The following is a 67,691-nucleotide window of genomic DNA, read 5'->3' as shown; positions in this document are numbered from 1 at the left end:
CACATGACCATGTTGACCACAACAGAGATGTTTAATTGCCCTTCTTTGCTTAGCCTCCGAGGAAGGAAGCCTTTGGTCTTTAGCCAGCTATATGAGTCTCAAACACACACGGTAGCACTTTAACTCTGTTCAGAAAGACCATCTTCAGCAAAGGGAATAGATTTGTAGGTGAAGGCAGACTAACGGATGATATCCTGCCTGTGGGACTGTAGATGACTTAAGCAGGGTTTCAGACAGCCTCTCACTCCATCCAAACTGTGTTCTCACAGTTTAAATGGGCAACTCACCAAAGAACTGGCTGGGTCATTGGGATAGAGGGCAGTTAATAATGGATTGTTCCCTACATGGAGACTAATTACAAGTGTAGTACCACAGGGGTCTGTCAGTCCTAGCAACTGTCCTGTTGTACCAATTTGCTTATCAGTGACTTTAAGGAGAAAATGAGTATTATCCTCACCAGGCTTGTGAGCGACACCAAATTAGGGTTGCACTCTTGACGAGTGCAAAGCAGCCCTCCGTAGGCACCTTGATGGGCTTGAGGAATGGGCCAGCAGAAATCTCATGAAATTTGAACATGAGCTTATGACAAGTCCTGCCCCTGGAATGAAGCAAGCCCCTGTCAGGCTGGGGACGACCTGGCTGGGGAGCAGCCCTGTGTGAAAGGTCCAGGGGGTGCAGTGGGCAGCAAACAGGACAGGAGGCCACAACTTGTCCTGGCAGCAGTGAGGACCAACCTGCATCCTGAATAGTGCGACTGAGACAGTCAGCAGCCTGAGGGAAGTGACTGTTCCCCTCTGCCTCGGTACTTGCTAGGCTGCATCTAGGTACTGCTTACTGTTTTGGCTTCCAGTGTGGAAAAGTTATCAATAAATTGGAGTTGTTTGGGTTGGGGATGGTCCAAGATAGCCAGGGGCCAGAGCAATGGCTGTGTGAGGAGTGGCTGGGGCCTGGCTCAGAGAAGGGAAGGAGCAACTGTAGGGGAACCTAACAGCCACCTCCTATACCTTCAGGGAGGTCAGCAAGAAAAGAATCCATCTTCACTGAGGTTGTCAAGTGAAAAGGGAAGTTCTAACTGAGTGCAGAGAAAACATTTTCCCAATGAGAACGGTTAGACACTGGGCTGGCTGTACAGGCTGTGTCCTTGGAGGATTTCAAGACACAATAGTACATAGCCCAAGCAACCTACTCTGATCTCTGGGCTGACACTGCTTTGAGCAGTAGGCTGGACTTCAGGCCCCTTCCAGCCAGAGCAATTCTGTGCTCCTCGTGTTAAACCTAAATCCTTATTGTCGCAACTTTGACCTACTCCACTTCCTCCTGAAGGAACCTGAAAAATTGTATATCCCCTTTCCTTATTGCCTTGTAGCTAATTTGAGCCAGTTCTTCCCATCTTCTGTTTTCTGTTCTTTGGTGTTCCTCTCAGGTCACATTTCTCTCTACACATTCTTGCTGCACACCTTGTTTCCATGTTGGCCATACCTCTTTTGGTCGTACCTCTTTTGCAATGCAGCTCATCAGATTGGATATGGTCCCTCAACTAAGCGCACCAGTGCCGAGTGTCATGTCTCCTACAGTCTACATTCCTATTTGCGTAACCCTGTATGATGTTTGTTTTTTTCACAACAGTGAGGCATTGCTGACTTGCTACAAGCTTGTGTGGCACTATAATCATGCATTCTGTTCTACAAAATTACTGTCCAGATAGTGGTTACATGAGTGTTACACGAGTGGTCATATTGCTCCTGCCTGGCCATAAAAATTTGCAATTTGTCCTTACTAGCCTTATCCTACCCTGCCATCTCATTTCTCCAGCTGTTAAAGATCATTTCAAACTATGATTCTGTCCTCGAAATTGTTTGCAGCCTCTCCCACTTGGTTAAAATAAAATCTGCTGTGGCTCCTCTTGGGCTGTTTTTACCTCCCTTCATGTAATAGCTCTTCATGTTTTCATAGTTTCTGCAATAGCCATGAGCTCTCCCTTCCCAAACAGGCTCTGGGTACCACCAGTGCACCATTAGTTCTTTGGATGACTTCACTGGCTCTCACAAAAAACTTCCTGTACCTGATGTTCTGAGTTCCTACACAATAGTGTTTGCCCTTTGGTCACTGACTGCAGATGTTCAAGGGGTCTCTCCTTTACCTTTCAGTCTTTGGTGAATCTGTTCAACTCTGACACAAGAAACAGCAATTTTTGCTTGCCATTCCTAAACAAGATGTTTATTTCTATATTAACATAGAAATACCTGTCATAAAGATCAAGCCATAACTCTGGTTGTAGACTAGCCCTTCCTGCAATTCCTCTTGTTCCTTAGGAGAAAAGTAATGTGAAGTAATGGCAGATGTTCCTCAATCTCAGGAAATGGCTTACGTGCTCCATGGCACTGGCAGTGAATTGCTGATTTATAGAAGTTACTTACAAGGCCAGGTTAAGGATTAATCTAAGTGTCCCACTGATTGGGCTCAGTTATGGTGGTCTAATTAGGGTGCAGTCACAAAAAACTTTGTATACTCATTTCCTGTCACCATGACTATTGCTATTAATGTCAATGGGAGAGTGTGTCTGTGTCACTACAGATAAGCTAAAAATCTTTTTTTTTTAACACAAAACTCTCACTCCTTGTAAGTGTATACAGTTTACCTGAGAGATGAAATGCTGAGCGCAGAACTGTGGCGCAATTACAAATACCTCTAATTAGCCTTGCACATTATGTTCAGATAGTTTCCAGCACGCCTAGTGCTGTCACTTGGTCTTACAAGTTGCCTTTGAGGTGTCTGTTCCACAGTTTGAAAGATGAATCAAGTCCATCTGTGCCGCCAGCTTCATATCTCAGCACCCATCTGCCTGAGTTTGCAGTGGCTGCTGCAAGGTTGACGCTTCTGAAGCAGAACAGCCGACTCTGTGCCTCTTCCTCAGTCTGAAAAGCATCAAAGATAAAAAGGTCTGGCTTAACCACCCCCCTCCTTGGGCTCTGTAGATATGCTGTCAGTTTTCAAACATTTGCACGAGTTTTTTTGAAGTTATGACAGTGTTCCAGGCACAAATATTCATGGATTCTTGTTTTGCTGTGCTTTGCTCAGCTGTGCCATTCTGTAATCCAACAGTACCAAAAGTAAGCCAGGGTCTGCTTCCACAAGCTCTTCCAGTGGTGCCAATGGTTACCTGTGCAAACCATGCATATTTCTGACATAACTAGTTAGGCAAGCTGTGATTTAAAATAAGTAACAGCTGTATTTTCTAGCAATTTGTTTGTTAGGAAAATGAGAATAACAATGTAGAATTAGAAGTAGGTTTGCATCTATTTTGGTCCAGTAAGAGACAGGGAAAAAGAAACATTTTTTTCTAAAGCATGGATTTTTCTTGCAACCCGAGTGTGGATTTTCAGCATATACAAGGGAACAGCTGCCTTAGTTTTGCTGTTTATTGAAGGCTGATATAAAATACCTGCCACTTCTCTTGTTTGTTCATTGGATCATGTAATGGCTTTGGTTGGAAATGATCTTAAATATCATGTAGTTCCAACCCCTGCTGTGGGCAGGACTGCTCCCCACCAGCTCAGGCTGCCCAGGGCCCCATCCAACCTGGCCTTGAGCGCCTCCAGGGATGGGGCACCACAGCTTCTCTGGGCAGCACAATTTTAGTTGTTCAGTAGCTTTCCAGCTTTGCTCTTGTTTACATTTCAAAGATCTCAGCCCACATTTAATATTCATTTCCTTCCTCGAGAGCCTGCTCTGTGCCCCCAGGACCTGATGTTCAGCCTCAGACTGGCCACATCCAGTCATCAACTCCCTTCTGCCACTTTTACCACCCTGCTCCTTATTCCTTATTTTTATACAGCGTGCAATTATGATGTTATATGGCTATCTGTGGAATAGCTGTGTATACAGACAGAGGCGTATAATGCTGTCCCCACTCCTTCCATTACCTAAAACATGTGAACACTGAAGGGTGAGCCACGTTCAAAACTACCTCAAATTGCCTTTCCAACGTGCATTCTCCACAGACGCAGCAGGCCCTACTGTTGGGCTCTCTGCAGCACTATTGGTATCTCTTACGTTTGGTTCTGCATGAGCTGGGGCACCCCGTAGCGGACAAGCGTGATCCCATCGATTTACATCAAGCGCCCCACAACCCCCGTGCCCCACCACAGCTTTCTCCCCTCCTCCCTCTATACCTTCCCCCCCCACCCCCCCCACGGCGGGGAGCGGCGCAGCGCCATCCATCCCCACGCTCCGCAGGGGGCGGACATTTTCCTCCTCCGCTCCGCACCCCGCGCCATCTTACGATTGGCTGCCACCATCTCGCCGACGCCCCCGTGCCGACCAATCGCCGAGCTCCTCACCGCCTCCTCCCCAATCGAGGGGGCGGTGCTAAGAGGAGGGGTGGAGCCGAGACGCGCCGGGCTCTTCTTAACGCGGTGGACGGGGCTACGCTCCTCGCCTGCAGCGGCGTCGTCGGAACGCCCGCCCCGCCGGTGAGGTGGCGGCTCTCGGGGGGGAGGGGTCGGCGCCCGCCGTTGCATCAGCCCCTGGAGGGCCCGCGTGGGTGGAGGGAGGCGGGGAGCGCGGGTGGGCTTTTTGTTCGGTTGTTAATCCGAATGGATGGGCTGGCGGGAAGTCGGGGGAGGCGGAGGACGGGGGATGCTCTCGGCAGCCTGGGCTCGGGGCGGGGGAGGAGGAAGGCTGCTCTTAGGATGGCTCCCAGTATGGCATGCTTCTCTCTGCTACCGTCGGGGTCTCTTACGGGTCGGTGCTCTGTTGGGGTGAGCCAGGCTGAAAAGCTTGTTTTGTTGCCTCTTATTTCGTGTGTTCCCACTCCCATGCTGGGCAAGATCTAATGCTCACAGCAACGTTAATTATACCAATAGTGGTATGGCTGAGCCCGTGCTGCTTGGCAGGTTGGTGACCCTTGCCTGTCCTCGGGTGGCTGCTTTCTCGTTCACCTTCCTCACCCCAAAGCCTTTGACCATGGAAGTTTGGAAGCATGCTGGCCCTGTTCCGGCTGAGCAGCTCGGCATGTACGTATTTACTTTTTAAACAAGGCTGTTTGCTGAGTCCGGATACAAGCCCTGCCTTCCAATAAACTTCTTCCGATCAGAGGAGGGAACGCCTCGGCTGTGGAGATGAGCAAACCTGGGCCAGAGGAGGAAGGGCCTCCTGTGAGACCCCAGAGCATGCTGTTTTGTGGCTGGGGTACATCTGCAGCGAGATGGCTGCTGACAGAGAAAGGCAGAGATGCTAGGTGAGGCCTAGCATTTCGGCATGCCCTCCTTTTTGGCAACTTTTTGGTACCCCGTGGCATCCTCTGAGCTCAGTCAAACCTGCTTTCCACAAGCCAGAGCAGACTGAAAAACTGTAGTGGTAGCAAAGTCGCTGAGGCCCTGCTGCAGGCCTGCCAACTCAGGTACATGATTAATCTGCTGGCAGCTGGCTGCAGGGAGGGCCTGGGCCAGCCATAGTTGTTGGCAGCTGCCTGCTGCCCACCTTGAGAGGTCGTGAAGTCTCCTTTTCTGGAGGTATTCAAAACCAACCTGGATGCTTTCCTGCGTAATCTACTGTAGAGAACCTGCTTTAGCAGGGATTTGGACCGGATGATCTCCAGAGGTCCCTTCCCTATGGTTCTGTGACTGAGGGAGCATCGTGCCTGCCAAAGGCCCTATTGATGTACCGAGTGTGAGTGGCTTCTGGGCATTGCCACGGGTGAGCCCCACAGGGACAAGCAGTGTCCCCTCAGGCTGGGTGTGGGCTGTGTGCTCTGGGCTGAGGGAACAAGAGATGGGAAGTAATGCTAAAACTTGTGGCTATAGCAGGTAAAAATCCAGATGAGACATTCTTCAGCCTTTTCTCTAGTGCTGTTTTGCTCCTCAGGTCTTTTAAATGAAGATTCATGTCTTATGGTGTGAATCCAGGCAGGTTGGAGTGAACTCAGGAAGTAGAGGCACACCTCTTCAGGGCTGCGCACAGTATTCCTCTGTGTGGAGAAGGAAGGCTGAATGCTTCATGTTTTCACTAGCTGATCTTATGCATGATAGTTGCTAGAGTGATGGGAGTTGCTTTGCTGTTGAAGTTCTGATATCCTAGAGAGGCAGGGGCATGGAAGGACCACAGCTTTCCTATCAGCAGGTTGAGTATGCCAGTCCAACCATGAAAAGAAGAGTCCTCATTGAGAGGATGTGCAGAGATGAGGCTTTTGATTCTTGCAGCATCTCTTCCTCATGGTAGCTTCCGTTCATATCCAGTTATTCCAAGTCCCTTAACAATTCCAGGCACAGGAGAGATGGCTGGCTGCTACTGGACAAGTAGCAAAGTGTCATAAGAAAAACTCAGCTGTCTGGTAGTCTCCTGAATCACAGAATTGTTAAGGTTGGGAAGACTACTAAGATCACCTAGTACAACCACCAACTCATCCCCACCACATCCACTAACTACATCCCTCAGTGCCACGTCCTTGAACACCTCCCTGGGCAGGCTGTGCCACTGCCATACCAAAGTATAGCTGTGGTAAGGCAGCTTCCAAAGGCTATGTATGTACTGCTGCTTCTGGTAGCCTTTAGAGATCCTCCAGCTCTCTAAGGCCCTGTGGTACCACAGAGCAAGCAGAACAACTGGTTTTAGGTGGTTTACTCATTCGTATACCTGCTTAGCATCTAAGTTTCCCGTTCTCATGCTACAGTGTGGTGGAATCCTGTATCTCATCTTTGGTTGAGCAGTCAGCCCTTAGGGCATCTCCCTCTGATCCATCTTGTACACCTGCCTTTAGACAGCTTAATTTTGGCTTCAGACACGACTGAAGTTAATTAGGTTCTCGCACATATGATACTGTGTACATGTCTGTATTAGTGCTGACATGGTATACTGTAAACAGCCTCAGAAACTGTAGCTCCTAACATCTGTGGAGCGAGTTCAACCCAGGTTGTTCAGGGATTAATTTCGTCCACTGGCCTTCAGTGCTATTCCTTGTAATTTCCTCGTGTACAAATTGAGGAGTACTTCAGATCTTGGATTCCCTGTGCAGATTGATGCTGAGGTGTGGCCTTGTCCATGAGGCTTTCTGGATCTATTACATCTGTCTGTGCTCCAGTCCACTCCATGCTTTAAGCTTAAGTGACTGTAATTTGGCTTTCTAATTTTTCTGCCTTGCGTGCTCTGTAGATATAAGGGCAGAAGTCAGTCAGGCTTTTCTACCCAGGTTCTGCCCACACCGCCAGCTATTTCTGGGAGTGTTTACTTTTATGGCAAACCTCAGTTCAAGATAGCAGAAGTTCCCTCCTGAAGATGGGCAGCCCTTTCTGCAGCCCACCAAGCAATGTTCATTCACTGTTCTCCTCTCTCCCCTGTCTGTGTGTCCAGAAGACAGACTGAGAAGGGGGTCAGGATAGCAAAGAAGTTGCTGTCTTCTTTTGTTTTGGTAATTTTTGCTCAGCCCTTTTTCTTTGTCCCCCAAAGATGTCCCCACCAGAAAGGTTTATGAGCGTCCTATGCTCTGGTTTATGGGTCTTTGGGTAAATCTGGTTGTGGTCCTGTGTGGACATCTGCCCCATGTTTTGCTAGAGTTGCCTTAGATTGGGCTGCAAGTGCCAGAAGGATGTTTGGGGTGGTGTCTAAGGAAGCTCATTGGTGGGATTGAAGGAGCTTGGAGAGATGAGGTCTTCTTCTTGGTTCAGATCAGAGTCAGCCACTGGACTCTTGTCTTCTTCTGTATGAAGAGCAAAAAGCCATTGCTGCTGCTTGTAAGACTTCACTGAGCACTGTGGTAAGAATTCACTTTTGAATTCCTAAGTTTGTAATGGGATGTTGTCCTTCTTCAGCATCTATGACATTAGACTGACCGTAGCTGTGACTGATTCTCTACTACCATGATTAGAATTTGACTTTATAAATGTATATGCACATACCTATAGAGTTTGAATTGGATGAGTGTGAGGTTGTTTAAAATCATGCCTAGTAAAGCACTTTGAAAGGAATTGTTGAATAGGGGCCTGTGTTGATTCTGGTGGATGGTATTGCTTAAGATTGGTATCTGATGACAAGATTTTTGTTGGTTAGGTTTATGGTTAGGTTTTTTTCCTCTTTGGCCTCATTTTTGTTGAAGGTTCTAGCCCCATGACCAAGCTTTGATGAAGCATCAAAGTATTTCTCTTCCTCTAAACGCATGAGAGAATCTCACATCTTAGTTGAAGGCAGTAAATACAGCTTTTCCTCTATGCCTGCTATTTCTGTCTCAAGAGGTAATGGGTATTTACAGTAGTGGATTTTTTTTATGGACTTCTAACTTTTTTTTCCCTCATAATACAGGAAATACAATGTCCCCACTTTAGAGGGTCTCCTTCAAAAGGCAGCTTTTGAAAACAGCCGTATTCACTTCTTTCCTGCAGACAGTGCAAAGAACAAGTACTTCTACGGATCTTTGAAATTTGTACTGCCACAGATTTCTTTCTCTTTCTCCAAAATTTTTGGGCCGTATTGCGAGACACCAAGGTGTGGTGACTTGAAGTCTTTTTTTTTTTCCACTCCTCTATTTTATGAGAGCACAGAATCATTTGAGTTGGAAGGGGCTTTTAAAGTTCATCTAATCCAACTCCCCTGCAATTAACAGGGAAGAACAAAATCCACTTCCTCTCTATAAGCTGTTGCTGCTACCTTCCCATGTGTTGAGGAGGTGTGATCCTTTCACAGCAAGGTATCTTTATTAGATGGGCTTTGTAACCATTGCCAGCATCTATGCCCACTGTTGTATCCACTGTCTTGAGCTCATATATGTGGCTTGGGGAGATTGTGACACTACTGCTTTACATAAAAAAAAAAAGTGTTGTTCTGAACTGTGAGCCAGGCATCTCCTAGAAATAGAACTGAGGCTTGCTGTGGAGCTAGAAATAAGCACCTCTAGTAACAAAGACTGATAGTGTTAAATTATGCATGTTTATGGTATATGAGCTCTTTTGGACTGGTGTCTCACAATCTAGTCCTCATTTGTAGTCTAATAGTGGCTGCAGCCTGTTTTGGAACTTGAGCATATATTAACCCAAATAAAACAGAGTAGCATGGAAGTTCTTATATCCAGATGTTGAATTATGTCAAGCCTTTGTCTTGAAAGCTTGCACTTCCAGAGACTTCTTCCATAAAGGGAGGCTGTTTAAATGCCATGAGCATTTTCTTCAAACCAGCATGTGAGAAAGGAATAGGTATGTATAAAGCAGTAGTGGTTAGTGGTGTGTGTTAACTTGCAGGATCAGATGCTAAAGTTCACTGATCCTGTGATTAGATGTTTTCCAGTCTGCCAGCAGACCATCAACACTGCCTGTCTAAGCTGTGCCTCTTTTGCAAGCATTTGGCAGAAGAGTGGGGATAAGAACCTTTCCAGGTCTGGCATAATTCAGTAACATAAAGAGCCATGAATCCTGCTGCAAGAAAGTGATGAATAAAACCACATTTTGTAATACTTGAGCCACACTTTTACCTTCAATGATAGTAAGCTGGCTGGGGTGGGAGAAATGAATTGATTTCTTTCCCTAGTTATTCACAAGTTTCTCAATCACCCAACTGCTTACTGAGCTGCCTCGTGGTTGAAGTGTTTGTGTGCTATATCCCTGTATTTGCGCGTTCAACATTAATTTGGTGGTAAGAGGAACTTTCAAGTTTGGTCTCCTTCTCAAGGGTGGAGAGAAATCTATGTATGTTCCTGTTTGGAGCCTTTTTCTAAATTGTATACAGGATCTTTTGGTGTTTGCCCTGTACAGCCCTTTCACCCCTGGTGTCTCTGCAAGAATATATCCTGTGGACTGAAGTATTTTCTGACTGCTAAGCTTACAGAAATGCAGACAATCACTAAGAGTGATTTTTCTGCTGCTTTCATGAAGGTGGGCTGTGAGGGCAGGGCAGAGGGTGGAAGAGGTAATACAGAAGAACAGGGTCAGATGGCCCTCAGTTGCTTTTGCTCAATACTTCTGCTGCATGGCTCTCTTTATCCTGCCTATACAATTTAGCTTCACTTTGTTTGACAGCTTTCTCCTCCTACCACCATAAAAGGGGGTGAGTATCGTTTTCCTAATAAGAGACCATTTCCTGATAGTGTTTTGTTTGGTTTGTTTATTTGCAGGATCTGCAGCTTTGAAGAAGATTCCAGTCACGTGACCCACTGTACTCTTTCTCCCAAAGAAAGTCCACTGTGTCTTTGCCTAAGAAAATGGAGAAGCTGATATCAGAGAAGCCTTTTCCAGTATCTAAGGTACACTCTGGTCTTTGGGGGTGACTATTTGCCTATCTTTCTCACCAGAATTTAGGGAAGCTCTGTCTGCTTTCAGAGGGATTTGTAGTTTTTGGGGGTTTGGAATTCTTTTGAGGCAGATGCTATTGAAACCAGTGGCCTTTGTGCAAGAGTTGTCTAGATCACAAGTAGCTGTGGAGTCTTTTGGCACCGCTTTCCGAATAGCCATGGAGTAGTCTTCCTCTGTTTCTCTCTGGGGGCTAGCTCTTTGTGTAGGAAATGTCTCCCACAAGATCACGCTGCTCTCTTGAAAATCAGCACAATGGTAATTTCTGTTTGGGTAGGCTGCCCTCAGAAAAACTGCATGCTGAAGCACTGGAGAAAAAAGATCAGTTGATAAAGAGGCAGAACCAAGAATAAGGACTCCCTATGAGTAACACAACTTTTAGCTATTGTTGGGGTTGGTGGTTGCAGGGCAATTACATGAATGAGGGGTTGCCTGTGCTGCAGAACTTGCTCAAGTTTGATAGTCTTAAGAGATACTCTAGCTTCGTTACATCACAACAAATGAATCACAGAAGACTCTAATCCTTTTCTCTTGGAGGATGAAATGTATTCCCTTCCTTCCCAGGCCAAGCCAGATACAAACTCGTGCCCTTATGCTTCTGGCAAATACTTCCTTCCTGTTGGGACAGACAATGAAGACTGCAAGACTAACGATAAGGAAAGGAAGTGGATCCGTCCTGATACACCCAGCAAATGCACGTGGAAGCTTGGGAAACCCATCTCTGCCTCCCCCCATCATCATATGTCTCTGTAAGTGTTACTTTTCTTTGGTTGCTAGTTTTCAACACAAGACTTATCCTGGTGACCACAGTGCTATATGAGCTTAACAAAAGGTGACTGGTTTAAACTGATGCTGCTGCATGTAGATATATGCTGGTGCTTCTTAAGTTCAATGCATAAACAAAACTGAGAATGCAGATTAGGCATGCAAGGAGCCTTGCACCAAAGAAGTTGTGTGATCTGAAACTGCGTGCACTGGAATTAGATTACATGAAGTAACCTGGCAAGCAGTTCTCTGACGATGTACAATTGCGCTGTAATTGCTTGTAAAACAGCTGACTGTGAGCAGTGCTGCACTACTTGTGCCAGGAAGAAGTTCAGAGCACATAGTTCTTGCTTCAGTACTTGGCTTGATGTATGATTAATCCTAGACTTCTGGATTGGGCACATGTCTTACAAATTGATATCTAATAGTTACTTTGGTTTAAGAGAATGTTCAAGTCTGCTAGAAAAGGGAGAAAGCTGGGTGTAATGAAACATCAGAAACACTTTGTGTTGCTACTCTGTGAACTGCTTTCTGACTTTGTGTCTGTGTGCCAGGCCAGACCCTCCAAACATTCTGCCCAACATCTTGAATAAAGTTGGCAACACACCGTTGGTGCGGATCAACAAGATTGGGAAGCACTTTGGGCTGAAGTGTGAACTCTGTGAGTACGACTGCAGACAGGAGAAAGGAATGAGAAACACTGTTATGGAAACGCAGGCAGTTCTGCTTTGTAGTGTTGTGTAACTCAGACATAAGAGGAATGCAGGGACTCTTTAGAAAACTGACTTAAAATGTCTTTAATTCAGCAGATTTTCAGGTTTTTAAGTTTTGATAATCTAAAATGCCATCCAATTTGCATTTTATTACAAGGATTCTCCCTGCGATTTTTCTGCTTTGGTTGAGAATGATTTGTATGTACTGTATGAAGCTTTTAACTGTTTCTAATACCTATAGTTCTCACTAGTGCACAAAGTGCAGGATCTGCAAGCTGTCACTAAAGATCAAAGAAAATGATAAAAGGATTGAAAGTGCCTCTTGAAACATTTATTTAAACTGGAGGTATCTTGAGCCAGAACACACTGGTGATGTGAATAGAACTCTTCATGTGAAGGGAATCCCCATCTCTGCTTCTGTATATGGAGTGGTGAACTGTGCCAGATACGTTAACAGTTGCGCTCCCAGATGTGTTAGGGTCAGCAGCAAGGTGCTGTTTAAGAACACTGCTTGGTTTCTTTGTTTCCAGTGGCAAAATGCGAGTACTTCAATGCTGGGGGCAGTGTGAAAGACCGCATCAGCCTGAGGATGGTAGAGGATGCTGAGAGAGCTGGGATTTTGAAGCCTGGGGACACGATCATAGAGCCAACCTCTGGAAACACAGGTAGGGGATGTAGAGGTCCTAGCAAAGAGTGGGGAAGATGTTTTTGTGGCTTTCCTGGAGAAGGCAGACGTGACACCAGAGATGGAGGCTGCCTTTGCAGAGGAGTTTTTATGTAAAACAAACAAAATAAAAACCAGAAAAAAAACCAACAATTCTGCAGTGTGCTATGCTGACCAGAACAGCCAGCAAGGAGGTCTACGTTTGCAGGGGCTCTTAGCTTTATTTTATTTTTTTATTTTTAAAGAAAAGTTAGGCCAGATTCACTAGGGTCTCTAAGTTCTATTCTGGAGTTCAATTGAAACTGTTGGAACTCAAGCCCCAAAAGACTGGTCTGATCTTCTGTTTGGAAGGTCACATAGTCCTTGGCCATGCAGTCTGTTAGATGAGGTTGGCCTGGCCTGAGAATTGGCCTTTCCCTTAGTGGTGCAGTTGAGCTGGGAGACAAGCAGCTTCCCTACTGCTCTGTTTGTTGACACAGCCCTTGCGCTCCTAGATCTTCAACAGGTTTCCTTTGGACCAGCATCTCCTTGGAGGGCTGGTGGAAGGAGAAGTCCCACCAGTCAGGGGCTAGGAAAGAGCATCTGATGACCTGAGTAGGCTGGAGTTCAGTGGGCTGCTGCATCAAACCTGCTGTTCCTTTGTCAAGCTGTTCTCCTAATGGAGAGTAAACGTAGGAATGCTCTGCCCTGAGCTAGTGAGTTATAAACACAGTGTCCTCCAAGGGAGTCTGTGAGATGTGCTACAAACTGCTCCCCTACCTGATATGCTCTGGACAGGTGTCACTGGATGTCTTGACCTGTTTTTAAGCTCTTTTCTGCGCTTCACTACTTCTTGCTGATACACACAAGTTAGCTAGGTCAGACAGACTTTTCTTCTGTTATTTTCTTCCAGTCCTTGTTAATGGAGTCACTGAGATGACTGAGCTGGTGCATGAAAATGTATGAATACATTCTACAAAAAACTGGGCAGTTGTATCTGTTGCCAGTTGCTCAGCAAGTGCTCGGTAGGGCTACAGTACAACTGAAGCCCTTAGGAATGAGTCCATACTTGCTGTCTGATATACTTGCTGTCATATACTGTGTTCTTCCAGTATAGGGTCATACTATGACATCTTACTTCAATGTTGCACCTGGTAAGTAGTCTCATTTGTGTGGATCCTGAGAAGTAAAAAGAAAGCAGATGCAAGGGAGATACAAGGCAATTACTTCAAAAGCTGTATTGATGCACTGAAAAGCAAAGGCCAGGGAGGAGAATGAAGTGAGGAAATTACCCTGGCCTCAAACCACTGTTCTGAGTGTCTAATGTGTCAGATATCTTTCTCCACTGCATCTTGCTTTTTCCTCAGCAAGAGCTTTATTTTGATGTTTGATGGACTTCCAGGTCAGTACCAGAAAGTGCAAAGTACTAGTTTAGGTCTTAGAATGCTTTCTTCATCATAGACTGTAGGGAAGGATGCTGCATGGTTTGTCTTCAAGCTTTGGCACTATTAGGTTCAGTGCTGTCTTGCTTTACTTAGTTCTAGTACCTGTATTTATCTAAAATGCACTGGAAGAGGATTTGTTTCCACCTCCTTTTAAAAATTAAGGAGAATTTAAAGGTATTTGAATTACCTGAGATTTTTTTTTAATATGGATTTTTCACCCCTATGCAATCCCGAACCAAGCAGAAACAGAGGCAGCTTTGGACTCTGTAGAGTATGTAATGGGCATATGTTGATACTGTGCCTGGTAACCAAAACAGCAGGGCAGGTGCCACACAGCCCTGCCTCAGATCGCTGCCTTGGTCCATTTCTTCATTTTGTAGTGAAGCATTATGATAACAAGTGTGAGCATCTCAATGGGGAAGGTATTTCCGAGCTTAACTGCTCAAGTAGGCAGAAATCAGATCTGATGAAAAGGCAGAGATCAGACTGGAAGTACAGACTTTCAAACTAGAAATGAGGTGTCTCTAACAGTCTAGGTGTTTCATTGTTGTAACAAGTTGATGTAATACTTTACAGCCACTATCACACAAAGAATCTAAATTTTCTTGTTTTAGAAAGGAGTTAGTTTAGGAACATTGCAAACTGGGGACTTAATGCTGAGTGAGTAATGCAGAATAGTAGGGAATTTAATATTCTTAATATCAAAAAGATTGCTCCACGTCCTCCTTAGCTTAAAATTCATTCTTTTCATGAGATTCTTCTGGAAAAACGTTGAGATGGCAAACAGGCAAGAGGAAGGTGAAATGCAGACCACTGGCTTTTTCATGTGCTCATATTGATAAATATGTACATAAAAATACACGTTTCCCCCACCCTCAGCTGAACTTTCTCTGGGCTGCGGTCTTCAAAGAAACAGTGTCTGTAACTCCTTCTCTTTTCAGAAGCCAGAAACTTTATTACTCTCCTCTAAAGACCTTGTACTCAAGTCTCTTTGAGAATCTGATTAAAACATGCCAAAGCTGGCCTTGTGGGTTTTGGTTTTTTGTTTCTTCTCACTTAGTGCTCTTCATGTCTCTGCTTGCTTCCAGGAATTGGGCTGGCCTTGGCTGCAGCAGTGAAGGGTTACCGCTGTATCATTGTGATGCCAGAGAAAATGAGTATGGAGAAGGTCAGATGCGCTTTTATTTTTTGAGTGTTTAAAAAGTAAGTTTGCTTGCACTTGTGGAGCTCTTCATGCAAATGAGTCCTGTGGTTTTAGCAGTGATGTAGGCTCTTGGGCTCTAAATTGCTGACAGGACAGACTTCTGCTGAAGTGCCAAGAGAGATCCTGGCTGGACAGCCATGGACAGAATTGTGTTTAGGACCTGTCCCTGCAGCGTTGTCAGTTGGAGATCTGTCATCACAGGTATCTAGGGAACTTGAGATCTACACTGCAGATTAAAGTGTCCCTGGGTTAGCTGTCCCCCAATGAGCAAAGGAGGACAAGGGAAGGCAATGGCTGAAGCTTTAAATGTTCTTTGGCTCTGCGCTAGGCTGAGCCTTGGGTGAGCCTGCTTGACTTTTTGAGTTAACACACTGAGAGATGCTGGCAAGGATCTGAATTGTGTCACCACAACTCAGGAAGGAGAATGCCCACTTCTGTTGGGAGTGAAAAAGCAGGAAACATCTAGCTCTAGAGCAAGACTTTTTCAGGCTTCCACCTAGAGTGATACTGTATCTGAAGACAAGAGAGTGGAGAAGAGGTCTGGTGCCTCACAATTGAAGAAGCAAATAAGTGTCAGGAAAACCACTTATGTCAAAGACACAAATGAGAGCAGCCATGAACAGCGTCCCCTGAAGGGATGCCCATTACCAGCCCTGGAAGGAAAGATAATGTGTGGCCACTGCCATGGTCCACAGAGCATCAAATGCTTCCCTTCTGAAGATAGTCCTTGCTCTGCCTGACTGTCTTGCCCTCATAGTATTTGAGCAGTATGGAGCAATAGGGTCATGGAGAGTCTCCTTTGATGCCTGTGTCTGAAGAAGGTAAATACATATTGCTTGCATTTAGATTTAAAAAAAAAAAAAAAAAAAAAAAGAAGGCTATAGCACTATTAGAGATCAGAGCATGTGTGACCAGCACAAAACAAGACAGAATTTTGCCTAAATGAGATTCCTCATTATGGAGTAATAGTACCTACAGACTCAAACACCCAGAATGGTAGCAGGAATTTGAAACTGAGCTCTTATGTAAAGCTTCTGGATTTTCTGACAGTCTCTTTTTGCTACAGGTGGATGTTCTGAGAGCTCTGGGTGCTGAGATTGTGAGGACCCCAACTACTGCCAGATTTGATTCTCCTGAATCTCATGTGGGTGTAGCATGGAGACTGAAGAATGAAATCCCCAATGCACATATCTTAGACCAGGTAAGAATAAAGTGTCAGAGATGTAGGTGTATCACAGCAAGAGGTATCACTATGTTGGTCCTTACATCTGTGTCTGGAAGTTCTTACAGTGTATGGGTGTCTGTGAGGGGGAAAAATGACCCACTGAGTGGTCACTGTGCTGTAGGGTAGTGAGCTTTTATATTCACTAGATGGCAGCAGTAAGCCTATGTTTGGAGAAGCTAGAAAAGAAAAATGTGGATTTCTCTACTGAGTTAATAGTGCCTTGTGGAAGAATTGGTACAAGGGTCAGCTTTTTAAAAGAAACTGTCCCACAGCCAAGTCTGATTTTGGTGTTGGAGATTTGCTGGTAACTCAGAAATACCCTTATGGCAGATCATCTAGGGAGGATGTACCTCTCTGCAGGCATTCTGCCTAGGTCCAGGTAATAGATAAAGAAACAGCCTGGAAAGTGTGTGTAGCAGTTGTGGGGCTTGAAGAATACTTGTCATGTTCTTGAAATGTCTGATGGTGTAGGTGTTTTTTTTCTGGTCTACTTAATGGCCATTTTGTCTATCAATGCAGTACCGTAATGCCAGCAATCCCCTGACACACTATGATACTACAGCTGAAGAGATCCTGCAACAGTGTGAAGGTAAGACTGCTCTGCTGCTGGCCTCTTCTTTAATGAGCCTTTCATATTCTTTGTTATGTTCTTGGAAGATAGGACCTGAGATGGTTAATTCTGTACATGTGCTGTGTGTCATTAGAGAACTGCTTTACTCCATTTCTCTTACTAATAAACTGTTTTCCATTAAAGATGGATGCTCTGTTTTTAAGGTTCTCCAGGTGGAGAAAATAGTGATATGTAAATCGTGTATACCTAGAGTAGCAAGAAAGGATTGTTTCTTTTTACCTTGCAATACAGAATTAGGTATTTTTACGTTCTCAAACTAAATGCTCCATCACACTGAAAACTCATTAAAACAGAAGACCCTGGGAGGACAAATTGTTCTACGTTGCAGCTGTCACCAGTAAGACCAGTTTTCTCTTTTGGGGTCATTTCCATTTAGCTCTAGGCAGCCTAGCTGGAGTACCAGAAATGACTGGGGTGTGGCAGCAGAGAGCTTCAGCTGGGCTAACATCCCGGTAAGGAGCCCAAGAACTATTGGAGGCATTCAGTGTGATTCTGCAAGAAAAGACCATATAGGAGGCTACTGACCTGCCCTGTAAAACAGTACAGTTAAGCTTCTTTGATGGGACCCTGACCACTGGAATAAGAAATTTGGTTATTATGTTTCTTCTGTTGAAAGTGAGGACTGTGTGAAGAGTTCTTTTTTGTCCCTCCCAAAAAACCCATCCTTCTAATTGTTCAGAGGACATGGTTTGTCTTTCTATGACAAATGTTAAGAAATTTCAAAGTGAGTGAATTTTAACCAACTGCTATTCCACAAACCTGGAGTTTGGATGAGTTCCTTACTCTCCTGTTTCTACTTATAACCTTATAGATCAAGAGCGGCTCAGTTGTTGTTACTGAGTTTAAACCAGTCTTGTTCTGAACTGAACCTGCTCAGTGCAGTGTTGCACTGTTGACTTGAAGGCATTTGGCTTTGTATACAAACTGACCTTTTAAAATGTGCTTTGCTCACAAAATTGTCAAGTGCATGCGCCAAGAAAACTGATGACTGACAGAAGAATGAACTGTCATACCTGATAGCTCTGCTGGGCACTTGTGACCAAAGCAATATATGAAATAAGAGAGTGGTAGTGTCAAGCTCTCTCAGTGAACATCTATCCTTTGCTCTTGCCACTCATTCTGTAAATTCACTTACAAAATGTGCTACTCATTCTAAGTTCAATAAAGAATTATTCTTTATCAACAAATACAGCAACAGGAAAAGTATAGGTATCATCAACTCAATGGACCTCCTCTTAGCTCTGCCTGAAGCCTGACAAATTGTTGCCTTGCTGGGCTACTGAAGGACATTTCAAAGCCATTTTTTAAGTAAATGGGGATGAAGCAAGATGATCTCATAACACAGTTCTTAGGAAGAAAAAGGCTTTATCTTGCCCCTTTGCTGCTTTCTGTGATTTTGTTACATCAAGTCTACACTTAACTGTGAGGTTTTTAATCCATCATCCTTGGGAAATGTCACAACTGCCTTTTCTTTCTCACCTACAATCAGGAAAAATAGACATGTTCGTGGCTACAGCTGGTACAGGAGGTACCATCACTGGTGTCTCCAGAAAGCTGAAGGAGAAGTGTCCAGGTTGCAAAGTAAGTGGCAAGCCTAAAGTATGTCTATAGCTTCAAACTGCTCTGCTTCTTGGTGTATCCCATTGCTTGTAAGCCTCTCCTGGGTCTCTAAGAGAAGCTCTTGGAGTTCTTCAGTTGAAAGTAGCTCTGAGCAGTGAAGAAATGTTTTTAGACACTGGCTGAAATCATTATGTTCTGGTCTTGCTATTGACTGGAGTTCAGGTTTGGCTCAGCAGGTGAAAACTGGCCCTCAGGTTCTTTCATGGGATGTTTGCTGGTGTTCACAGCAGCTTGTGGCTTCTTCCTGACCATGGCTTGGCTTCTGACACTTTCTGGAGTGCCTGAGGCTTTTGCCAAGTGAGTCTTTCTCTGCACGAACCAATGTGGGTATGTGTACTAGTGTGCAGTTCTGGATTTCCTCCCAGAAGCTGGTATCCAGTTTCAGTCATTAATATTTTCCCATATAGTCGGGGCAGGGGAATAAAAAAATAAAGCTTGTATTTCATGCCAAACATAGGCTCATATTGGCTGCAATGATGCCTGACACGTGAATGAAGACAGTTTTGTCTCTGAAACCCTTTCCTATGGCTAAACAAAGCAAAACCCTTGTAGAACAAGTAGTGCCTCTCACTTAATGTCCACAGCCTGAGGAGACGAGATGGGTTGCCCAGTGGTAAGAATCACAGTATCATTAAGGTCTCTAAGATCACCTATTCCAACCATTGACCCATCCCCACCATCCCACTGCCCATGTCCCTCAGTGCCATGTTTCCACATTTCTTGAACACCTCCAGGGATGGTGACTCCACCACCTTCCTGGGCAGCCTGTGCCAGTGCCATACCATTATTCCTGAGAATAAATTTTTCCTAATATCCAACCTAAAGCAGCAAAGCATTCTGCTTGGAGGGGAGATGGGAGTTGCCAGGCAGAGATGAGCAGCAGACTAGTCTGCTGTTAGCTGGCTGCATGTGGAGCCAGTGATACCAACAGCTGTAATAAAGCCGAGTGCTTGCTTGTAGGTAGCTGTGTTCTTGAACACATTGTGTCATGGTAGCAAAGTGAAAACTGCTTTTCCAGATCATAGGTGTTGATCCTGAAGGCTCCATCCTTGCTCAACCCGATGAACTGAACAAGACTGACAAGACAATGTATGAAGTGGAAGGAATTGGATACGATTTTGTTCCCACAGTGTTGGATAGATCTGTAAGTCATTCTTGATTTCCTGACCTCTGCCATCTGTTGGCTGTGAGAGAAGAAGAAACTTGGGAAAGCATTTCTTTGAGCTGAAGGGGGAGAGGGGGCAGGCAGAATGATTCCTATTCTTTGTCATCAGGAAAAGCTTTCTCAGATGGCTTTTGTACAGTGTGCATTTGTCTTAAAATGCTAGGAGAAATGCTATGAAACAGATAACAATTTTGTACAACATCGTAATTCCCTTTAAAAAAATAATAAAAATAGGATAAAATCCAACACTCTCTCTCAAAAGCAGTATGACTACGTAGTCCAGTCCTGAGCAGAAGCTGTGTCCCTGGGAAGGCCTCCAAGGGGGAGGAAATAAGTTGATACTCTCTGACTGTCTTGTAACAGATTTCAATAAAGAGATTGCAGTGCTAATGTAGTCATCTTCCCTTGGCAAAAAAAAAAAAAAAGTTCTACTTCCCATCTGTGGGATGGAATCCTAAGCATGTGGTGCTCAGTATGACAGCCTTTGGCTCAAAGAGTATGGGGTTGAATTTATAGTGTTGTTCTGTACTTCCCCTCCCCCCCCTTACGTATCCCTCCTCATTTAAAGAGACCCTTGTTTCTGTCTTCCAGCTGGTGGACCAGTGGTACAAGAGCAATGATGAGGAGTCATTTGCTTTAGCACGCATGCTGATCCGAGAGGAAGGAATCCTGTGTGGTAAGAGCAGACATGAATCCTTTGGGTATCTCTGAGTAATACGTGGGAGGCTAAAGCCTTGTGTGGTTTACAGAGACCTCCTAATGCTTCAGAAGCTGTCTTCCTCACCTTGGGCTCCTCTGCTGACTCTCCTCCTCTCTCTCTCGTTCTTCTTATTGTACATATATTCTGACAGTTTTGCCTCTGCTATGCATTTCGCCAGGTGGCAGCTCAGGCAGTGCAATGTCTGTAGCTGTGAAGGCAGCCAAAGAGCTGAAGGAGGGTCAGCGCTGTGTTGTTATCTTCCCTGACTCTATCAGGAACTACATGTAAGAACCTGCTCGTTGTCTCTGTGGGGAAAGGATGAGACAGTCCCTCAGACCTTCTTACAGCAGGGGCAAATTGAATGCATACCCCTTGTAGAGCCAAGTTGCTGAAGCAAGGAATGTGCTTGGGGCACAACTGTGTATCCAGACAGGGTCTGGCGTGGAGCCTTATGAAAGCAGAGCTCCTCCTGGTGTCTCATTTGAGTATATAGCCATAAACTGGTTAGTTAAGGTCTTCATGGAAAAGATTTGCTCTCAGTCAAATTTATTTGAGGCCATTTGGTGTTACTCTGTTCCCAGAAGGATCTCTTAAAAGCTGTTGACCACTCTTTCTGCCTGTGTCCACAGCGGTACACAGCACTACTGTGGCAGTAGCCAGTGCTGGGGAGAGTTGACAGGTGGCAACGTGAGGGCTTTGAGAAGAAATTTCATACCCACTACATTGAAATGTATTCCAAAGTGTGCTCTCTTTATTTCTGTTACCTGACTGCTATTGCATCCAACACAATAGCACTGTATTGTGCAGTCATCTACTGTGACAGCCAGACTACAGGCTACAGAAAGACCTGCACTGAGTACATGTTGAATTGGGACTAATGTAGTTGAAGCTTTGTTTCAATGGGATTCATTTTTCTTTCTATGAATATTTCATCAGTATGTGCCTGGCTGGTAAGCTTGGATGGCAAATAGTCTATTTTCAATTATGATTTTATTGTTAGTGATAGTGAGCTGTAAACAGTCACTGTGTGTTAGTATTGCTGTTAGATATTCAGCCTGCTAATGAGCTTTTTATTGCCTGATAATTTCCAGGTCCAAGTTCTTGAGTGACAAATGGATGATTCAGAAAGGGTTCATGACAGAAGAAGACCTTGTCAAAAAACCTTGGTAAGAACGTCGGATCCCTTTGGATTCTTATGAAACTGTTTAGCAACCCTCTTTATGGCAGTTGCTAATTTAAAGCTCACTGCAGTTTGTACTACTTCCTTTGTGTTTTAGTTAATCTTTCATGCTGTGGCATTGGTGTGTAACTCTGGCTATTGCATACTGTGACTATTTATTAAGTCTGCCTGAATTATTTAATGTCTTTGGCAACAGAAGAAAACTTGATATTTGATAACTTTTGAATGTAAGGGGCTATGTCTGAAGTGAATGAGTAGTATCCAGAGAACCCTACCAACAGCAGAGTTCTTGATGGCAAAGCATTACAAGTCTGTGTAACTGAGGGAGGATCTTCTATAGTTGCTACCTGTAGTACCTGTAAATGTAACCCCTTCAGCAGGAGCCTGGAATTTTCTTTGTAAGATACAACTACTAGGCTCCCACATTTGTTATTTTTCACTAATCATCTGTAATCTAGAGAAATAAAACAGAAGTGTTTCAGTCTTAAACTTTCTCACACCTGAATGAATTTCTGATGCTGATGAGAGAACTGTAAAGCCTTGAAGCCTTTACTGGCTCTGGCACAGTCTAGACTCTTCCTTGCAGGTTTTTGTCATTCCTGTAGTGGCAAATGCCACGGTAGGTGGGCAACTGGTTTTCTTCTCACCCTAAGGCTTGAATTGGTTTGGTTTTTATTTTGTCCCAGGTGGTGGAATGTCAGTGTTCAGGAGTTAAGCCTCTCAGCTCCCCTGACTGTGCTTCCAACTGTTACCTGTGCAAAGACTGTTGAAATTCTTCGGGAGAAGGGGTTCGACCAGGTACCAGTTGTTGATGAATCTGGGTATGTCCATATATATCACTACTCATCCATACATATCACTTCTCTCAACAGGTGCCAAGGCTTGTCTTCAGATGTTGAATAGAAGTACAATATGTTCTTCCATTATAATAATGTTGTTCTTACAAGTAGCCTTAAATGTTGCCACACCAGTGGTGGCATGTTGTCATGCTGTGACGGTCCTGCCTTTCATGTTATAAGCTTCTAGTGGTTTTTATGGTATGACACTCTGTGTATCTCTGCAGCTTGGCTTCCTTGTTTTTTATGACAGCTGTTGAACTTATCAAAACCAAATTTCACATGTAAAACAAACAATGCCCAACTTACCCATCTTCCCCACAGCTTCCACCAATTTTTTCAGGGCATTGTATTACAATGTAATGAGGAGCTGACTCCTCTATAAGCCAGAGTGTCCCAAGCAAGTTGGTATGCTATAGGTACCCTGTGCATCTGCTGTAAGGCAGGCTCAATAATGAACAGAGCTGCCCAGTTACATTCCAGGCACGGTGCTAACACAAGGGATTCCTTTTTACATTCCTTGTAGTATGCTTGTAGGGTGAAGGAGAGCGAGCAAAATTGAGGACAGCATGACCTTGGCCTTGTCATACCTTTCAAAAGGAGAACTGAGGTCATAAAACAGTTGTATCTGCTTTTCAAAAGCTCTCCAACTGAAAAAGCTGGAGCTCCTCTTTTGAGCTAGATTCTCAGAAGGGCCAGCCACCTACTGCATTCTGTGTGTTTCTAGCACTTCTGAGAACTGGACTTCAGGTTTTGCCTGCAGAAACACAGAATTGCCTCTGCAGGCTGTCTGAGAGTGGGTGTTTATATCTCTAGGAACACTAAAGGCACTTGTACTGTTAGCTATATCTTATTTCTCTTATTTTCCAGGGTGATTTTGGGCATGGTTACTCTAGGTAACATGCTTTCTTCACTGCTTGCTGGAAAAGTTCAGCCTTCAGATGAAGTCAGCAAAGTTATCTACAAGCAGTTCAAGCAGGTAAGCAACAATTCCACATTCACTGATATAAAGTACAACTGCAGGTGTTCTAACACTACAGATTGGGTAAGGTTTACCCAGGACCATACAGAACAGCTGGTTTTGAGTGCAGACATGGACCTGTGTTCAATTCTGACCTAGTTCACTTAGTAGCTCCTGGATTTGTGTTGTGGCCCTATGTTGGGCTTTTCTATTAATTCAGTAGGCTTTCTTCTCCTGTGCTTGTCCTTTGTTCCCTTCCCAAAACCCAGCATTTATCTGGGCAATGGACTCTCCAACAGAAAAGACAGCAAGATATTGAAACAGCTCTTACTAAATAATTTCTGTATCAGCTGAAAAGGGAACTCTGCCTTCTTTATCAGGTGTCTTCCTAGAACAGGGATGGATGGCTGGATAGTGAAAGCTGTTGGTGTCAAAATGTATGAATTTCACTGGTTTCACTTGCCCATGCAATATAGTGTGGCAGGAGATCACAATTTCCCAGATTTGATTGCTCTTCTAGAATGCATGAGTATTGTTGCTGTTGCTTTGCTTCACTTACAAGAGAAATATTTTCGTAACATAGAATGCTTAACTTAGCTTTCACCAGGTTTTCAGTTTCAGCAGTCTCACAGAATTCAGGAAGCATGTGTAATGCTGCCATTCAGTCTACAAACTACAGAATCCATGAAGTTGAGAGGAAATGCTAGCTTTATAGACCAAATGTAAATGTATTTTTTCCTTCCTAGGCAGATAATCAAGAATCAGGTGGAAGTGTGGTGCGTAACAAAACTATTTGGTCAATGTTCTTCCTCACTTGGACACCTTAAGAGTTTCTGGGGCTGCTGTTGTGCACTTGCTTGTGTACCTACAGTGGTGTTAGCTGTAGTGGCCAATTCTCTGCACTTCTGAGGTTGTGGCTTTTTTCCATGGACAGCTTGAACTCTCTCATGCTTCTTCAGTATAAACCAGTTTAACCTTTTCTTTTCAGCTTTGTTGTCTCTTGGTGGAGGATGGAAGGGAAGCAACACTAGAGCAGTGGTATTGCTAACATACTAACTAAAAGCATCATTCTTCATTTATTTTCCATTTGAATTGATGGTTTGATAGAGAAACGTGGTTAAATGCACATAACCTCAGAAGTACTGTGAATTTTACTTTTCTTACTGCTTTGATCAAGTTTATTTGGCTTCTTCACTGGTGAAATTGGGAGAACAGTTCATCTGTGTCACTGAAATGATATACTGCAGCCAGGATCTGTACCACAGAATGCATCAGTAAGAAGTCCCCTTAACCTGTGAATGCCAAGGCAAAACTGTCTTTTAGCAGCATGGGAAACTGACACTTTCCTCTATACCTAGTAGTTGTTAGCTTGTTTCTTGGTGTGACTTTGGTCAATATCCTAAACCATTTAATTGTTAGCATCCTAAGTGCATGAGAGCCTCCTTTTAATTTATTTGTAGGGTCATGAATGATGCCATGTTACTTGCTCAGACAAGCAGTCCTAGTCATGTGTAGCTTGGTGGCATGCATATAGGCTAATGCTGTAAGGACTTAAAAGATTTAAAAATAAAAACTAAAATGTTGGGAAACGCATGGGCAAAATATATTTAGGGAGATTGAGTGAGTAGCAGTGAGGCAGGTGAAAAAAGCATTGGAGTTCTGTCAGATTTCAATTAAGACTTCAAAACATGCTTAGGTCTTCATAGCTGTCCTTGTAGTGCCTATGGGCTGCTTGTCCTGGTCATTTAGCTTACCTGGTCTCTCAAAACATGTTTACTGATAGCACATGATGAGATGGCAAGAGGTTCTACTCTTCAGTGAGCTTTGAACCTAAATTCTAAAGCTAGGCTTTGAAGCCAAATTTGCACAGAACTGCTTGTCAGTGATGGTGACTGATAGCTGACTTGACTTGGTAGTAAATCCAGGTTTCTCACCATCCCTCGCCTTACACATAAGCTTAAGGATTGGTGCTTTTGTATGCACTATTGCCTGCTGGTCCATTAAAGACAGGCAGCAGGGAATCTCTCTCAGTATAGAAACCAGAGTTCTGTGCTCCAGTTGAGCCCAACTGCTCATGCTGGTGATGTGTATTCTCCAGTCACAAGCAGAACTCACTGCAGAATAAAAGCTTTTTTAGCCTGTGGTACAAGACTTACCTTTACTACAAATTAATTTAAACCCTGAAGTATGCCAGATAGTGGTTGTTGCTGGTAGTTGTGAAGTCGCCTGGGTGATAGACTTGTTGCTGCTGCTAAGTACTTTAAAGCAGCATTAAGGAAGAACAGTTTTATGAGTTCTTTCAAAAGTTTCCAGCTGAGTGTTTCAGAAGGAGTGGGTTTTTTTCTGCAGAGCCAGTGTGGAGTGCTTTCTTGTTTAGTCTTCTCAAAGTTGAACTGCTGCAAATGAATTCTTGATTCTCAGTTTCTTGATTTGCACCTGGGCACAGTGCAGCTGAGCAATGTTCACCCTTGGTTTTGGATCGTTTGGGCTGTTCCCTGATCCTGTTCTCAGATTGTATTCACTTCCACAATGATCATAATCTGATTCATTTGCTCATTCCCAGTCTCGCTAGAGTAAAATCACCAAGCATAATCTTGAGTTTTATGGAATACCTCGTTACACATGGAGCACTTCTTTATCCTCTCCCTTTTCAGCTGTTCAGTATATACATTATGTTTTCAGAATCAGAATGAAAATTTCACATACGGGTTTGTTGTTTGTTTCATTTTCTTGGAAATTAGAGGTTAAAAAAAAAAAGGAAACTTTCTGATCTTTTAACTCAGCCTTGATTCGTGTTTTACAGTACTTTAGATGTGAGCACTGCTGTACTGTTTTTAACACTAGATGGAGGTGATTATACGCTACTGAAAATATAAGGGACTCTTTAATTTAAATTGTGTAACCCTCTCTTCAGATTAACCTGAAAGACAACTTGGGGAAGCTCTCTCATATCCTGGAAACAGACCACTTTGCTCTAGTGGTTCACGAACAGATTCAGTGTGAGTATGATATACTGCACCTTGAAAGATGCCATCTTTATAAGAGTGGTAACAAGAAGCAAATACAAGCAGTTCTATCACAATGAATGTCACAGGTTGACTACAGGTTTTTTTTTTCCTTCTAAAGCAAAATCTTAAATTTAATGAAGCATAGTTAAGAGCTTGATGTCAATGCTGACACCGCTTCCTTAAGCCAATGTAATATGTGTAACTTATTCCCCTTCAACAGACACTTCTTTACTCCAAACTGTACTCTTTTCCGTCCTTCTCAAAACTCTTTACACTGCTTTCCTTATGAACTGGAAATGACTGGAAAATCATTGAAGGTAGGCTATAGCACTGTTATACATAGATGAGAAACTAGACTGAAAACAATAACATGACTCACCACATCTGTTTGGCTGACAGCTATGTCAGTTGTTACTGCAAATGAAGAACAGTCAACACACTTGGGCTTATTCCTATTGATCTCCCTGAAGATGTGCTCTCAGCTCCGTGCTGACTAACATAACCTTGAATCTCACTGGAAGCTTGCAGTGAAACAAAGACTGAATAAATAAGTCTAAGACAATCTAGCTGTCTTAACAAGCAGTAGAAGTATGCCAAGCAACTCAGCACAGCCAAAGAAACAAGGAACTCTAGACCACAAATAAAGGGATAGAGGATGTTTCAGATCATTGGGTTCCCAGGTCAAAGGTTTATGGTCGTAATGAAATATCTCCTGAACCTGTGCTCTCAGTTCAGCTCTGAGTGTTAATAAGGTTTTTGGTGTAAATGCAAGGGTACTGTACTGTAATTTTCTGCTAATCCTTTGATGGGGGTATTCGATGCGGGGTATTTGAGGCAGGTAGTGTTGCACATCCTAGTCCTGTGACCCTTAGGTCAAACAGGATGTTATCAGTTTGTAACCCGTTCAAGCAGAGTGGTAGAAACAAATGTATGAAGAAAGTGAGGCTGTATAACAAAGGATTTGGTTTGAATTTTCATGCTGAAATTAAGGATGATGAACCCCTATCCTTTCCATACTGCTTCAGTTTTTGTAAGGCCTGTGTTAAGGAGCCTTTCTGATATACAGGGGGACATCAGCAATGCCCTGGCTAGGATGGCTTGGGGTTTACCAATGGTGGGACAGCGTGTCTTTGTGTCTCCTACTGGCTGAAATCCCCTTTTTGTTTCTGTGTAGATCACACTGATGGTTCCTCCAGTAAGCGACAAATGGTGTTTGGCATTGTTACGGCCATTGACCTGCTCAACTTTGTGACTGCGCGAGAACGGGAAAGAAAGATCAACTAAAGTCAAGGAGCAGTCGGGAGCCTCTTCAGTAATATTTTGCAATCTCCAACAAAGAATCAGGTTTATTTCTTAGGTTGAATGGTCTGTTAAGGTGCTTGTTTTGAAATTCTGAAAATAAGCAGTTAGCGATCTTGGTGTCAGCTATACAGCTAAAGCTTTCTACTCATTGCACAGTTTCTGGGAGTTTGTTTCATAATCAAGTTACATGATATTTCTTGAGACAATTTATTTTTTTACCTATATATATATGTGCGTGTAAAAATACTGCCTGAATTAACTGGTGTGTTCCTTACCTGTTGTGTCCAAAGCCTGGCTTTTCAAATATATTGTCAGATGAATTAAATATGTTGAAAAGAGTTATAAGGCAGAAGTCTAAGAGCTCTGGAAGGCATTTTTTTTAATGTGCAGGGTTGTTAAGTTAGACAACATAGCGTAGAAACAAAAACATGGAATTGGGCTGTGAAGAAGGGAGTAGGTGTTTCCCTTTTGGTGACATCAGTGTAAAATGGGAGCAGAGATTGAGGGCTGGAGTTAAGGTTTGGTTCAACCAGCTCCTCTGAGACAGAGCTGACTTGGCTGACAAACGAAAAATAGTGATTTGTTCTACACGGTGCACTAGCTCTCACTGCAAAGATAGACCTTTCTCTTTTTTCCAACTATACCTCAATTAGTAAGCGTGGATGGAAAGAAAGAAAGCCTGAGCTTTTTGCCCGAAGGTTGTTTGCCATTCTTTGCCAAGAATGAAAGTTATGATCAGTAAGAGTGACATTTCTTAGCTTTATCTCTTCTTTCTATTCTGCTGGCTTCCCTGTGACAGTGGAATTGAACTTGTGCCACAAGGAGAGGTGTTCTCTGTCCTCCATCAGAAAGCATTGTCCCACATCAGTGCTGAGCAAAACCATAAAGCAGAATCTTTGCATGTGCCTATTGGCTGATGGTGACTTGGAGGAGGCAGGAAACACAAAGGTAGGCAAGAGCTCAAAGCCAAAGTGACACCAGAGATGCTGTCAATCCATCTGCAGTGTGACTGGCTGGTTTGTCTGCTTCTTTTTCTGTGGCTAATAAGAACTTTGTTGTAATAAAGCCTCAGGTAGATATGTTAGTTCTTCAATGATGTACCAATGGAAGCTAGGTTAATTCCACACTTATTCCGTTTACTTCCTTAGTCATCAACTCTCCTTTTTGGAATAGGGTTAGTAATGAAGTAATATAACACAGCCTCCCTTGAGAACTCACTTTCATCAAGAATGAGTGATGGAGACTGGTAGACTAAACAAAAAAAATTGGGAATTGGGAGTTGCTGGGTTGCAGTCAGGAGAGGAGAGAAAGGAAGCAGAAGTCACCAAAGAGATCTGCTCTCTTACTTAGATGGAAGCAGGTGGCCTTGCAATTTTAATTAACAGGTTGATGCTCTATCCCTAGTGAATTATTCTACAGGCAGAAAATAGTCTAGATCCACTCTTTGAGACTCTGTTAGTGCCTGGATTCATCTTTTAAAATTGTTTTCATAGAAGCTAGACAGCAAAAGTCTTCAGTTTGGTTCACTGGGGAGAGGAAGAACACTCCAGGAATGATTCATCTTTAATACCCATTGTGGAACAGGGCTGAATGACACCAGAAGATACTTACCTTAAAATATGGTTTAACCATTAAATTCATAGAATCGTAGAATGGTGTGGGTTGGAAGGAACCTTTAAGATCATCCAGTTCCACCCCCCCGCTATAGGTGGAGACACTTCCCTCTAGACCGGGTTGCTTGAAGCCCCATCTAGCTTAAGTGTGTGACAATCTCTCTGGTCAACCTGTGCCAGTGTCTCACCACCCTGACAGTAAAGAATTTCTTCCTAATATCTAGTCTACCTATACTCCTGTGAGATTTAAGACAACTTTTGCTAAGACTCTGGAATAAACTGCTATACAATCTAAAAATTTGCCATTTCAACAACAATTGGTTTTAGAGGATGGTAGGTTTCTTTTAATTTTTGTTGTTTTGTCTCACGCTTTGTAGCGATTCTGCCAGTGACAGATGTAAGAAGTCATCTTTCAAATGGAATTTTGGAGCTAATTCCCCAAGGGGTCATAAATATATTAGTACAGTTAAGGGCAAGTCTTAGCGATTCTAACAGCTTACTTCTTAGTGTAGGCAGAACCTGTGAATGGTCAGTTGTATGCACACATTAGTATTTCAGCCCAACTTTTAAATTTCTTTCCCAGTTATTTCAAATACTGTTATCAGATGTATTTCCTGGGAGTACCAAGAGGGACTTGTTGCTTTGGTTCTATTTTCTCTGCATCCTTGGATTTTGTGAAAGAGCCTGTGTACTTCACTGAGCACTGCTGACTGGAATATCTGCTACAGCCATAGCTGTTAATGTTGCTGAATTTTGGCATTACTGTTGCTCTTAAAAATTTACTTTACTAATTTACTTTACTAATCTGATTCTTCTCCCTGTTTTTCCATCTGATCCTGTCTATGGGGAAGAGGGCACTTAGTTTCTTTCTCCTTTTCCTTTTGTGACTGTAAAACTCCACATCCCAGCCTAACAGAATTTGGCAAGACATCTGAGGATGGCAGGCAGAGGGCAGTTGCCTCACTTCTCATAAGGGCAGTACAAGAGAGACATAGGATTGCTATGTTCAGGTCGAGGAAACAGATTAATAGGCAGCTTTACCTTTGACACAGTGGAAAATATGAAGATTTTAGCTTTTTATTTTAGTTTATTGTTCATAAATTAATCTCTGCCATGTCCTGAAAACCAGGTAGTGCTTGTACAACAGAAGGGTTGACCAGAGCTGGCAAGGAAGAAGGGCTGTGAGTCAAAAGCAATCCAAACAAATAACCCAAACTGCTCTGCACATGCAGTTTGTTAGGAACTGTTTCGTGCTCTGAACGGACCCAAGGAGATGCTCACTGACTGCTCTTATTCAGAGTAGCAACCCTGTATGGTCAGTGGAACTGGGGAAATAACTGGAGTTTCTGAATGACTGAAAAAGTTTCCAGAGCTCTCTCCTGTAGCAGGGATGAAGACAGCAAGGGGATGGGGATTCCTGCAGAATGGAAGTTCCTGTCATGCAAAAGTTCATCAGTGTGATGCTTTACTGCATACCTGAAAGTGCTCTTACTACCTTGATCCTAGTGACAAGCTGTAGGGCTATATATTACTGCTTTACTCACTATCTTTTTTTCAAATATTGTGAGGACCAGGGAAGACATTGCTGTTTGTTTGGTCTTTAATCCAGAGTTTGAGTCTAAAGCTTGAACAGAACTGTTTTTGTTTTTTTCTTCTGAAGTGGGTGTCTGTGTCTTCTGTTTACTTGTGCTGGTTAAGTACATGCTGACCATCAGCCAGGAAACTATTTTGCACATGGTTATTTATATAAACTGTGCTGTGTTTCTGTGTCACTGTAGGAGAATATCGGTCCTTTTGCTTTTCTTTACTCTGCAAGAATGCTTTTATTTTCTCATATGGAGACTCTTATCCGATAGAAGCTGTACATTTTGCAAGGAGCTATCAAGCAAGAATGTTAGGATCATTTTGAAATTGTAATGACCAATATTATTACTTCCCACTTTTTTCACAAGCTGTGGCTGACTTCAGAACTCCTTGTAGCCAAGTTTCTTTTAAGTGCCTGGACCGGTCCCCTGCCCACCAAGTTGCTAAATGGAAAGTTCTGGAAAGTTCTGTTGTGAGTTTAGCATATCGTGCTCACTGATAGCAGTTGCCTGGTACTGCCTCTGTTGTCCAACAGGCTTTCTAACTGTGTAGCATCAGCACACTACAATGACAAAGGGAAGACTTTTTATGTTTTAAGGAGCTGGGAAAAATTCGTTGCACAAACATTTGCAATACGATGTAAAGAATTCAATAAAAGCTATTTGATTGCAGAATGGCTCTGTCTGGTTTGTTTATCAGTGGCAGTTCAAGCTGGGAGTATGTTAGACTGTAGGGTGTCAGAAATTTCTCGGGGCTTTCCCTGTTACAGAATAGGGAAGGAAATAGGCAGAGGTAGGGCTGAAATGTGACTGAAGTTCCTACAGTAAAAGTTGCCAGTGTGGTCAATTGGATAGGTCTTTGTGAATGAATACAAAGGGTAGGGGCCAGCCTGCCATGCTGTGAGGAGGCAATGAGAAGGAGATTAAGGCTGATTTGCCAAGGTAAGAGATTTATGGATGTAAATGCCAAGCAGGGGAGCTGTACTGTGGAGAAGGAGCTGCTGGCAGGAACCAGTGTGACTGCATGTGTTTCAGAGCTATGTGTACATGCTGCTGCTCAGCTCTGTCCCCTCTTATACAGTTGCTCAAGGTAAGCAAGAGTAAAAGCATTTCATAGCTGTCAGGCAAGGATGTAAACCTTTCACCCCTTGGTTTGCAGTTCCCATTGCTTTGTGGGATCAGCCCTTGCTCAAATGTCTCCAAAACATATTTGGATCATGCCAGCATGCCTCACTGGCACCTTTTTCCACCACCTGCAGGATGGAGAGGTGCAGGGTGGGTCGCCTCAGCATGCATCAGGTTCCAGGGTCACGCAGCATGAAGTTGCAGCTACTTCATGGGTTTTTTCAATAGGAACTCCATTCAGTCTTCCTTCTCTGGTGCAGAACGTGCTTTATCTCCAGCTTACTATCTGGGGGGGGAGCAACCCAGCAGGTGAATGGTGCATGAAATGTTCCACATACATCCCTTTCATATTGATTAGTCAAAATGCTGTCCTTGTCCACAGCAATTGTGGTTCATTGCCTAACCTTCAACTTTTGGCAGTCCACTGAGAAGCAAAAGTGGTTGTGATAGGCAAAAGGCCAGCATTGCTCCCAGGCTCACCTTTGCAAAGCGTGGTGTGTGGTTCCAGCAGTAAGGCCAAAGGCTAACGAAACACGGAGAGCAGCTGGCAGCTTGTGGGATCAAGTTCCACTTTGGGAGTAGGCAAAAGGCGTTCTTGCTGTGCTGCTGCTCTGGCTGTGGTCCCAAGTGAGGAGCTGAGCTCTAACAAATGTGAGGTGTTCAGGTGTTTTAGCCAGTGCAGCTATGTAACTGCAGTGTGATGCTTCCCACATCCATGGTGTGCCCAGAGGTTGCCCTGTCAGTAGCAGCCCCTGGGTTTGCTTGTTGCAGGCAGTGACTGCGTGCACCCCAGGTCTGAACTTTTCTTGATGGCTGAGGCCTTGCCAGGCCTGTGCTATCCCTAGCCTTAGGGCAGCCCCTCCTCATGGATCACCGACATAGGGAAAATTACTGGGTACAATCTTCTGTTCAGGCTCTGGAGATAATCAGAGGACTTCAGTCTGGAAAGCTACCTTATGAAAGCAATAAATTCCCTTTGGGAAAGAAAAAAAAAAAAGTAAGAAAACACACGTGATTCTAATGGAGGTGCCACTACCTTTTGCCAGTGCAAAGTAAAACTAAATCCATTTGAGCTTTGCTCATGAAATGTTCCTTGAGGACGTTGTGTTTACCAGAAGTGTGCTGTTGGAAGGGGAGGTGTCTGTAAAAGGGCCTTGGGAGGATTTCCAGCCGTTAGCCTTCCCCAGAGAAACAGAGCGATAACGAACGTAGCCAGGCTGCCTACCTCTGGGCTAGTGTTTCTGTGGGAGTGGCAAGTGGGCTTCCCTTCAGCTGAATAGGAGCTGCCCTGGCCCTCTGGGGTCAGTTAGGGGCTGAAGCCACAGGCAAAAGAGAAGGCTTTGGGCTCTGGTCCTGTCCCCTACCACAGCCATCCCCATCTGCCTGCCCCAGGTCACGCCTTCAGAGGCTGGGGAGGGTGTATGAGGGGTGAGGAGAGGTGACGTGGAAGCGAAGATGGTGAGCACGGAGATGTGGCTCCAGGCTGGCCAAGAGGAAAGAGAAGGATGGGGTCAGGGTAAGAGTGAAGATGGATGGAGGATAGAGGTGGCTGTATCCCACTTTGGGAACAACCAGAATTCTTAGAGCTGGAAGGGACCCTTAAAGGCTATCCAGTCCAGGTCCCTGCAATGAATAGGAGACATCCACAGCTAGATCAGGTTGCCCCAGGCCTGAACCTGGGATTCAGCCATCTTTGTGCCAGGCCTGAATGCCTGCCCAGAGGCTGTGGGCTGGCTGCTGGGCCTGAGGCCAGCTCAAACAGGCTCGTGCTCTAAGGACTGGCCTGTGCTTCCCTCTGTGAAGAGCTGCAGGGAATGTGGGAGAATGCATGGCTAAGCCCAGCTGCTGCTTTACTCCATGCCAAGCAGGGTGGGTTGCTCAGTGCTATTGCTGGAGGACAGCGAGGGACCTGAACAGTGACGTGGCCATGAGAAAAAGAGCCCGTTCTTCCTTCTGTGGGGGAAATTCACTTGTAGCCTATGCACTCCTGTGTTATTCTTATGAAAATAATATGTAGAAATCCACGCACAAGTGCTGTATACACTGCAGGATGCGCTGTTTTTTCAATAGCTAACAATATATCACCGCTTCTTCTAACAGATGAATGTTCTTTCGCACACAGGCCCACTCTCAGGCTTTGGAAAGCAGCCTCCTGTTAGTGGCAACCAGCTGCATCTGTATAACCAATCGGCCTGTGTGCCTGTCTGTGCAGACCACCTCAGGAGTCCACACATGGTATAACGTGTGACAGATACTTCAGAGTCTATGATTCTATATGAGTTCCATGATAAGCGTGGCCAGCAGTGTGAGGGAGGTGATGCTGCCCGTCTGCTCTGCACTGGTGAGACCTCAGCTGGAGCGCTGCGTCCAGATGGGGAGTCCTCAGTACAGGAGAGACATGGAGCTGTTGGAACGTGTCCAGAGGAGGGCAACAAAAATGATCTAAGGGAAGGAACACCTCCCTGTGAGGACAAGCTGAAAGAACAGACTGTTCAGCCTGGAGCAGAGAATGCTCCGGAGAGACCTGAGTCTACCTTGCTCCCTTTGCCTAGCTCCCTTTCTATGGCTGGCTGGTTCTCACCGGTCACTGTTTCCGGGCCTGGGGACAACGCAGTTCATAAGCAGGATCCTGTGAGGCCAAAGCTGCAATGTAACTATTCTGACAAAATACAGGGTGGTGTGAGTCTGTTGTGGCAGTTTTGTATTTCACCCTTGTGGGTTTTTTCAGCTTAATACATTTTTATTTTGTTTATACTCTGTTGAGTTCCCAGCAGTAATATGACAGGGATAGCAGTGCAGACCCCAGCCAGTTTCCCATGAGCGACTTCTTCCTCTGTTCTCAGCTCAGGTACAGAAAAAGCACAAAACCCAAGTCAAAGAGCCTGTTGTGCTCAAGGTGGGTGACTTTTAAAAATCAGACTTGATCCAAAAAACACTTTTGCAAATATCTGCTTTGTTTTAGGCTGAGGAGATCTCCATTTCTTTCAGTTTGGTCACTGACAAATCTTTTTTTTTAACGTGGCTTCAAGCACATGCTGCTTCAGAGGGCAGCCAGGGAGAGGTGCCTGGGTTATTCTGTAACTGCAGTGCCCAGCAAACATGTCCCTTACCGGGGTTAGGGCTATTTGCAGCTTCTTTATGAGAGATCTACACGATCTACGTCACATCAGATAGCCCCCAAGATCCTTCTACAATGGATTACCTCTGGCAATGTTTTCCAGAGATTTCATTTATTGCAAAAAGACCAAAGGTAATGCCATTCCTGTGCTAATAACTAAAATAGTCTGGGTCTTGGAAAAGTTTCCAGGATAAGCGTTCCTATAGGCATTATTTTGGCTTGACTATAGCAGCGTAGCTTCTTCCACCACTGTGTTGTGGGGAGCAGGGCACAGTGGAGAGAAGCAGAAGGGAAAGGGGGGATCTAACCCCCCCCCCAAGGGAGGGATTCTCACTCTTCTAGGAGATTCGCACCTAGATGATCTCTCACAATGGCCCCAGACAGCATTTGGGAATCACTGTAGAGCAGAAGACATTTACTGCTCTCAGGCAACTTACTACTAAAGCCATTGATCCGAAACAGGTGTAGGGCTGGAGAATGCATGAAAACTAACCCGGGTTCCTGGGTTAGTGGCATCATGTCTTTTCTGTTGTTGCTAATGCCTGATTCAGCAAGGTACATGCTGGCGTAGACTAGACCTGAATTGAAGCAGCAGTCTAAGGCGCAAAAAGAGATCAGATCATGTTCTGAACTGACCACAGCATTGCTGGGGGTTGAGCTGCAATCACTTCTGAAGATAAGTATGAATTAAAATACAATAAATCGTTTATCTTTTTTATGTCCCAATCATTTATGATCAGAGAGTAATCAGATTCTGGGCATAATTAGGCATGGGGTGGGACCCAATCAGCATCATCTCTACGGAGCGCTCTGCTGTTGCTCATTGGTGTTCACTATCAGAGGGCACATATAAGCTTGGAGCTGGAGCACAGTGAGAGCACTTGGACAGTACGCTGCAGGTGGTGAGTATGGTTTATCTCTTACTGAGCGTGCTTCTTTTATAATGGTGAAGTGCATAGGAGCCATGCGTACTAGCCAGGTAGTTGTTACCATGAAAAGGCTTGAAAGGAGGATTCTGGTGGCCTCTGCTTCTGAGCCTGATCAAAGTTTAACTCTGACCCAGGGAGTGTCTGTGCTTTCAGCAAGCTCTGAGTAAGTCTTCAAAGCAGGGAGGCTCTGTCTTTATGCCACACAGCCAGCTCAGCTGGGTGATGGAGCAGGCTGTCTGCAAAGCCTGTCTGCATCCTTGGAGGTCTACAAGACCCAAGAGGATCCAGCACTGAACCTGTATGAGCAGGAGACTGAGCTGGGGACCTCCCGAGGTCCCTTCCAGCCTAAGTCCCTCTGCAATTCTTTTGAATTGATTCTTCTGCATTTGTCTTGCTCTCATTTTTATAGAAATGCTACTGAATTGCATTATTGAATAAAATAAAATTACTGAATAAAATAAAGCAAGAAATTAGCAGGTTCCTATGAGCAGAAAAAGTTCACATAGATTCTCTCTATGCTGCTGAGTTTCCATTCTTCTCCCCCAAACCACTTTGAAGTATCTCATCCTTCTTCTTGTTGAAGTTATCAATGCAGTCTGATAACTTAATAAACACAATCTTTTATCTGCAAAGTACTCTATTAGCCTACGATCTTTGTCATATTATTTCAGTAAGTGGCAGCAGCTGAATGTTACCATGCCCCGCCTCTTGGATTGTTTCCAACTCCAGTGGATATTTCCATTATCTCTTGCACTTTCTGTCCAGGCTTTTCTAATTGGATGTATTGCACTCTGAAGAGACTTGAGGGCTAATAGGAGACGCCTACAACAGGACACGTTTGACAGCTGGTCAAATAATAGCTGAAGCTTCAGATAAAAGTTAGGGATATAGGTTAGATTTCTGGTGAATAAGAGAAGACATTGCTCTGCTTTGTGATGGAAGGTGACTTGAAGCCACTTTGAAAGCAGTGTGGGGAGATGTTTGCATTGGACATTGCTCTTTTCAGCATTGCTCAGCTGCATACCTTCCACAGAGGTCCCAACCCCCTCCCTGTCCGTGCTTCTCAAGCAGGCAAGCACGTTAGCAGGATGAAACTGCTGAACTAATCAGCAGGAGAGTGGCACCTTGATGTTGCGTCAGGCCTTAGAGAGATAGAGGGAAGGTCAAGCTTCAGGTTGTCTGCAATCTTGCATAGACACTACTGAGGTTCCTATGCTTCAGGCTTCAATTTCAGTTTCAGAACTACAGTAGTTCTAGATGTATCTTAACTTCAGTATACTAATCCAGACTCTGGGCACAGCTGGGCAGAGATTTCAGAATGATTCCAGGTTGACAGGATATCTGTTTCCACAGCACTGCACGAGGAATTAACCAGCTCTTGAGAAGAAAAGTGACGAATCCTCCATCAGTAAGGAATGTAGATGTTGATATAGTCAAGGGGCAGGTTTGGGTACTTTGTTCTCTGGTCAGCTAGAAAATACATCCAACTCTACTCTGGGTGACTGAATAAATGGAAATCCCATTCCTTGTGTTTTCTTTCAGGATGTTAAGGGAGCTGAACATAATGAGCCAAATGACCTTAGTTTAAAAAGTGTAATGCTTTTCCCTCCACGTGATTCTGTACTTGGCATCTCAGCACACCAGGTAGTCTCTGAGGCTCAGTTTTAGGGCAGGCTTAGCTGGTCTTAGCAGCGACCCTGGGGCTTGTGGCACTTCTTGTGGTAAGGAGCTCAAAGGCTACAGGTCCCAGGTTGCTGTCCAGTGGGGTAGAAGGGCAGCTGAGGAGGTCACCTGCCTTGGCCTAGGGTACCTACATCCGAATCAGTGATATTATGGGTGATATTGGCTCCTCACATGGTCAGGTGAAACATAAAGTCTCTGGGACCAACCACTTAAACTGGATGTGCAAACCTGGATTGTATGCCTGCATGGAGGGAGGCAGTAGCAGCAGGTCATCTCTGGTGATCCCTACAGCTCAGTGTCAGCCCATGGCTGTGCTCAGCTGCCTCAAGGGCAAAGAGGCGCAAGTTGAAGCCAGGACAGACTGGCAGCTGGCCAAAGAGTTGCACTCTTTGGAGCCTGGTCAAGGAGACTCCAGCTCCAGGAAAGGTCTGCATTGGGATGCTTAGGCATGTAAGACCGTGTGGACCAGCCTCTGCATAGGTCAGCTGGAGCTGGAGCTGGAGCTTGGCTTTCTATGGTGCAAGGTTCGTCAGTGTAAGCACCCCTGTGTAATGAAGCTCAGTGGCCTGAGGGATGATTGGCTGGTGTTCCTCTAGGGAAGGATTTAAGGGTGACCTAGAGACAGTGCCTGAAGATGGCCATGAGCTCTTCTCACGAACACATCACCCAGGGCCAGAAGGCAGCATTTCTCTTCCAAGTGACCCCTCAAATCTCCTATCCTTGACTCACTGAGAGGAGGGCCCAGCACATGGGCCTGCTGGAAAGGAGATGGGCCTATAATACACCTGGTTAGCCACTGCCCAGCCTCCCATGGGCCAGCACCCACCAAGGTCAGGAGATCAGAGGAAAAGGACCCACAGAAGAAACCCTCACACTGCTTTGTAGCAGCTAAAAGTTTCAGCCTCTCTCTGCCCCACCACAAAATGGTGAAGATGGGCATAAAAGAAAAAAAATGCTAGTAAAATCTTACTTCCAATGTTTTAGTTGGTAAACAGTGATAAGCAGTTTATCTGTGCTTTACCCACAAATGACTTTTGCTCCTTCTCAGTTAATGCATTAGGTAAATAAGGATTTGCTTGGGGAGACATTCTCAAGGCTGACACAAATCCTAGCTTGCAAGAAAACGTATTTTTTCCCCTTTAATCTCTCCCAAGAAGCAACAGGTTTGGTGGTGGTTGGGTATAGCACAGAGAAGCAAAGTTTGCAAGGAGAGTTTTTAATCAGACCATCTGCATCGTCCAGGTCATTTTGGTCTGATTGCTCTGCACACTCATGGTCTCTTGCTGTCTTTTGGGCTGCAGTATGTGCCACCTGGCTGCCTTAGGAAGAGGGGTGGCTGCTCAGTGACTGGCTGCAGGGTTCTAGGTTCTTCCAGAGGCTTTCTTTTCTTCTGAGAACAAAAAACGTCAAACATGCTCAGGGGGAGCTCTGTGTACCCAAGTTTTCTTCATGTGTCTACTTCCAGTTGCATTGCAGCTAGCTGGTTACTTGGCATATAGTGGCACTGTGTCTTCTGCCTGAACCACTAGCAAGTGACAGAGCTGCCTGGGGTCTTGGCTCACATTTGACCATGCCATGCAGACTCTCAGGTATCCCAAAGAGCTGATTTTTGAAGGCACAGGAGCACAACTCAGGTACAGAACTGGGCCCTTGTTGCTGCCAGGCTCCACAGTTCATTTTTATCACCCAAGTCACCATGCCTGGTGCTCTTCTTGAAGCTGGGGTGGCAGGGCCAGGCAGCAACATGCATTTATTAACCTTCACCTTCAGAGAAGTTCTAGCCTCTGGCTGAAATTTGCTACATTTCTGTGTTTCAGGGACGCCCGCACAGAGTGAACCCCAGCCCCGTACACCTGGCTGGTGGAGAAGCCACTGGAAAAGCACAGTGCTGAATTCAAACAGTCAAAGAAGTGACCGCAAGTGGGTGAAACCAGTGAGCAGAAGGAGGATGGCAGAAATGGTAATTAAGGCTGCCCTTGGGCTTGTATGTTGGGCCACAAGTTATTTAGATAATCGTGACTCATCCATAATAGTATTCTGGCTGCTTGCTTGACTGTTGTGAGTCAGCAGGGCTTTGTAGGCACTACAAAGCTTGGGTGCAAGTCTCCAAACACAACCCTACTGAGCTTCAAAGTCCCTTTATTTCCCTTTATTCAGCAAGGGCTGAATAAGGACCAATTCATTGTGTGCATAAGCCAGAAGACAAATTTCCAATTACCAAAACATTTATTTTCTCAGTATGGATGTTTTTCTTAGTCCCCCCAAAATGGCTGATGAACTGCATAGATGATCACTCCATGGATGGTCACAACATAAAGAATCACATGAAAACTTCATGTAACTGTTTATCCTCTTTCTAGTACTGGTCAGAATACCAGAAATTATAGCAAACACTGAGAATAAAACTAAACTTGATCTTTTCTATGTATTTAGAGTATTCCTAGAGTACCATTAAGAACATTGTATTTAAGAACCACTAATGAATTTTATCTCTGGGAACTTATCTAACCCTTTTTTGGTTCCATGTTAACATGTCTGCTCCTATAGCTGTTTCTGGTTATTTCATTTGCCTTGTTCTTCAATGCTGTGAAATAGAACTGTGGAGCCATACAATCACTAAGGTCGGAAAAGATCACTAAGACCATACAGTCCAACCACCAGCCCAATCCCACCATGCCCACTGCCCACGTCCCTCAGTGCCACATCCACACAGCTCTTGAACACCTCCAGGGACGGGGACTGCACCACCTCCCTGGGCAGCCTGTGACACTGCCTTACCACTCTTTCTGAGAATAGATTTTTTTTTCTTAACATCCAACCCAAAAATTGTTTCTCAGACTCCTTCTCCAGATCCACCAGAATATGTACATGTGACAAAAGAGCAATTTCCACAGTTTAACTCATCTGCATAATTAAGTTTTTGGAAAGCCAGTAGGGATGCCCCAAATGGGCTCCCATCCTGCTTCCATACCCAAATGTGAAAGTAATTTCTCACCTTTGGCAATTATTACATGGGTGCCTGCCTGCCATGCTTTTCTTCCCAGATGACTGTGTACTCTGTTCCACTATACAGGAGGCAACCAAAGCATGCCTGCTCATGAAAGGCAGCTGCTTGGGAAGTCAGGAAAGCAAAGGTGACAGCACATGGATTCTTCCCAACTTGCCCAGTAAGTGCACATGGACAGCTGCAACGCCTGCCAACAAGTCTCCACACACCTGTATACCCTTGTAAGTAATTCTTTCACGCTTGTTATTTCAGAGTACAGGAAGGTCAATCTCTTCTGAAGAGGAAACCCTGTTGTTACACCAGAACGGTAGTGACCAGAAGTCTGTAGCTGGACAATATTTTACCCTGATCATGTGTTTTTTTTCCCCTGAAGGCAAAACCCACCGAGTACAAAATCATAGAATCATTAAGGTAGGAAAAGACCACTAAGAGCACCAGCCCACCCCCACCATGCCCACTGACCACATCCCTCAGTGCCACATCTAGAATTTCTCAGTCCATTTAGTCCTGCAGAAAGATTTGGTGGCTCAAAACTCATCTCAATGTTTTTCAGCACACACTTGGAAGAATGTGCTAGTTTGAGGCATCACTTTAGAAGAGCTAAGGTGAACATATTGCAGAGGTAGATTTCAATCAGGGATTTGCGCGCTTCTGCAAAATGGACTGTGTGAGGTCTGGTGTTGAGCAGCAGAAGTGAAGGCACTCCCAGCTGCTAAGCATGTGTAGATGGTGCTCCCAGTTGTAACATACTGCTGTCACACTCATCCCTTTTTACACTGCAGTCAGTGACTGCCATGCATTCATCAGTGGAGGGATACCATTCAGCTACCCTTGTTCATTCAGACAGTCTGAAGCAGTGTGTAAGACTGTTTGAATATTAGCAAAGTCTCTACCAATGACTAGAATGCTTCATAAAAATGGATTACTATGGCTTGGGCTTTTAAAAAAGAAGGAAATGACACATACAGAGGTTGCCCACTCTTTGTAAGTGACCGAAGAGCTCACTGCAAGGTGAGGTGACCACTCTGAGGCTGTTCTGTCCTCTGAGCAGCAGATTTCCTCCCAAGGTGAGGTAAGCCTGCCAAAGTGACTAGACGAGAAGTGCTTTAATGGCCCTGCAAACTAAACGCAGACAGGCTATTAAAGATAAGGCTGTCCTATAAATGTCAGGGAAACTGAAGACACATCTCTGCTGTGCCAGAGCGCTAATTCAAATCCAGCATGTGAGGAACCAGAGCCTGTGAGAGGTGTAGCACTGCTGGCCTGGAGCCCACCTGGGGCCCACATGGCATCACTGATTCAGGGAATGAAACACAGGCCCTGCATAGCACTGATGAAAATGCACACGAATCACACAGCACTGGGACAATCACAACATTTTACTTTGCAGAAGCATGTGGAATGAGCTGGTTGTTTTCCCTGCTCTGTGTGAACTATAGATGGCAGCGAATAGGAGAAATGCACTGAACTTTCTGAGATGAAACCTAGCTGAGTTTTGGGTCTGAAAGGGATAGTATCAGGGAAAGAAGGCAAAATGTTATTTTAGTTAAGGATATTAATTACATTTTCCCTGAAATACAGAGATAGACTAGTTCTGATAGTCTTTAATCCAGTTCTGATCTGCTATAACCTGGCCTGCTTTTCCTTTGGACCTCTTATTAAATAACATGTCATGAGTAAAAGTAGAAATGCTGGAGAAAAAAACATCCTTGTTCACTGCTATCCTGAGCCTATAACAACTGGTACAAGACAAGAACATCCCCACACCTATAACAACTGCTACAGGACAAGAACATCCCCACCACATCTTTTAGGAGCACCAAAGACATTTCTACAGATCTTGATATCCACAGACCTGCTTCCTTTGGGCACATGCACAGGGCTCACATGGCTGACAAAGGAAGCTGACTGTGCTAGCATTATTTTTGTAGTAAAATATGGTAGTGATTAGAAAAGTAACTTGATGAGAACTGCTGAAAATTTGGTGCCTTGCTCCACAATGAGAAAGAAGATCTCCTTTTGGGGGAGTGCTCACTGTGGTTGCCTTGCTGGAGTGCATGTAGCATGGAAACATCTCATTTACCACAATCACTGGGTATGGTAGATAAATAACCTTGCTTTCTACTCTCAAACTGACTTCCTACAGTCTAGATGTGTAGTGTAGCTCTCAGGTCACTCTCATGGAAGGCTAAAGGCCACCTGAGGGAGCTGGAGTCTCCCCACACTGTGTCTCAGCTTCTCTGAAAGAGGTGAGCATTTCAGAGGCCTTATGGCAGATGGAAAACGGCTCAGCTGTGGGGAAAACTCATTTGTTGAGTTACTGCCTTGCATTTACCAGCACACAGTAGATGTTGTGATGTGCACAGTAACACTTTCCATGGAGTGAGAGTTAACAGCACGTGTGTAATACACCATAATTCCTAAACTTGACATGTAAGAAGTGGGGCTGCTTTTGGCAGTAAATGCCTCCAATAAAACATTACCCTGTACTCTTCCAAGAAGTGTATTTATCATGCTTGCAAAACTTGCAGGGAGGTGTGTGACTTTAAGTAAACCAGTGTGTCATCTTGTACCATATGGACTTTCTGTCAGCAGACAGCCATCCTGCCTGCATGGCTGCAATAACACACAAGGATAACTTGGGTTCAAGGTTCAAAGGATGATAGGCGAGAACTGTGCTGAATGGTGAGGGGGTAGGGGTTTGTCACCCCATTTAGAGAGACATGTTGACTATCAACCAGGGGCAATACGTTTGTGGCCCCAATAAACACAGCCCTCATCAACCTTTTTCTTCCTTTTAAAAAGTTCAAGGACAGCATTTCCCTGTTTGCGTAGCAAGATGCATTCAGCTATGTGTTGGACAAACAACTTTTCTACATCTTAGTTGCTATTACTGTGACGTGTTTCTTGGCTTCTGCTAAGAGGCTGACAGAGCCTAGCAAAACCACAAGGCTGAATTGCCCTGACCCAAGAGCTCAGTTTAATTATTTGTTAAAAAACTCCAGAGTTCTCTCCTTCATGGCAGAATTCACTCAACACACAGGAGTGTGAGGAAGCTCTGAGTTGCATAATAAGGCTGCTCTGAAAAAAAAAGGTGCACTGCTAACTTGTCACAGGTGAAGCTGGGATGTATCAATTTTGTTGTACTTTCTACAAGAGCACAGCTGTGTGAGAGCCCACTGATGCAGGGTTCTGTAGATCTGAGAAGGAAAAGCATCCTGACTGACATTACATTTCTTTACTCAGGGCACATGCTGGCAAACAAAGATGGTAACTCTTAGCCTTCGGTTGAAAATGTTGCCAGGTTCATGCATAAAATTCAGACAACTCATCACAAGTATCACTTCAAGGGCATCAAACTCCAAAGCAGGTGGTGGTCATTCACACCCTGAAATCTGGCAATCAATTGACACTGCTGAGAGAGCCCTCTCTTGTCAGTCCGAGACTGAGGTGCCTTGGAGCATCTGGACCTTTCTGATGGCTTGGAGCTATCCTTGCAAGTACAGGAGCAAGGCAAGAAAAAGGTTGTTCAGGGATGGCTGAAAATGTAAAAAGAAGAGGTTGAATTGGATAGAATGGAGAAAGAGGAAACGGTCTGGATTGTGCATGGCTTTCTGTGGGCTCTGTATAATCTTGAGGCTTGTTTGCTCTCCTAACTTCACATAGTTATAAACTTCTCCTTATAGAACAAGTAATTTCAGAAAATTAGTACATTTAGACTACATTATTTTTTGTGAAAAGAAATAATTAACTCAAGGTAAGAGTGGTGAAAGACCACAACTAACTCTTCTTGCCATTACTTGATAGATTCATTTTCTCTTGGTGCTGGCTTGTCTCTTATAGGTCTTGCTGGAATCTTATTCAGGTTTTATCTTGCTTGGTTCATATTGTGTAATGGTTGCTCTGATTTGACTTTTCTTTTTTTCCCCCTCCATTAATACAGATCAGAAGAAACAAAGATTTTACCCAACATCTTGAAGAAAATTGGCAGCACCCCCATGGTCCGAGTCAACAAGATTGGGAAGTCCTATGGGCTCAAGTGTGAGCTCTGTGAGTTTCCCCTTTCCACCAGGTTTTTCTGGGCCATGAGGTGTGAGGTTGAGGGGCAGTGGCAGAGGGGGCTTCAGAAGAGACTGTATGGAGAAGAAGAAGAGATGGAATGGCCACATGTGGCACCTGTTGGGTACTCCTGGTTATTAGTTTATGGGGCAGTCATCGTCCTGCTGCACCACCCCTGCAGGCTGAGCTAGAGCTGCACATTTCTGGGTCTCTGCCTCCAGGAATTTCTGTTTCCCACTGGGGACCTTCTCAAAGTGCAGCTGGGAGCAGAACAGAGGGGCCTTCCTCCTTGTTTGGGAGGATTTAGTACAGACGGCACCAGGCAAGCTGCAGAGTGAGGCAGAATCCCATTTGCTGGGATGCTGTCTCCCTCCCATGGTACAGCAAGGGAATCATAGAATCATTAAGGTTGGAAAAGACTACTGAGGTCATCTAGTCCAGCCGTCATCCCATCACCACCACCATGCCCACTGACTGTGTCCTGTATGTTTCTTGGATACAAGAAGGGGAACAGGACACTCAGCAGCTGTATGTTCCTGAGCTGTGGGTTGACACAGGGCCTCTTACCCAGCAAAGAAACAAAGGCTTGCAGCCTGCAGCATTAAGGAAGCAGTTAAGGTCAGATGCAATTACCTTGTAATCTCTATGTTATTGAGGATATCTGTGATAGCGGCGAGGACTTTGGGAGCTGGGGGCTGTGGTGCGGTGCTATGAGCCCACCCTGTCCCTGAGGGAGCTTCACCTTTGATTTCCAGTGGCAAAATGCGAGTACTTCAACGCAGGAGGCAGCGTGAAGGACCGCATCAGCCTGAGGATGGTGGAAGATGCAGAGAGAGCGGGGATTATAAAACCGGGAGACACGCTGATTGAGCCCACTTCGGGGAACACAGGTAGCATGGTTAGCTTGTGGCACCCGCTCGGTCCTCACCTCTGTTCCCCTCCCTCCCTCTCTCCTGGCAGACTCACTGCTGAAATTCCTGAGTGCCTCTGGATCTCTGTGCAAGCATGGAGGTGATGCAGATAGCCTGAGGAGCTGGAGAACCTGGGGCTTGAATATTCAGAGATTCCCGAAGAGGCTTTTCCTGATGGGCTGGAGACAAATCTTTTTTTTTTTCTCCTTGTCACCATCATGCCACTCAGGCACTAGATTATGGTGGGAGACAGCAGGGGAGTCTCCCCACACTGTCCATCCTGTACAAACCTTCTGTGAATGTTTCAACATCCATGCGCAGCTCCCACTGCTGCTTGTGGGGCAGCACCATGTCCCTGCAGCTGCTGCTGTGCCCTCCCATTGGGGACACACTGCTCCTGCTGCCCCATCTGGCTGGGGAGCAGCTGGCTCCATCCATCACAACAGTGACACTGGCATGCAGATCCCCTTGGCCTGCTGGCCATAGGGTGAGATATGCAGCTTCACACCCCTTCCCCCGCCTCCCCCCCCCCAGAGCATGACTGAGAGCATTTGAGGGTGAGGTACTCCTGAAAAAAATCACCTCTCTCCTGTGCTATGGAACGAGAAAGGAAACTAGGCTAGGCTTTGTATCAGGAGGAAAGTATTCTCCAGCCTTACCAAGCACTTTATGCCACACCAGTGTTATCACAGATCATGTCCCATGTTACAACATCCTCATGGTGCACTGAGTGTGTCCTAGAGGGCTCACAAAAGAGATGAATGCTCTCACATGCAGCTTTGCAGTGAAAATGTCTGGGTAGTGTCCACAACCCAGTGGGAGAGAGGCATGTTGGAAGGAGAAGAGAATGTGTGCTGGTTGGCTTTGCCAAATGCTGTTGTTGAATGATCTGTTTTTCTCCCCACCACCTAGGAATCGGGCTGGCTCTGGTAGCTGCAGTGAAAGGCTACCGCTGCATCACTGTCTTGCCGGAGAAAATGAGCATGGAGAAGGTCAGAGCTCTGTATGGTATTACCCACAGCCTGGGAACATCTCTCTCTCTGTCTTTATCTGCCTTTTCCTGTCAAAAGATAGACCGTCCTCTCCTTTAGAGGGCAGTGAGCTTCTCTGCAGATATGGCATATATCTGTAGCGGTTCAGAAGATTTCCTCTTGACAAAAAAAGCATCCTGCAATGATCTAACTATGTAGTGTCAGTGACGCAGCTTGTGTCATGTGTTAGCTGAACATGGTGTTTGTAGAGATGTGGGGGCTGGAGGGAGCAGAGGAGAGGCATGTTGGGTGCTGGGGCTGCTGATATACCCTGCTGTATTTCTTTCCAGTGTCTGTCTAGTCACTTGCTTTCTCCATCTCGGTATGATTTCCTTTAGCCTGGAGGCACTGAATGTTCTTTGAACCAAGTTACTTACACAAGCGATGGTGCCCTGGGGATGGTGGAAATCTCCACCTTGGGCCCATGAACAGTTAGCTGAATCACAGAATCACAGAATGGCCAGGGTTAGAAGGGACCTCAAGGATCGTGAATCTCCAACCCCCCTGCCACAGGCAAGGCCACCAACCTCCCCATTTAATACTAGACCAGGCTGCCCAGGGCTCCATCCATCCTGGCCTTGAACACCACCAGAGACAGGGCATCCACAACCTCTCTGGGCAGCCTGTGCCAGCACCTCACCATTCTCATAGTAAACAACTTCTCCCCGACATCCAGCCTAAATCTTCCCTCCCTCAACTTAAAACCATTTCTCCTTGTCCTGCTCTTATCTACCCTTTCAAAGAGTTGACTCCCCTCCTGTAGGAGTCAAGGAGTCAAGGAGGCCCCCTTTAGGTACTGAAAGGCTGCAATGAGGTCACCCTGCAGCCTTCTTCTCTCCAGGCTGAGAACAAGCTCAGCTCCCTCAGCCTGTCTTCTTATGGGAGGTGCTCCAGTCCCCTGATCACCTTTGTGGCTCTCCTCTGGACCCTTTCCAACAGCTCTCTGTCTTTTTTGTACTGGGGGCTCCAGACCTGGACACAGTACTCCAGATGGGGCCTCGCAAGAGCAGAGTAAAGAGGGACAATCACCTCCCTGTCCCAGCTGGCCACCATTCTTCTGATGGAGCCCAGGATACCATTTGCTTTCTGAGCTGCAAGAGCACACTGCTGGCTCACGTGAAGTTTTTCATCCACCAGGGCTCCCAGGTCCTTCTCTGCAGGGCTTCTCTGAAGGACCACTCTTTCCAGTCTGTATGGATGTCTGGGATTCCTTTGGCCCAAGTGCAAAACCTTGCACTTTGCTGTGTTGAACCTCATTAGGTTCACCTGGGCCCACCTGCCCACCTATCAAGTCTGTTGAGGTCCCTCTGAATGGCATCCCTTCCTTCCACTGTGAATTCATGTTAATGAAGCCTGATCTGGACCCTGACTTTGCTCTAAACTCAGCTCTCTACTTCCCCAAAGTACCACTCTCATTTTAACATAAATCTCACTTAAGCTCAGTCTGGATCAGATGCCACATCCAGCTGCCATGAGCTCCACCTCCAGGAGCAGTGGCATGCGCCCACCCTTCTCCTTTGACCCCCTCTTCCTCTGACAGCTGCACCTCCCAGTGGATTAATATGCCAGGATTGATGGTAGTTGCTCTTTCCCACAAGGGATCTTGGGGCAAAGACAGCTTTGAGCTCTTCTTTGCATGCAGGGTCTCAACCCACAACACATACTAAAGCTGCTTTCCAGGCACTATTCTCTACCCTGCTTCCTCTCCCATGTGCCACAGAATGGCACAGTGTTACCTACCTCCTCTGTCTCCCCAGACTGTTCCCAAGTAGGACAAGGCACAAAGCCAAGCTCGAACCCATGTGTCAGCTGCAGGCAGGAGGCTCTTGGTGCCAGAAGGATGTCAAAGATAGCATAACCAAGAACTGGACATTGTATCTCCAAATGTTAAATGTCTCCTGCATGCAAAGCTTCTCTGATATCTGACGCTGCCATGAATGCTTGGGCTCAAATTACCAGCACTGCATGGGACTGGTTGCCTTACATCTCCTTTCCTCCCTCCAAAAGGTTGATATTTTGAAGGCACTGGGTGTTGAAATTGTGAGGACCCCATGCACCCGTTTTGATGCTCCAGAGTCTAACATTCGTGTCGCCTGGAAGCTGAAAAATGAAATCCCAAACTCTCACATTCTGGACCAGGTAAACACAGCTCTTTCATATTGGACTCGCTTCCCAAACACAGCTCATAGAGCATGCTCCAAGTCGGCCTGCATCTGGGGCCTTTGGTCAAACTGGCAAGGGAGGCAGATTTCACCACTGTGGAATTACCATTTTATGGCGCATGAAACATAACCTGCTTTACAGAGCAGCGGCAGAAACAAAATCGGGGACACCTCCAAATCTGTAACACTTCTGCCAGCACTGGGAGGTGGGGGAGACTGGGTTTTCTTGCCCACTTGAAAGGCTCCTCATGTTGCTTCAGGTTTACCTTTGACCTGAAAATCACTTTTTACACCAACCTAGCAGCCTCATTCCTGTCTCAGAAATAAACATCATGCTGCAAAGGGCAAAGCCTGATGATTCACAGCAGAAGTTCCTACAGCACTGACTCTTGTACAGGGGGGTACTTCTCCTTCTTTCCTGCAGACCGCACTGCAGGAAAGAATCCCGAAGAAAGAATTGAATAGGATATTGAATAGGAACTGCTGCCTCCAGCAGCAAAGACATCAACAAAACCACAAAACCTGGCAGTGCAGAGTGGGGCACAGTCACGCTGTCCTCACACCAGAGGGATCGCACACCAGATAGTGAGTGTTCATAGGCTGCCAGTATTTAGGCTTCCAGTGTGGACAAGTTCTAAGTGTTCTTAGAAACCTGTCCAGAGGTAACAAACAGGAGGAACACCTGTGACCTGGCAGCCGTTGAGAGGCTGCCAGAGAGGGGAGAGGGGCAGCTGGATGTTTTGAGCAAGGCTCATCAGGAGCTATTGCTAGTTCGGTATTTGACCTATGCTTTACCCCATAACTCATGCTGTTCTCTGTTGAAATAAACAGTACCGAAATCCAAGCAACCCTCTGGCTCATTACGACACCACCGCTGAGGAGATCCTGGAGCAGTGTGAAGGTACCGTTTGTACCATTATTTCTCCATGCTGAAGATGTGTGCAGGATTACAGCCCTCTGTGAGAGGGCTGTTTTACATAGTTTATTGAGTGAAAGGTATAGAAGTGGCCAAGAGGGCCTTTGTAAGGGAAGATATCCTTGATAACACTGACACGTAGAGTGTAGCAACTTCACATGACCCACTCCAGATCCACCTAAGCCTGCACGTCTTCCCTGTTATGGCCTCTGATTTCAAAAGCCTGAGGGAAAAGACATAACAGTGAACTAAACCTGGCTCTCCTGAAGCAGGAAGAGCCATCTCTTGGCTGATACAACACCTAGGTGACCTGAGAGCACAGGGTGGCTCAGGAGTCCTCACTGGAGGGGACACATCCATCAGGGCATGGAGGGTTGCATCAGATCCTGAAATCTCATTTGCAAATCAAATCAGACTGTAACTTAACAAACTAATGACGTTTGATGTGACAGCCAGGGGAGGATGAAGAAGTATCTCAGCCCATGCCTGAACAGATAGAAGTGAAATTTATTGCCAGTACTGGGAGCAGTGCAAAAGGTGAACAAGATTCAGGGGTTTTGTCTGGAGGGCAGATATCATAATAGCACAGTAGTTGGGTAGCAACAGAAACAAGAATCTCAGCCTTCCTTCCATTACATTTAGATTTGCTCCTGCTGGCAGCCAGTAGTGAACTGCAAGTCCTTTTGCCCCAGTGTAGTTGCATCATAGGGCTCTGAAGGCCTGGCACAGATTCTGCTCCTATAAGTCCTGAATCACTATAATTTCTCCAAAATCAGTGACACTACATCTGACTGACACTGGTACCACCAAACTCCCTGGGTACTAACGCTATCTGACAAGCTGTCTCTCCTGTTGATGTGTGTGACCATTATTCACATGCACGCTGTGATCCAATGTAGTGCAGCCTGAGAGGGCTGGAGGTGCTGAGATCTTCCCTCCCCGTTAAACCAGTAGATGCCAACTGTGAAGAAACTATGACAATCAGTGGGAAATCTGGAGGTCATCCTCAGCCTCCTATGCTGAGGAAGGACCGGTTGTGGTCAAATCCAACTAGTTCCTCCAAGCTCCTCACCACGCCTGTTAGCGTGAACCCTGCCTTACCACATGCAGAACTGTAGCAGCTGATGGACACGGGACTTGGACAAAAGAAAGACACTGCTGTGGCCAGGCTGAGTCCCTATGAGACTCTCTCTTCTCTGACTTGCAGGCAAGGTCCACATGGTGGTGATTGGGTCCGGCACAGGGGGCACCGTCACTGGCGTTGCGAGGAAGTTGAAGGAGAAGTGCCCAGAGTGCAAAGTAAGCTGGGAGACAGTGGATAGTAATATTAATGAATATACTGGGAAGAAAAATGTCACTGATAAAGGTGTGGGTATTTTTTTCTTTGAGATGATATTTTTGAACTTCCTTTATGGTTAAAAATATTTCCTTCCCTTGCAGATAATTGGTGTAGACCCTGAGGGCTCCATTGTCGCTCTGCCCAGTGAGTTGAACAGGACGAACAACACAACCGTAGAGGTGGAGGGCATTGGGCATGACTTTATCCCCACTGTCCTGGACAGATCAGTAAGTGCCTGTGTGATGAGAGGCCTCTAAGTGATCTTTGTCTTTGCATCCAACCTACTTCCACCATTTCCTGTCCCTCATCCTGACTCTGGACCTATCAGACAGTCTTCCATTCTCCAAGGAAAGGGTTCTGGCTGGAAAGGCTAGAGGGGTGCTCACAAACAAGGACTCGGGGTGCTCTGATAAATGCATTTGTTTTCATCAAGTGTGGAAAGTGGCTCAAAGCTATCAGGTGCTGTAGAAATCAGCACCATGGCAGATGTCAGACAGCTGGGGCAGCCTGAAAAATCTCCTCCAGGAACTGACCATCTTGCTTTCTCTTCAGGTGGTTGATCAATGGTATAAATGCAATGACAGGGATTCGTTCCTCATGTCTCGCAGGCTGATTAGAGAGGAAGGATTGTTGTGTGGTAAGCATCAATGACAGCAGCTGCTTCTCTTAACAAACTTTTTCAACCTCATCTTTTAATTGCTTTGGGATCAAAGCAATTCCAAAGGTAGGTGCTCTCTGCATTTTGTGTCTGCTAGGTTAATGAGGTTCAATGGCTATTATGTAGATCTCTGTAGATGTTAAAGGTATTGCAGAGAGTCATTGGTCTGGGATCTGGCTCATCTTCAACAATAATTATAGAAGCAGTAACTCTCCGCTTGCTGTAACGCTTTTGCACATGGATCTTTTGGCCTAGTTTTGCCTGGTGTAGTGTTACATGGGCTGAAGAGAAGGATTACTGGGATTCAGGATAGGACAGGTGGACTAAAACTGTCCCTCTGCTACCAAATGTGTGAGGCTATAATCTTTGTCTTTGAACTGCTGCCATACTAGAGGTTCCAGGTTTGGACCAGGAAAGTTTGAAAGTAAAGTGTAAGATGTTCTTATTGAGTATTTCTCCTCATGCCAACAAACTGGAAGTGATCCTTAGGGCTTCCCAAAGTGAATAGATGTCCTCAGGCAAACCCTGCCTGTACTCTATGGGCCCTTACATAGCATCAGCATTTTTCAGCCTTGCCTGTCCCTGAGTACATAGCTATAGCTTTGCACCCAGGACCAGACGATATAGAGGCTTGTAGTTACAGCTGGATGAGCGCTCGCATCCCAGGAGCCTTGAGAGAGATCAGGCTATTTGTTACGTTGATTTAACTTAGCAGAGACAAAGTCACTATGTTTCGATGGAAACCACTTGCTGAACTCGTCTATAAATTCTGAATAGCTTCATTGCTAGCTAGAATTGCATTACTTCAGAGACTTTCACCATTAGTTTGAAAAATGTGACCCAGTGCTAATTAACCTGCAGTAAACTACGTGCTGCCTTGAGCGTGGTGTGTAATGGGCACACAGATAGTGGAATGACTTTGACTTCCAGTACTCAAACTACCCATAGAGAAATTGCCTCTGTAAAGCAGTGACCTGCTTCCCCTACGTGCAGCAAACCACATGCACACACACACACACACTGTTCAGGTCTTTCCATCACGTCGGCCTGGTATTCCAAGCATGAGTGTAATGTTTATGTTTTGGTTTTTTTTCTTCCCAATCTTTACCATGCATTTAAAGCAAATCTTTGATTGACAAATGCTTTCACCAGGAGGCCTTGATTTGGCATAGTGTTCTCCTCACCCAAAGAAAGGGTGTGATATGGGCAGCAGTGATATGAATGTCCCCATATTGAACCTTTCAGCCTTTGGCCAGAAGGAATCACAGGAGGTGATTTATAAGGTTCGTAGGGGAATTCTTCTTGCTGCCTCATAAGCCTTTTGCCACAAGACATCCTAGGAACATGTCCTATCAGTCCCCGCTCGGTCTCTTCCTACCCTATGAGGCTATTTCCCTCCCAGTGCTTGTCTCTCTCTTCTTGGTACCCATCAGGTGGCAGCTCAGGCAGTGCCATGTCAGTTGCCGTGCAGGCTGCCAAGGACCTGAAGGATGGTCAGCGCTGCGTCGTCATCCTGCCCGACTCTGTCAGGAACTACATGTGAGTTTCCCACTTCCCCTTCACAGGAAATAAAATGACATGAAGAAACAACACAATGCAGCGATAAACAGCACGGGCTGGCTGTTGGGCCACTTGGGTTTTATTTCCTCTTGTCGTTGCCTTACTGCACGGAGCAGGAATCAGTCAAGCTAAAGTTTTTGAACTTGCATGCCTCGAGTTAGGAACGCAAATAGCTGGCGTGCTTTGAGGAGTCACTGAGCACCTGCAGCTCCCAGTGACCTTAAAAGGGGCTAAAAGCAGCCAGCTGCAAAAATCATGGGAACCCTGAGGCAGTGCTGTGGTCTAATGCATGGAGCAGAGCACGACTGCTTGTGGAAGGTTCACAGACCCATTCTTTTTTTGCTGATTTCTAGGTCCAAGTTCTTGAATGATAAATGGATGATAAAAAATGGATTCCTAAATGACGTCCAGGAGCACAAGCCTTGGTAAGACAACTCCCACCAGTATGAACTGTGCTAAGGGTAACAGCCTTCTGAGTCTGGGAATCATTATTTTCAAAGGAAAGCTTTATCATCTAGTGTTTTAAAAAAAATGCAATTAACTCCAGATCCCTCTCGGAAGGCTGTAAAGTCAGCTCCTCTGTTCTCAGTGATGAGATATCCCTTTTCTCCAATTAGTCTAGTAAGGAGCCATTTCTGTTCTGAAGATGCTGTTCTACTCCTATGTGACAGTCATTGTCCAGTACACTGAGGAGAGTGATGGAGAGGAACCTGGTCAGCTTCTCCTTACAGGCTTAAAGCATGAGCTTTGCAGGCAGGCAGACAGAATATCTCTGCACAGTTGGCCTTATCTCTACTGGCCTTGCCACCCTGAGCACATCCCGCAGCCATGCAGCATTGAGTAATGTCTTGGTGCTGCCATTTGTCTTTCAACAGGTGGTGGAACATCAAGGTGCAGAAACTGAATCTCTCAGCCCCTCTCATTCTTCTCCCAGAAGTCAGCTGTCAAAAGGCAATTGAAATCCTTCGGGAGAAGGGATACGACCAGGCTCCTGTTGTTGCTGAATCAGGGTAACTATTTTTACTTGGTACAGAGATGGCCATTCCAACAGGAAAAACAGCCACCATGAAGCTAAAAAGAAAGTCCTATCTACTTATCCAATGATAGAGCACTTGTGCTGAATTCTGAGATGCACATTTTTAAAATGCCATCCGCCTCCTTGTGAAGAATAAGCATATGGGTCAAAATCTGGAGACATTCTATCCCATAAATTCTTCAGGCATTTCATGAGCTCAGTGTTTCCTAGAACAGAATAACTGGAAAGTTTAGAGCCTTTATTTTTGCTAACAATAAAAACAGACACGATTCATCAAGGCAACTCTCTGTGATAGGTCATTCTAGGAGGTTGTCACCATAGGACCCCTGCCCACTAAAGATCCAAATCAAGTGAGGAGAAAGCGGGTGCTTCTTGCTCACAGCAGCAGGAAGTTAGACACTGACTTCACAAGATGTGTGCTTGACCTCAGGCCTGGCTTTCTGGAAAGCTCTGTTCCTTTGCAGACTTATTCTGGGGATGGTGACCCTCAGTAACACCTTGACCTCAGTGCTGGCTGGAAGCGCACAGTTCTCAGATCCCGTTACAAAAGTAATCTACGACCAGTTCTCTAAGGTACTGCTAAGGTTGTGGCTGCTGTCTTCTACTGTCTGGGGATGGGGAGGAGATGCTTCACTACCCTCAGGTGTGAGAGCAGCTGGGAGAGGAGGGCAGAGAGGGGAAGGTGGAGAGAAACGGGGAGGGTGACCATCATGGAGATGAGCACAGGGAAGGCACCTGCAAAAATGTTGCCAGCCCTGTGGAGCTCAGATGCGGGAGCTTCTACATCAGGAGCAAAGCACTTGAAGGTCCTCACTCATTCTTACATTTGGCCAGTGCCCACTGAGAGCAAAGCCCAGACATTCACAGGTCTGGGCAGTGGGTATGGGCTCTGAAGGGACACTGGGCAGGTCCTGTGTGCGACCTGGAGGGATGCCTGGTTGGGGTGACCATCAGCAGTCCAGAGATAGAGTGAGGTATATGGTTGGTGCTGGAGGTAGCTCATGCTGGCTCACAGAGGCTTTCAGAGAGGGAGACAGCAGTGTATTTTAGTTGTGCCAAAGCCAACAGACACTCCCAAAAAAGGGTACTGGTGAGTAAGGAAGGTCCACTCTGCTCACTTGGCTACAATCACAGGTGGGAGGCAGGCTCCTCATCTCTGTTCTGTAAATGTGAAGTGAATTGTAAAATGTCTCTTTCTGTCCTGTTTAGATCAGCCTGGAGGACAGCCTTGGGAAGCTTTCCTGCATCCTAGAGAATGACCACTTCGCTATTGTTGTGCACGAGCAAATGCAGTGTAGGTATCTGTAAAAAGGGGAAGCACTGTCAGGGCTTTGCACAAATGTCTGAGAGGGGAGAGGGAAATCCCCAAAACAAACTTGAGAGAGATCAATGCAGCTGCTCCACATGTGCAGTATCTGCAGCTTTGCAGGAAGGAGTTGCACCTCGCTCTGCAAAGTGCTGAAATAGCCCAATTATTCACCCATTTCCTTTCCCGATGCTGCAGGGATGAGGGGAACAAAGGGAAACCTTAGCCAGTGGAGCCTGGAACCAGGATGTGACTGTCTGTGTCCCACAAGTGCATATCACAGATCCTGCCCTTTGGATCTGTGTTGTTTCCACAGTGAAAAAATAACACTGAAGCTCCTCATCTCATAGTTTCCCATGGAAACCCATCTTTGGAAGTGGGAGCATGTTCACTTGGTCTCCTCTCATGACAAGCAAGGCAGTCTGTAGGTAGCATCTGGGGTGTGGTGTGTTTGCTGTGCAGCTGTAGCCTCAGGCTTTTAGTACTCATTTAGTCTCTTGGCCTTGGATTCAAATCACTGCTTTGCTGGTTGTGGGCAACAGAGGAAACAAGGGAACTGAGGGATAGCTGCAGAATTAGTAGCCTGAGGACAGGGGCAAAGGAGAGTCTGAATAGGTTCGAAAAGTCTTAGGTGGAATTCAGGCATGTAAGTGTAAGGGAAAAAACTATGCAGTCTACATCCCACTGCTTAAAGACCTTGTCTGTATGTACAGAGGCTGTGACATCTGCTCTGAACACCTCTGTTCCTACTTCCAGCCCAAGGGATGCAGCCAAGGGATGTTCTCCTGCCAATGTGCCCTGAGTGGCCTGAGCCAAAAAATCACTTTACAGGGCCCTCATGGTTGTGTGCTATCAGACACCTTTCCCGGAGGGCTGGGGAAAGTTAAGAAAGCTGAAAAGAGGTATGTTGGACTGTGAGCACCATACCTTCAGACATCCTGTTATAAGTCCTTCCTGGACTGAGGTTGGGTATAGGAATGCTCTGCCAGTGAAGAAAAACCATTTGATGAGTCCAATAAAGCATGCATAGCAGCAGCTATTCCCCTGACAGGAACAGGTATGGTGGTAGGTGCAGTTCTGCAAATCTGGCCTAACACATCTTTCTGGTACAATAAAACTTGCAGAGGTACGAATTTGACCTTGTCTTGAGGAGGTTCTTTGTTTAAAATATAGCAACACAAAATAAAAAAAAGACCCAAACAGTCAGAAGACCCATGTTTAGCATGACACTAGAGCTGAAGGCTGCAATTAAACTGACTTTATGGGATTACACACTGAGCACGCAAGGTGTTCCTGAGTGAGCAGCGTGCACTATTTGTGCTGTACTGACTGCCAGCAGCAGGCTGCTGTTGAAATGGGAGCCCCAAACCTGCTGTGTGCCAGCTGCCCAATCCATCTGCTTGCATCCCTGTGGCCTGGTGCAGACCCCCCTGCAGCTCCAAAGCCACCTGCAAGCCCAGCCAAGCAAAAGTCTCTTTTTCAAATTTGCCTTTGGTGCACAGTTTCAATTCTTTCACCAAAAAACACATTTGGGCTGACTTCCCTTTCTGAGCAGTGTTGCTGCTTTAATGCCCTCACAGTTAGCCCCTTGTATCTTATTGCCACATGTTCACAGTTTGTTCTTCTTCCTCGTGTTTGGACACTGGTGGCTAGTTTTATTTTCCTTTAGGAAAACATCAGATAGTTGAAGTAATTGCTGCGACGTTGTTTTATTAATGGTAGTGTAGGACATTATTAGAGCAGAATAGGAAGCATCTCTAAAGAATCTCATTGCTGCTCTAAGGAGTCTCATTAGTTCAGCCTGAAAAGTTTTGCAGCGATAGAAGCAGAACCAGAATGGAGGCTGGCTACAAACAACGGGGAAGTCAGGGGTCCTGCTCTGATAAGAGTGCACTATTTGCAGTTAAACCTCCCTGATGTGACTCTGTAACCTGAGTTGAGGCTGCCCTGGTCATTTCAGTTGAGGTATGGCAGAGACAGCTGCTGTCCCACTTACGGTTTTCTCTTAAAAAATGAACAGCAGCCTCAATCTGCACGGCTGTGGCTTTTAAAATTCTTCTTTCTCTTCTTCTTTTCTTCCTTTTTTCCTTAAATTCTCCTCCACTAACCTGGTGTTTTCCGTGCTTCCAGTCAGTGGAAATGGCAGTTCCTTCATGAAACAGATGGTGTTTGGAGTGGTCACCGCGATGGACCTCCTCACCTTTGTCAGCAGAAATGACAAGAAGTAAGGAAGGAGCCCAGCTGTGCTGAGCCCCGTGCCTCCAGCAGGGTCAGCTGCTCCTCCTGAGCATGAAACACGTGGCTGAGGATATTTTGTGGTCTAATCCAGCTGATGGTTTCTCAAAATGACTATGTGAAAATTGTAATGTAATAACTGCGTGTCTGCTAGATGCCAGCCAGAGCATCACTAAAAAGAAGTGAAACAAAGAAATTACATTTGATGGCCATATGTGGTTACATGAAGCTACCGAGGGCTGGACAGGTAACAAGGGGTTAGTTGGGATGAGGATTGCTGTTGTTATTGCCCAGATGTTTCCCAATGCAGGTTTTAGTGCCTTCAGGAGAAGGAGTGCCTTCAGGTCTCACTGAGATTGGAGCCCATCTCCAACAAGAGCAGCTCAACTCCTCTAAGCTCCTCTTGAAGGCTGGGGACAAGCCATGTCTCACTGCACCCTCCTGACCCTCATCCCCTCTCTCAGATGCTGCAGCTCCCTGGGGACCCTGCTTCTCACCCCTGGCTCCTTTTGGGAGCCACAGAGGGAGAATCTGACTCCCTCACTGGGGCGAGCAGGAGGGACAGAGCCAGGAGGAGCAGGGTGTGGGTGGGATACGGACACCCTGCTAAACACAAAGAGGGGAGCTGGGCAGGCACAAGGAGGGTGGGTGGGAAGTGACATCCAAGGGCTGTGATGGGCAGAGGGGTGGGAAGTGAGGGACAAGGTGCTGGGCAAATGGGGAATGCGAGCTCCTGTGGGGCTGCAGGCCTGAGAGGGATGGTGGCAGCAGTGCCAGCCGCACGTCCCCTGGGCTGGGACAGCCAGCCGCACCCATCTGAGAAGCAGAGACTCATTCTCACAACGTGATAACAGGGCCATGAGATGGGGCTATGTCCCAATTTCCTGTATAATTCAGCTCATGAATATTCAGCCTGAGAGCTCATTTTCAAGGGAGCAAAGGGGAAAGGGGTCCTATTTCTGTCATAATATTGTGTTCCAGGAACTGATAACGAAGGTCAAAAGAGGCATTTGTCATGGCTCTGAAAATGTAAATGAAATCAAATGTGAAACCAGTGCTGTGGGAACAAGCAGAGTTGCTGCTGCTGAAACCTGCTTTGGGAGAGCTGCTCTCAAAACAAGCAGAGAGCTTTGCAGTTTTCCCTGTATCTCAGGAACTCCTCTGAGGGGACAACAACTAATTTTGGCTTGCTGCTAAGTGGCTAGTCCGTATTTTCAATTTAATCTAGTTTGTATAAGATTTTTATTAAATTAAGGAATACTGAAGTATTTATATTTAGGAATAGTGTCTCTGCCTCCCTTTGCTCCCTTCATTTACACAAACATTATCACATCTCTGCGAGTTTTTGCCTGAGTAATGACCATATTTGTCCAGAAAAAAAGTAAAAACTAATCAGATCGACCTTATTGTACTGTATTTACTCTAGCAGCTCTGTTGCAAACTGAAAGACGTGTGGTGAAACGTGCCACAATCAGTGGCAAAGGGAGACATGCAGGAGCCCATCACAAAGCACTGCTGTGTTGTGTGGGTAATGGAGCCCTGGCACAGGCTGCCCGGGGCTTGTGTGCTCTCCTCTTTGGAGACCTCCAAACCCCAAGATGTGGGGCTGGGCACCCTGCTCTGTGTGTCCCTGCTGGAGCTGGGGTTGGGCAAGGTGATCTCCAGAGGCCCCTTCCCACCTCAACCGGTTCATGCATGTATTCTGTACTCACATAATTAAGTCTTTAAATGTTACATAACTCCACAAAGTGAGAACTGAAGATGATTCTTGATGCCTTTGAAGCCCAGGACGCACCAAGACCTTCCTGATAACTGTAATATTTCTTCCAGTGCAGCAGGAGTGAAGATCTGCCTCCACTCAACAGCCAGAGGCATTTGTCTCTCTTTGAGGAATTCTCCTTTTTGGGAGAACCCCAGGTTCCCCACTTCCTAAGCAAGGACCTTATGGGGATAGCTCATGTCCCAAAGACAGCTCACGAGGCTTAAGGTCAGTGTGAGACAATTCCTAGGGCACCTTTGAGGGGTGACCTGACCTGCCCGTAGCTGGAGACCACTGCCCCAGCCCCAGAATGCAACCCACGTGGAAACAGTCTCCTGTTTGCTGGGCAGCTCAGATGCCTTTGCTGGTGGTTAGGGAGGCTTTAAGGTGCCTGCGGAGCTTTGTGTCAGAAATGAGAGCCGCAGACTGTTGTTGCTCTCTGTGTCTACACAGTGATAGCCCAGATTTCTGCCACCCTGAAACTTCTTGCAATACACACAGTCCCTGCAGCTAAGCCCAAACAACAGCAGTGCCAACAGCAGCTGTACCACTGTGTGCAGGCTGACAGCTGAGCAGGGGCTACATGAGAGGCAGCTGCAATACAGCACAGGGTGATGCAAAGCTGAATGCTAACTGTGCTTTTACAATGGCTCCTGTATGCTGCCAGAACCAGTAAAGGCTAGCACAAGCTCCAATTGCTTTGGGATTGCTCCACCTGGACTGGAGCCAGAGCCACTGAGCCCCTAGGGCTCCCCTGCAGAAATCAAATGTACTAAGGGAGAGGGCAAGCTGGATAGAGATAGCAGAGCTAGAGCACTGCCTGCAGTCCATCTCCCTGCTTCCATAGGGCTGTCCTGCAGTGGTCAGGGAGGCAGATAACAGCCCCTGCGGCTAACTGCTCTTTCGAGTTCACTTCCCTTCCCCTGTCAAGGTATTTTATGTATCCTGCCTAGTGCCTTCACCAGACGTTGCATAGCTGCTTGAGACAGCAGCCTCAGCAGAGACCTGATTGTTCCCCACTGTCCTGGGCTGCCAGCCAATGTGAGCTTCTGCAGCTGGCCTGGGATGAAGAGGACCATGGCCCACATGTCCAGTTTTAGCAGAGCATGAGTCACTGCACACAGCTAGCAGGGAATGGGGATTGTCAGGTTTAAGGAGTCCAATCTGCTGTAAAACACAGAATCACTGAGTACTCTAAGCTGGAAAAGACCCACAAGGATCACAAAGTCCAGCTCCAGGCTCCATCCAGCACCACCCAAAATTCAAATCCTACATCTGAGAGCTCTGCCCAGATGCTCCTTCAACTCCAGCACCAGGGAGCATGCCCACAGCCCTGTGCAGCCCATTCCATGCCCACAGCCCTGTGGTGCAGAGCCTTTCCCTGACCCCCAGCTGCCCTCCCCTGACGCAGCTCCTTGCCGTTCCCTCAGGCCCTGTCACTGTCACACAGGGCAAAGCAGTGCTGGGCCAGGTTCCCTCTGGGGTACAGTTGGCCCTTTTGGCTCCAGTGCACACTGCTGGCTCAGGTAGAGCTTGCCATCAACCAGAATGCCCAGACCCCCTTATGCAGGGCTATCTATCTCTGCCCCCCAGTCTGTACGCAGATCTGGGGTTGCTCCAGATGCAGAATACTGCATTTGTTGCTATTAAATTCCATGCAGTAAACTTCATACAATCCTGCTCTTCACCCCATTACTCTGCAAGGTGGGAGCACCTCTCCAACAAGCTCATTAGCTCATTCTACTAAGAAGTCAGCAAGATAAACATCTCCTCAGCCCTGCCCAGCACCTTTTGTGCTGTAGAGGCTTCCCCGCCTCCCTCATCAAGTCTCACACTGCAGACACATAAATAGAGGGCCAGTGTGCTGCTGGCCACCAGGGCAATTCTTGGGATCCCGCAACACCTCACACTCCAGCAGCCATCTCATCCGGCTATACTGCAGGTACCAGGGGCTGGGCAGGGGGCAGGGGGCAGGGGGTCTCACCTTCCGGACCTGCAAGGGTCTGGGGAGAGTGGCAATGGGGTGAGTGGGAGGCTGTTACCTCTGCAGCTGGGAAATGGGAAACGTGGTGCTTTGGGTTGGCTGGTGTGGGTTCTGTTGAGCAAATTGAGTCTAGTAGAATGAAAAGTCATAGAATCACAAATATCTCGAGTTGGAAGGGGCCCACAAGGATCACTGAGTCCAACTCCTGGCTCCACACAGGGCCACTATAAAAGGACAAGTAGATGCATATTTGCAGGTGAAAGCTGTGTAAAACAGAGCACGGGGGCAAGGATGTAACCGCAGTCAGAGGAGATAGCTGGGGCAACCAGAGTCATAGGATGAGAATCATTGGGGGCTTGATGTGCCCATTTCCACACCAATCCCTCTTTTCTCCCCAGAGCATGGATTCTACCAGCACACTCCGCCTGTGGCTGTTCTGCTTGCTGCTCAGTGCTGCAGTCCCAAAACCCACCTGTGATCCCAGTGCCTGTCCAGCCTGCCCCGAGCCAGGACCTGGGGGCTGCTGCCCGTCGTGTGTGCCGGCCTGTGCCTGCCCACCCTACCTGCAGGATGACTGCGAAATGCAAGGCTTCAGTGATAGACATGTCCCCACGGGCAGGTCCTTCTACATCGACTTCGCCCGCAAGCTGTGCACTTGCCAGCCCAGTGGGGACATCACCTGCAGCTCGCGCTGTGACCCCGTGCCTGCTTCCTGCCAGGCTGTGGGCAGCCCAGTGGCCGATGGCTGTCCCCGCTGTGTCTGCTATGATGAGGAGGAGGTGGCTGTGCTTGCTGGCTCCGTAGTGCCCCAAGGTGGCCAGCTCTGCACCTGCCCTCCCCAGGGTGGCCAACTGCAGTGCAGTGATGGGGGTGAGGCATGAGCTGCTCCAAGGGCAGTGGGACTGGAGGCTTGCAGGGAGTGGGAGGCCTTCTGCTCTGTCAGGCCTCTTCACTGGAATGCATTCCAGGCCTCAAACTGTCCCATCATGCGGGGAGATGCTGTGCTGTTGCATCTAAGCATCTTCTTTTTAGTGGGCAGACAGATTGGGTTGGTTACTGATGGCACTGCAATGAACCAAACTGCAGTTATTTATTTATTTGTGAGATTATTGTGCTTTTGTGAGTGTCTATGTTTATATAGGATGTGGATGTGTGTGTCTTAAGTAAGTCAACAGATTAGAGACAAGCTCTCCCCTTCCTGCTGCTGGAGACAGTAGAGTATGCACTCTGAATGCTCTGAAGTGTGCTCTGTATATATTTATATCCTCATATATATATATATATATGCAGGGAGACTGTAATCAAGCACAGCTCCATCAGGCTGATGTGTTAACAAATGTCAGCTATGTTCATGGGGTTGAATAAAATCAGTGTTACCAATGAACGTGTGAATGCTTTACTGGTAAACACACATTAGTCACTTGTGCCCCAGATAGCCCTGAAGCGTGCAGTGTGCTTCTTGTCATCCTCTCTACTGCTGGGCACCCACTGATGCTGTTTGACTGCAAATGGCAATCAGAGGGGGAGACTCAAGAAGGACTGCAAGGTTCCCACTGCTCTTTTTGCTGAAGAACACAGCAAAGCTGAGGGCCGAGTGAGATGAGGAGATGAGACAGCTGTCAGCAATTTTTGTGCTGCTTGCTTTGCTGCTCAAAGTTGAGAAATGCGTCACAACAATGAACAAAGTTAGAAAATAACGGCTCTTGCTTTCCAGTGGTTTTCTGAAGTAGGTGTTATGAGAGAAGGTAGAAAGTAAGGCTCAGAAGTGCTGAAACTCACACTTAGCATGAATCACACAGTGATCTACACATGCCTCTTCCCCTACTGATTATACTGCAACTGGGCCATGGGAAGGGTGACAGAAATGATTCTGTTCAAGGCATAAGAGCAGACCCTGCCAGCAGCTAACACTGAAAGGTAAAAACAGAAAGCCAAGGCATGTGGGCTTCTACAAAAAGCTGGGAAGAGCTCTCTGGCTCCATCTGGCCCAACCCCAGCTCCAGCAGGGACACTCAGGCCCATATCCTACTGGGTTTTGGCAGTCTCTGAGGAGGAGATCCTACAGCTTCTGGGCAGCCTGTGCCAGGGCTCTGCCATATGCACAGCACAGCAGAGCTGCCTGGTGCTCTGAGAACCCCTGTGGTCCAGTTTGTGCCCATGGTCTCCTGTTGTGGCTCTGAGCATCCCTGAAAGAAGCCTGGCTCTGTTCTCTTTGCACCCTTTCTTCAAGTATTTATAGGCACTGATGAGACCCCCTGACTAAGCCGTATCATCACCAGGCAGAGCAGTCCCAGCTCTCTCAGCCTCTCTTCACAGGAGGGGTGTTCCTGTTCCTCCATCACCTTGCTGGCCTTTGCTGGACTTTCTCTGGTATGTCCGTGTCTCTCATGTTTGGGCTCCTGCAACAAGAGAGACACTGGCACAGTGAAGAGAGTCCCCTTGCTTCAGGCCCTCCTTCAGAGCAGCGTAGAGCAAATTGTTTAGAGCCATGAGCAGTCTGCACTCTCTGGAGAGGGTGCCGGCCTGCTGAGCTTATCCTTTGCCTGGCACCTTATCTGCCCCTTTGGTGTGACTGATAACCTTTCCAAAGGAGAGGCCAATGACAGGCTGAATCATTCTGTTTGTGTGTGAATGCTCCCTGTGCAAACACTGGGGTCAGCGGGGGAACAAAGAGCCACCATCTTCAGACAGCTGTGGCAAAATGAGTCTTTGAATGAAGATTGCAGCCCTTGAAAAGCATTGATTTTACATATAATGAAATCAAGTCTGTGGGGTTTGTTTCTGTTATCAGCGTCCTGTGACTTTGTAAAAGCTCATTATTTCCACTATTTGTGGAACCAGTGGGGCTTTCCTTCTCCACATGACAGTGATTCACACAGCAATGCTTTTTGGGCCTATGCCTTTTAAGTATGCCTGCACGGAGCCTGCCTCATGAAGCTATAAGACACCAGGGAAGTATTCATGCCTGAAAGCCCATGAGGAGATGTTCCCAGAGCCCTCTCTCTTTTCCAGGCTAAACAAGCCCTGCTCCCTCAGGCTGTTTTTGTAGGAGAGGTGCTCCATCCCTTCAAGCATCTTCGTGGCACAACCTGGTGCCAAGAAACTGAAGCACTTACTCAGGTCCTTCCTCCACCTTATCAGGTACCCTGGGCTGCATCAACAGAGGGGCGGACAGCAGGGAGAGGGAGGGGATTGTCTCCCTCTGCTCTGCCCTCATGAGGCCCCACCTGGAGTACTGTGTCCAGGCTTGGGGTCCCCAGCACAGGAGGGATGTGAAGCTCTTGGAGTGGGTCCAGAAGAGGGCACAAAGATGCTCAGAGGGCTGGAATTCCTCTCTTGTGGAAACAGGCTGAGGGAGCTGGGCTTTTGCAGCCTGGAGAAGAGATGGCTGCCGGGAGACCTCACTGTGGCCTTCCAGTACTTGCATAAAGTACAGCACATGCATAAAAAACTGCATATAGGTGATCAAAATTACATTCATTTTGGAAAACAATGTACAGATCATTTAAGTGCTAAAGTTTATTTTTAACACTCAAAGATTTAGCTTTAACGTTGTGCATCTAAGCTAGCAACTGCCTATTTTTATTTACTGGCTCACTACTGCATTCATAGTAACATCCACAGCTGATTTCTGTGAAGTTGTTGGGCTTTTTCCAGCAACTCTCGTTTTGTATCCCATAGGGATGTGGTGTGTTGATTCAATCCCATTACACATTGTTGCTGTGTGACACAGGGCAGCAGAGGGGCAGTCTGACACAGTGGCAGCTGACATGGAAGTGCAGAGGAAGCAAAGGTGTGTCATTGAATTCCTTCACGTGAAAATAAATGGCACCCCCTGACATTCATCAACTCTTGCTGAACATTGATGGAGATCAAACAGTGGGATGTGAGAGCAGTGAGGGGTGGGTGGTGCATTTCAGCAGTGGTGACAGAAATGTGGAAGACAAACCACATTTTGGATGGCCATGCACAGCTGTCACAACATGAAATGAAGAGCATCTCGGCCACTCCTCCATTTGAATCAGTGGATTACAACCAGGGAACTGCATACAGAGGTATCCGCTTCAGTGCATTAGAGAAGGTGGCAACATTGGAATACCGCAAAGTGTGCATGAAGTGTGTATCACAAATGTTCATATAGGAGTGGACAGAACACATATGTAAGTTTGTCAGGTCTTACTGGACCACTATGAAGCTGAAGGTGACAGTTTCCTGGATCACATCATTACCAGTGATGAGATGTGGTGTTACCACTATGAGCTAGAGTCAAAACAACAGTGCATGAGGTGGTGACATGTGAACACTCCATTGAAGAAAAAGTGATGTGAACTTGCACTGTCTTTTGGGATCGGAAAGGAGTGATCCTTCTGGATTTTCTGGAACCCAGACAGACAAGCCATCAGCTCTGACTGCTACATCGTGACGCTGACTGAATTGAAGACTTCAACTTCCAGAGTCAAGCCAGAGAGGAAGACAAGCTTTCTCTTGCAACACAATAACACCAGGCCCCACAGTAGTTTGCAGACTGTGGAGCACATTGCCTGTCTTGGGTGGACTGTGCTGACACACTCAACACTTAATCTGTGTCTGGCACCTTCTGACTTCCTGTTTGGACCAAGGAATGTTGGATAGTGTGGACAACATTTTCCTAGCAACAACACCATCACAGCGGCTGTGAAATGGTGGGTCATCTTTGCTGGTGCAGATTTTTATGAGTGCAGCATGCGGGCCCTTGGTCATTGCTGGTGAAAATGCATAGCTAGCAGTGGTGGCTATGTTGAAAAATAGTGTTGTGTAGCTAAGAATTTGCTCTATCAGTGTTGCTGCACTCTTTGCATGTTGTAGTTTCCATGGAATTAAACAGGGGGCATTGCTTTCAGAATGACCGACGTGCGTGTATATACATACAGATTTATATGTATATAAAATACCACAGACAAAAATACACTGAGACACTAATAACAGAAATACTCGCTTTTCTTTCTGGCATTAATTTGGATCTTACCTATGGGAGCACATGTACTCCTCTGTGTCTTTGAAAAATCAGCACCTGCACAGTACTGAAGGATGCTGCTTGTGGAATCACACCTATAATTAGGTCCCCACTGAAAGAGCAATCCAGATCTTAATGATGAAACAAGCTTATAAAGTCAGAATTGTATTAACAAAGGTAACTTAACAGACATTAAAATGTTGCAGTATCTCTGCATGTGGTAGCTCTCAGTGAGAGCTCGGAGGGGAGTGGGAGGCACAGGAAAAATAGCAAGTAAGCGAATCACTGATTCCTTCAATGTGATCCATACAATTTCCACTACTACTGAAAATCCAATCTTAAAAAAATGTTGGACCTTAATGAAAATTGTCTCTGAATTAAATTTTATTACGACATTTACATTGATTGTATGCACTGGGTTCCATGATAAATTAGCAAAAAACATGCTGGGAATGCTGGCCAGGAATAGGGCTATGGGCCAAAGCTTCTGCCCTGTAGTGCTGCTGCTAACGTAAGAGTTGAGAGACCAACAGAAAAGATAAACATCCTGATGAGTTTTTCCCCAGTTACTTCCATAAGCTTCAGATGACATCTTAGTTACTTCGGAAAGGCAAACCAAGCCTGATGTATGAAGATCACACTGACACTGTAGTAGGGCATGGGAACAGTGGTTTGTTAGTCCACCCTGGTTTTAAAATCTATGTGTATGTATGTATTTAAATACTCTACAGGCTTGATGCTGTGTATCGTGCACTCTCTGAAGTTGCATGAATTTAAATATGGACTTGGAATAAATAAGGTGTGGTGTCCCGGCCTTGTCCAGTACTTTTTGCAGAGCCCTCACTTTACAGTGAGTGCACGGAGCACTGAAGATACTGCTGCTTTTCTGCAGAAGAGTATTTAGAAACAACAGCTTCTAATCCCTGCAACACCTTCTTAAAAAAGGGGATTCATCTTCCAGGGAACTTTGAGACCAACAGACTAGGAACATGCTATTTGGGCCATAATTTAGGGCTTT

General features: G+C 45.9%; 2 protein-coding genes across 5 annotated transcripts; both read left to right on the top strand.

The window, feature by feature from the left end:
• Positions 1-4,361: 4,361 nt before the first annotated feature.
• LOC125699278 (cystathionine beta-synthase-like protein) lies at positions 4,362-31,531 on the top strand. Of its 2 annotated transcripts, XM_048958676.1 has the most exons (18): positions 4,362-4,472; positions 10,094-10,222; positions 10,833-11,017; positions 11,588-11,694; positions 12,277-12,411; positions 14,923-15,002; positions 16,105-16,239; positions 16,783-16,852; positions 18,384-18,475; positions 19,533-19,658; positions 20,271-20,355; positions 20,558-20,663; positions 21,471-21,545; positions 22,246-22,380; positions 23,266-23,374; positions 24,103-24,132; positions 26,271-26,355; positions 27,539-31,531. In XM_048958676.1, the coding sequence occupies exons 2-18, from the start codon at positions 10,181-10,183 to the stop codon at positions 27,646-27,648; spliced, it is 1,707 nt and encodes a 568-aa protein (XP_048814633.1). In that variant the 5' UTR covers positions 4,362-4,472; positions 10,094-10,180; the 3' UTR covers positions 27,649-31,531. The 2 variants fall into 2 exon arrangements, with proteins under 2 accessions (XP_048814633.1, XP_048814642.1); XM_048958685.1 differs by lacking the exon at positions 24,103-24,132.
• An 8,080-nt stretch (positions 31,532-39,611) lies between these two features.
• LOC125694687 (cystathionine beta-synthase-like) lies at positions 39,612-59,327 on the top strand. 3 transcript variants are annotated; one of them, XM_048948258.1, is made up of 16 exons: positions 39,612-39,677; positions 40,791-40,945; positions 44,668-44,774; positions 45,539-45,673; positions 46,607-46,686; positions 48,733-48,864; positions 49,719-49,788; positions 51,011-51,102; positions 51,244-51,369; positions 51,695-51,779; positions 53,234-53,339; positions 53,714-53,785; positions 54,236-54,370; positions 54,861-54,969; positions 55,606-55,690; positions 57,833-59,327. In XM_048948258.1, the coding sequence occupies exons 1-16, from the start codon at positions 39,666-39,668 to the stop codon at positions 57,928-57,930; spliced, it is 1,599 nt and encodes a 532-aa protein (XP_048804215.1). In that variant the 5' UTR covers positions 39,612-39,665; the 3' UTR covers positions 57,931-59,327. The 3 variants fall into 3 exon arrangements, with proteins under 3 accessions (XP_048804215.1, XP_048804223.1, XP_048804233.1); XM_048948266.1 differs by lacking the exons at positions 39,612-39,677; positions 40,791-40,945; positions 57,833-59,327 and adding exons at positions 44,091-44,248; positions 55,901-56,331; XM_048948276.1 differs by lacking the exons at positions 39,612-39,677; positions 40,791-40,945; positions 57,833-59,327 and adding exons at positions 44,414-44,481; positions 55,901-56,331.
• The last annotated feature ends 8,364 nt before the right edge of the window (positions 59,328-67,691 follow it).

This window comes from Lagopus muta, chromosome 1 (genome assembly GCF_023343835.1).
Source record: "Lagopus muta isolate bLagMut1 chromosome 1, bLagMut1 primary, whole genome shotgun sequence".
NCBI lineage: Eukaryota > Metazoa > Chordata > Aves > Galliformes > Phasianidae > Lagopus > Lagopus muta.
This window is presented reverse-complemented; position numbering and strand designations above follow the sequence as displayed.

Excerpts from the sequence above, each read along its gene's own strand:
- LOC125699278 (XM_048958676.1), top strand. The coding sequence starts at position 10,181 with ATGGAGAAGCTGATATCAGAGAAGCCTTTTCCAGTATCTAAG. Across the intron at positions 19,659-20,270 it reads CCACAGTGTTGGATAGATCT|CTGGTGGACCAGTGGTACAA; the intron begins GTAAGTCATTCT and ends TCTGTCTTCCAG. Across the intron at positions 23,375-24,102 it reads TCTACAAGCAGTTCAAGCAG|GCAGATAATCAAGAATCAGG; the intron begins GTAAGCAACAAT and ends TTTCCTTCCTAG.
- LOC125694687 (XM_048948258.1), top strand. Across the intron at positions 49,789-51,010 it reads GATCCTGGAGCAGTGTGAAG|GCAAGGTCCACATGGTGGTG; the intron begins GTACCGTTTGTA and ends TCTGACTTGCAG. Across the intron at positions 54,970-55,605 it reads TCTACGACCAGTTCTCTAAG|ATCAGCCTGGAGGACAGCCT; the intron begins GTACTGCTAAGG and ends TGTCCTGTTTAG.